Source organism: Haemaphysalis longicornis, unplaced genomic scaffold, assembly GCF_048455015.1.
Source record: "Haemaphysalis longicornis isolate Haplotype H1 unplaced genomic scaffold, Haemaphysalis longicornis Haplotype H1 scaffold_2, whole genome shotgun sequence".
Lineage (NCBI taxonomy): Eukaryota > Metazoa > Arthropoda > Arachnida > Ixodida > Ixodidae > Haemaphysalis > Haemaphysalis longicornis.
The window spans coordinates 120946270-121018358 of NW_027526295.1; the positions used below are offsets into that span (position 1 = coordinate 120946270).

At 46.9% G+C, this 72089-nt stretch overlaps 1 protein-coding gene across 3 annotated transcripts; it reads left to right on the plus strand.

The window, feature by feature from the left end:
* Positions 1 to 10432: 10432 nt before the first annotated feature.
* LOC144169169 (uncharacterized) lies at positions 10433 to 40740 on the plus strand. Of its 3 annotated transcripts, none has more exons than XM_077698196.1 (6): positions 10433 to 10585; positions 29038 to 29350; positions 36363 to 36461; positions 37349 to 37426; positions 38000 to 38065; positions 39441 to 40739. In XM_077698196.1, the coding sequence occupies exons 2-6, from the start codon at positions 29117 to 29119 to the stop codon at positions 39489 to 39491; spliced, it is 528 nt and encodes a 175-aa protein (XP_077554322.1). In that variant the 5' UTR covers positions 10433 to 10585; positions 29038 to 29116; the 3' UTR covers positions 39492 to 40739. The 3 variants fall into 3 exon arrangements, with proteins under 3 accessions (XP_077554322.1, XP_077554321.1, XP_077554324.1); XM_077698195.1 differs by lacking the exon at positions 10433 to 10585 and adding an exon at positions 19687 to 19815 and having other exon boundaries at positions 39441 to 40738; XM_077698198.1 differs by lacking the exon at positions 10433 to 10585 and adding an exon at positions 22902 to 23091 and having other exon boundaries at positions 39441 to 40740.
* The last annotated feature ends 31349 nt before the right edge of the window (positions 40741 to 72089 follow it).

The following is a 72089-nucleotide window of genomic DNA, read 5'->3' on the forward strand; positions in this document are numbered from 1 at the left end:
GTGACTTCCCAAGGGAGTTCATTTTTACTATGAAGAGAGTGCAGCTTAGAACTCCGCCTTGCGGCACGCCATTTTCTTGCACGTGTACCTTTGACAGTGCAGAACCAACTCTGACGCGAAAGGTTCTCTCCGACAAATAGCTAGCAAGGGTGTTAAACATTACCAGAAACACCGAATGACTTCAGGTCACTGAGGATCCCGTAGCGCCAAGCGGTGTCGTAGGCCTTCTCGAGGTCAAAAAACACAGTCACGACATACTGTTTATGCACGAAGGCATCCTTAATGTAAGATTCAAGAGCTACGAGTTGATCATTCGTGGATCGCCCCGCCCTGAAGCCTGCCTGGCAGCTCTCGAGAAGGCCGTTATACTCCAAAAAGTACACGAGCCTCCGGTTTATCATCTTCTCGAGAAGCTTGCACAGGCAGCTGGTCAGGGCAATGGGTCGATAGCTAGCGGGAGAAGAAGGGTCCTTCCCTTCTTTCAAGAATGCTACAACTATGGCATCCCTCCAAGACTTTGGAATGTGCCCCGAAAGCCATATCTTGTTGAAAAGGTGAAGAAGTGTTACAAGAGTGTCTGTGTGTAAGTTCTGTATCATTGTATATGTAATGTTGTCTGGTCCTGGAGCTGAGGGTTTACACGTGCTCAGAGCAGCCCTCAGCTCATTTAGTGAAAACAGGGAGTTGTACGAAGTCTGTGATTTGTTGTTGTCGTGTAGGGACTTCTTTTCACAAGAGGCTTTATGTTTCAAGAAAGTGTTCGTGTAGTGTGCTGAACTTGACACGCGTTGGAAGTGCTGTGCGAGCGTGTCAGCCTGGTCTTCCAGAGTGTCCCCTGTTGTACTGACCAGGGGCAGGCTGTGCGTCCGTTGTCCTCTGAGTTTGCGTATACGTGTCCATACTTTCCGTGTGTCTGTGTAGGAGTTTATTGATGTTATGAATGTACGCCAACTCTCTCGTTTTGCCTCACGGCGCACACGTTTTCCTCATGCCTTGGCCCGTTTGAACAAGAGGAGGTTTCCCGACGTGGGGTACCGACGAAGGATACCCCACGCCTTGTTCTGGGCCTCTCGCGCCCGCCTACAGTCCTCATTCCACCACGGCCTCCGCTGGTTGCGCGGGGCACCAGAGACGTGGGGAATGGACTTTTCGGCGGCGTCGAGGATGTGCGCCGTGAGGAGTTGGGTAGCTTCTTCAACGTGTAGATGTCCTATGGATGTGTGGTGTAGTTTGGATGTCTTTGTAAATGTATTCCAGTTAGCTCGTGCTTCATTGAACCTATTATGGGAAGAGGAACTGCTTGGGCCTTTACCTATATATGTAAGTGAGGTGGGGAAGTGGTCACTGCCATATGGGTCAGTTCCCACACCCCACTCGAGAAGAGGAAAGAGAACTGCGGAGCCAATCGCCAAGTCAAGACATGAGTATGTGTTGTGTCCTATGTTATGGTATGTAGGCTGTTTACTGTTGAAAAGGCATGCTCCTGAAGATGTAAGGAATTTCTCTATGAGGTGACCTCGGGCATCCGTGCGAGAAGAGCCCCAAAGAGTGTTGTGAGCATTAAGGTCGCCTGTCAGGATGTATGGTTCGGGCAGCTGGTCAACCAGCGCCTCGAAGTCAGAGCTTAAAAGTGAAACATCAGGAGGAATGTATATGGAGCATACCGTTATCAACCTATTAAATATTATCGTTCGAATTGCCACAGCCTCCAGGATAGTGTTCAAGGTGACAGGGTGGCATGCTAAGGATTTGCGGGCGATTATGGCCACACCGCCAGAAGAGTGTGTGCAGCCAACCCTGTCCTTTCTGTATACCAGGAAACTATTCAAGAAATTTGTGTTCTTGGAATTCAGGTGTGTTTCCTGAACACACATTACACTTGGCTGATTAGCATGCAGAATCTCATAGACGTCGTCAAGATTATTTAGAAGGCCTCTGCAGTTCCATTGAACGATATTTTCTCTTCCCATTATTATGTATTAGAGCTACTGGAGTGTGACTATTTATGTAGGGTCTTTCGGGGCTTGGACTCTTGGACGGGGTTTCTTTACCTCCTCTGGAGGTTTAGATGGAGGGACCCGTTCCTTCCGCTGCGAAGCAGACAGGAAGGGTCCCACATCCAAGTCATCATCTGATTTGGAAGGGGTACCCGGCGTACCGGACCCCCCGGACCTGGCACCCTTTGCGGTGCCCTTCGTTTTGGCCGCTACCGCCGTGGGCGTCAGGAGCGCCCCGGGTGGCACAGGCGGTGCGGCGGAAGTGGGAACTGCTGCAGTTCTTCCAGCTCCATCTCCTCCGGGCCCTCGCATGTGCTTCGGGCCGGTGGAGAGGAGGAAACAGAGGGTGCAGCAGCATCCCCAACGGACGTGGATGCCACCACAGCCGCTGCTGACTTTGCAGGCGGTGCGGTGGCGGGTTGGGCCGCCAGAGGCAACCCAGGGGGGGGCGGGGGCGGGACCAAGTTTGACTCGCGGTACTGGGTCCCCGCCGAAACCAGACGCCGCTCCGCCCCCCGGCGTGCTGCGTCGGCGTACCTGCCCAGAGGGAAGGAGGCGAACCTCTTCCGTGCTCTGGGAAGGTGATGTTTTCGTTGACTTTCAAGGCAATGATTTGTTTCTCTTGTTTGAACTTTTCACAGCTCCTAGAATAGGCAGCGTGTGGTCCCTGGCAGTTGGCACAGGTGAAGTTCTCGGATTTACAGTTGTCAGTTTGATGATCATGTGCTGCACATTTTGCGCACGTCAATTTACCACGACAAGACGTTGTGCCGTGCCCAAACCGCTGACACTTGAAACAGCGGCGTGGGTTTGGCACGTAGGGTCGGATTGGACATCTCAAGAAACCTGCATTGACCGACTCAGGAAGGCTAGAGCGGTCAAGTGTCAAGATTATGTGCTTAGTTGGAATTATTTCATCATTTCGGCGTATGGTGATTCGCCTCACTGCTGTCACGCCCTGATCTCGGAGGCCCTCGAGCAGATCTGCTTCAGTCTCATTCATTAGATCCCGATCAGAGATCACGCCCTGGCAGCTATTGAGGCTGCGATGGGGCGTGATCTTGATGTCAACATCTACCATGCGCGTTTCCTTGAGGAGGTTAGAGGATTGCTGTTTGTTTTCAACTTCTATCAGAACTTCTCCCGTTGTGAGTTTCTTAGCCTTGTAGGACTTTCCGACAAGGCTTTCAAGAAACTTGGAGATTAGAAACACAGACTGGGAAGTGATTGGTTTTGCCTTGTCAACAGATTCCATGATCAGAAAGCGCGAAAAATTATCGGGCTTTGGGGAAGAGATCGATTGCAAAGGAGGAAAAGAAACTTCGGTGCGGCCCCTTTTCGGGGGCCGCTCACGTCTGGGGGGGGGTTTTGAAGATGCCATATGATACATTGGAAAGCAGGGAGACGGGGGTACTTTCTCCTTTGACCTTACCCTGGTAGTCAAAGAGGTCCCGGAGCTCCCTGCCTGGTAGACAGGCAGGGAGCCCATCGGCCGGAGCTTGACCAAGGCTCCGACGGCCACCGTTCGTGGTTTCTAACCCTCCACCTATAAACACATTGCCACGGTTGGATCCAGCGTATGTTTGGGGGCTCGGGGTCCGCGGTATCGCCAGTACCGTCACCAAGATTGCTCAAGGTGCCCCGTGCGGGGGGTATGATGATGATGGTTGGATGTTTATGGCGCAAGGCCAACTAGGGCAAAGAGCGCCAAAACAATAGTCATATATGAGGGGTGAAACCTTAAACACTACGAACAGTCAGCAAAAACAAAAGTAAAATCACAAAACGACAATGAGCATGGCTGGTGTATAGGGCCAGGGAGTGATCACGCGTGGTATGAAATGAGGTCTAAAAATTGAACTTCTTCTAAATATTTAAAAACGCACTTGATAGAAAACATGGGATCATCAGAGAGGAAAAACGCTGGGTGTGGTGGGACGTGTAGTCTGTATAGCTGTGGGAAGTGTTTGCGTCGTGTTGTGTGAAGTGCCTTGCATGTGATTAGTATGTGCACCACGGATAGGGCATCTCCGCACCTGCTGCACTGGGGTCTAGAAGATCCCGTCAGCAGATACGAGTGCGTCGCATGGGTGTGCCCTATCCGCAGCCTACCCAAGGCGACTTCCGTGTGTCTGTTGCGTGAGTCAGCTGTGTACCGTCCCAAGTGTGGCTTTATTACGTGTAGTTTGTTGTCTGTCTGTTCGTCCCAGTGTGCTTGCCATGTTCTCCGCAGGTGTTGTCTTATGTGTGGCTTGAGGTCTGTGTAGGGTACGGTTGTTATGTCTACAGTGTTCCTGAGTGCAGCAGCAGCAGCCCTCTCGTCTGCCAACTCATTCCCAGCGATCCCAGCGTGTCCTGGAACCCAGCAGAGGAGCAGCTGATGCTTCTTTGCATACACAGACATGATAGTGTTAAATACAAGATTAACTATGTGGTTTTTGGGGAGTGTATGCGATGACAGAGCGCGAACAACACTCAAGGAATCTGTGTAGATGATAGACTTTGGAATTTGATTTTCAAGTATGTGCCGTACAATCAGCAAAATCCCATACGCCTCTGCTGAAAAAATTGTCGTGTGGACGCTCATGGTTCTGGCTGCACAGAAATTCGGACCATGAGCAGCGCAGGTGACCATAGTGGAGGTTTTAGACGCGTCACTGTAAAATTCTGCAAGTGGGTATTTAAACTGCAGAGACAGAAAGTGCTGCAGTATTGCAGCCTGCGGTACCCGATTTTTGTCAAGTTTCATAAAAGAAAGGTCGCACGACACAGGACGAACTTGCCAAGGCGGTAAACTGTTTGAAAGGGATGACCTGTACACATCCAAAAACAAAGCACTGAGATCCGAGGCTCGCTCTTTCACTCAAAGTGAAAAGGGCAGAGGAACGGATGGGCGATTTACAAAGAGCAGAGATGTGGATGTGTCGTTAAAGACAGGATAAAAAGGATGATTATTCAGCGATGAAATTTTAAAAGCATAAAGCAAGTCCATGTATGTTCGTTGGTTCTCAAGGCTCCACTTATTACACTCAACATAAAGACTCTCAGCAGGGCTAGTGCGAAAAGCACCCGACGAAAGACGAAGGCCCAGGTGTAGAACTGGGTCAAGAATTCGCAAGGCTGTCTTAGTCGCCGACCCATACACCACACTGCCATAGTCTAAACGAGACCCAACCAAAGCAGTATACAAACGAAGCAAGAGTTCTTTGTCGGAACCATAGGATTGGTGGGAGAGAACCTTAAGTATATTCATTGTTTTGAGACATTTATTTTTAAGTTCCTTGATGTGGGGAATGAATGTGAGTTTGTGATCAAACACCACACCTAAGAACTTGTGCTCCTTGTTCACAGGAAGTGACATGCCATTAAGAGTAATGTCTGGGTCCGGATGGACCCCGCGCTTCCTGGAGAACACAACGCAGGAGCTTTTTGCAGGATTCAATTTAAACCCATTCTTGTCTGCCCAGCCGGCAGGCTTCTTGACGCCGAGCTGGACTTGACGTTCGCAGATGGACATATTACATGATTTAAAAGATATCTGTACGTCATCTACACACATGGAGTAAGAAATTGTAGGCGGCAGTGCCTTCCCAAGGTAGTTCATTTTTACTATGAAGAGAGTGCAGCTTAGAACTCCGCCTTGCGGCACGCCATTTTCTTGCACGTGTACCTTTGACAGTGCAGAGCCAACTCTGACGCGAAAGGTTCTCTCAGACAAATAGCTAGCAAGGGTGTTAAACATATTACCAGAAACACCGAATGACTTCAGGTCAGTAAGGATCCCATAACGCCAAGCGGTGTCATAGGCCTTTTCTAGGTCGAAAAACACAGTTAAACAGAACTGTTTATGAATGAAGGCATCCTTAATATATGACTCTAGTGCCACAAGTTGATCATTCGTGGATCGCCCCGCCCTGAAGCCTGCCTGGCAGCTCTCGAGAAGGCCGTTATACTCCAAAACGTACACAAGCCTCCGGTTTATCATCTTCTCGAGAAGCTTACACAGGCAGCTGGTCAGGGCAATGGGTCGATATCATTGTCAAAACAATTGTTGAGTGGAACCACTTAAACCCATGTGTATTTCCTATCAACAATACGGTTGACGCTTTTGTGCAAAATCTGAATGCATTGTTTGTGTGAACCTTGCATTGTATTCCCACCCTGTAACAGCCCGGAAGGGCTCAGAGTATTGAAAATTTTAAAAAAAATAAAGACGTTGCCTTTCTCTTTCCGTCGCTCGTGCAACAGGCCATGCTGTTATCGAGCATGTATTTTTATCTTGTTCACCTCCTGTTTGTATTGCAACGTAAATTACTATAGCTTCGTTGTAACTTCTTGTGTATGACCGCTTACTCCACGTCATCTTTGCAATGTTTCCATTTTGTAACGATGTACTGAATGTGAGGTAAAAAGAAATTCATGCCTCCACCAGAAATGTATCGCAGGTTGCAAAGGTGTACAGTCGCACCAAACGTAGCTCGAATAGCTACACGTGGCTTGGACTGCCGCCACCGCCACGAAGCGATGGACATCCGGTGGGAGATAGAGTTATCAGAATGCTGAAGGCAGGTGGGTGATCACTTGTCCGCAGATTGCCTTCACTGCATTTTTGACGAGGAGTTTCAGCTCTTTTAACTAAGGGACGCGACCTCGCATGCCCCGGCCATGCTTTGCAGGTTCTTCATTGGAGCAACCTAAACTGTGATAAACATTTTCTAGACAAAATATGTCATTATTAGCAGTGCGTGATATTTCCACCTACATGAATGTGTTAACCTGCAAACGCGGAAGAGTGCACATAGCATTTATTTTGTTACATTGGTAGCCTGCAGAAAAAGCACGAGTGGCCCGCCATCTGTGGCACCTTAGAATTCTCACGATTAGAAACCTCCTTAACTTTCCCTGACGCGCGCGTGTCGCATCCCCGAAACATAAGAGAAGAAACGTTGTGAATAAGGGTATGTTGTCTGCGCTCGTTTGGACAGGGCCGAAAAAAGCTACACCCTGTTTTACCCCGTGTGAAATCTTCTGAAACAGCCGGGCTGTGGTCCTCTTGTTTCGATTGGAACGTTAGCGGTTGCTCGCACGAAAACAGTAGCGCCGTTGCCGCGCCAACAGTGCGGTTCCCGCAAAGGATTCGGTAGCTAAACCTCAGCAGCGGGAGGCTCCCTCCCTTACACGGCTGGAGGGAGAGGAACCCGCCCTGCGAGACCACTGAGCCCTGTGTAGATAGGTCACAGAACCTACTGCCACCCTTGCGTGACGCACGACCTTCAGCAGACGGACCAAAAGGTTCGACCTACAACAGCTCCGCTGTTAAAAGTGCCAAAGTAATCCACGCATTAGCCAGCCCCCGTGAATATACCGATTGTATTATCTCGTACGCGTTGCGTGGCGATGGCGGCAGCCCAAGCCACGCGTTCTGTCATTTGTGCTAAGCCTGTAGGCGACTCTACCTCGCAGCCCTCTTCGACAAAATTCATACGATGTTATTAAGTAGCTAGCTATAGTTCGTGTAACTAGCCAAACGGAAGCCAGTAACCATAGAAATGAGGAATTATGTGCAATAATCAGATTTGGGTATTTAAAATTACTTTCACCAGGACAAAATTGCGAAACAAGGCGAATTCGAAAAGACTGTGGTGCGGGAAAGCAACAAGATCTAACCTGAATCCCCTTAGATCGCGTTTTCCCGTTCCCGTTTTCCTCAACCGTTCTTTATTTTTTTGAGGACACACATTCGTTTATCATCCAAAACTCCGGCGAAGCTACCTTCTAAACGTGCTTTCATAATCACCTTCAAGGCAATTCGCTTCGTCCCAGATGCCAGGTCGTTTTAGGCACACGGCCTACGCGTCATCACCGTCGCTTTTTTGAGACAGTAGTGGCAGCGAGGTGCTGCGCGAAACGCGCTTCACAAGCTATAACTTGGCCACTGAAACCATGAATGCCACCGCCATTTTTACAGCAAGAGCGCCGGCAGCACCCGTTACGAAAATCCAGTCCTGCGTGCGAAGCCAGCCTGAACGAAAAAGGCGTGAAGAAAGGATGCCAAGGCAGCAAAAAAACTTGCAGCGGTGTCTCCGGTCCGGAACGTTACGCCTCGTTGGGCTTCTCTCTGCTTGCTGCCCTTAGACGCGTACGCCAATTGTGAAAGTAACGCCGGTATCCTGCTGGTCCGCTACAGTGTGGCTAGTAACGCTGACGTCGACGCTGCAGGGCTTGCACGCAAGCACGCGTATATAGGCTTTGCGCATACCGCTGCAACTTCAGTGACAACCACCCGAGGCAGTTGATTCTACACGAAAGAGTCAGTTCTTAGGGGTTTATGGCACCGAAGCTATACAGAAGGGCTGTGCGGCGCGCAGTAGTGGAGCGCTGCGGAATAGTTTTACAACGTGGAGAAATTTAATGTGCGCGAAAAACTTTGACCAGCAGGCGTCTGCCTCTCGCCTCGATATGTAAAGCGGCCAAAGCGGCTGGGATCGAACACGCGACCCAGGTTTCAGCATCCCAACGTTTCAGCCAGTACGCCACCGCGGCACAATGCGTGCCACGATTCCGATAAACGTTCCATATTTACTCCGCACACATGCAACCTTGCGTCGCTGCGGCCTCAGCGACGCGGAAATGCGCGGCGCGCAGAAAAACTATTATCCCAACCGCGTTGCCCACAAAGAGCCAGCTGCGTGGTTTATTGTGTGGGACATCTGCTTCGCACCCAACAGCACCCTGTTCCTACGCCGGCGACTCCCAGCGTTTTCTTTGTCTTTTTGCTACTACAGAAAAGCGTTAACGCACACTGAGGCGAAGTTTAGTTCGCTAAGCTAGTACAGTTTCCACAATAATACAATTTCGCTGTTGCGTACTTCAAAGAAATATAAAATATCACTACCGTAACTTGCTAAAAAGCGAATCCCACGCACAACAAACCGCGTAATCAAGTGGAAAAAGTATGTCATAGTGAAATGCGATTCGACGCAAGAGCGAGGCAATATTCGATCGGACTACATGTTCGCCAAAAAATCACTTTGTTTTCGCGTGATCCCTTGCGTGCGCCGACCAGTAGGATCAAGTGGTTTTCAGTCATGATGCATTTCTATTGTTATTTTTGTATACTATTCGTAACTGTCAGGTGTTTTTAGTTTTGCAGATTTCTTTAGTGCGTATGTCACTCCTACCCCTTTTTTTAACAGTCATACGCGCGCGACTTTCCGTTAGGTTGCGCTACGCCTCGGGCAACGCGTGACTGACTTAGCATGCAAGTTTAGCTTACTAAGGACTGAGAGCTTTTTTTAGGTTGATCGAAGCGGCCCTCAGTGCAAGAAGTACGCAGTTGCTTACATCCCATCTTGGGGTCTAAAGAGGCCGGCTGCCAAAAATTCATCCACGAACTTATAAACAACAGGGGTTGTCTAACATTTTCGCTTCCGGCGCTGTTGCTATCGCTCCAGTGCGAGTAGTCGCGATGAAGCTTTTGTTGAAGTTATTGCCTAGAAGCACTGAAAGCCTGCCGAAGGCTTCGAAAAACAACAATTTATTCTGAATTCTCTTTGCAAATGACAGCACTTTTTCTTGTTGAAGTACAATGATAACCATATTCAGTTGTCTATGGGTATTAGGCAACAACTAAGATAGATCGAAGTTCTGGAAAAATTAAAACTACGTGCGCTGCATCCAGCCGATCACGACGACGATTGCGACAGCATCCTTGCCACTCTCACCGCCTAAATTACACTGAGAAACGCCAGAATGAGGATCAAGACGTGCTTAATTGTTCTACTACTTTTCGCCCCTTGGTTCGAACTCCGGTAAGCAGTAAAGAAGCAAGGAGTGAGATAACACGGTCAGTGATAACAGTCGGCGCTCGCCCTGTTGACGTAATGACGGCTCTACATTGCGGTTCCATCCGCGTCCCACAAAAGCACCCTTACGAGACACGCAAAGGTGTACTTATAGCTTACACGGTCCCACTATCACAAGTGACGTGGTCCTAAATAGAAAATAAAGTGTATCCTTCTAATACACTTCTTAAGAGTTTTCCCTCACATTATTAATCAAAGGTGCTGAACTTGAGTTGTTTTTCTCAGAAGGTCGCTTTTGAATGTCTTGTTGTCCCAGACGCAATGAGAAAGCCTCTGTATGCTGCACTACGCTGTCATGTACCGCACAGCTCTTGGCGTGTGACTTGGCGTGACGTACCAACAGCACGCATTTACGGCGCACCCGGCAGTAGAGACCCGGGAGCCTCACCTAGAGGAGTGTAAAGGCAGCGCAACGCCTGTATTCGTAATCGCAAAGCACGTGAAAAACTCCGGGACACCGGCGCGCGCCTTTCGGGTTCTTAGACTACAAACTCAAGCCATTGGATCTTTGCCCCACGTTACGCGTTGCGTAGTAGATAAGGCCGAGAACGCTCTCCTGCCTTTCCAACTCTCTTTCGCGCACGCACGGGTGACCGGAAACGGCAAACAGTGCCGTTTCTGCGTTCCTTTCTCTCAGCGAGTGACTGCAGCTGTCACCCGGTGAACGTAACAAGCGGCCATGGTCCACCAGTCATTTTGACGCCCAGATCTCCTGCCTCCAAGGTCAGTTCTCTTTTACAGATTGGCGTTGCTGCACTATCGCGGTGCTTGAGGAAATGTGAGCATTGCGGAACAATATCTTATCCATTTTTGCGTTCAATGAGCGACCTCATGACAAGAAGACTGATAACACCGGACAAGAATACAGGGGAATGAATGGTAACATCAAAGTCGTGGCCAAAGCCGTGAGAAGCGCTTATTCGGGTTGTTTTTAAAATGATACTTAGCGTTCTTCCGAAAACACGTTAAGCTTGGTGACCGAAGTTCAAATTCTGGCTAATGTGACACGCTGTAGCGTAAGGCTGCGGGTCGATTTCAACACGCTGAAAACATTTACCGTCCGCACGAATATTGCATTGGATGATTTACTTTTTCTTTAACTTATAAAACACCACTGCCGCCACAAAAAATTTAACGCGGAATTTAGTCAACTTCTGAGTTATCCCATACAAATTGAGTCAGTGTATATTTTTATCCTAGATAACAAATATACTGTACTTCCTATCACCCTATTTGAATTAGTAGCCGAACGCCGGGCGAAACTGAGACAGTATGTATTTCATAGCTGCAACTGCCGAATGCACAGGAAACTGAATACAATAAAACTATACATGTTCGCACTCCTAACTTGCAGAAATTGTGCATTTTTTACTCTTTCGGCCCCTAAAGCAGCTATGAACGCAACGACATTTCCGCTTCCATCGTAGCGGTGTCCGATCCAGTCAATTTCATACGTCTGGGCGAAGACAACTCTGTTTTTCTGCTGTGTGAGCAATAGAAGTGGCATGTCATCAACATTTTTGCGGCGCATTGTTGATTTGCCCGTCGCTCTGTTCACGCAGCAAGCTATAGAAAAGAACAGAACGGCAGAGTGGACAGCGCGTGGAGAAATCCGCTCCCCCAACGGTGACAACGTTGCCATGGGGTAAAGTCGAAGCGCGGCTAGTCAGCTGCCGCCTTGTCGACGGGCCATGTTACTCCCGTCAACGCTTGTACGTGTTGTAAAATCGAGAGTGCCGCCAGTGCAGGGCAGCAAAAGAAGGGGGAATTTGAATGGCAGCGACGAAATGCCGATATCTGTGGACTATAAAAGGTGCGCCAGGCAGCAGAATGTCTCTGTTAAAGCGAGCAAACGCAACTCTGACCGTTAGAGCACTAAGCAAGCAAGTCGAAATCGTATACGAAAAACTTTCAAGACACGTCACGTTGCGGACTTATGAAGCCAGAGAAAGGCACGCGCATCGGGCCAAGCCCCAAATCAGAGAAATCAGGAACGAGATCAAGCTTGAATTATTTTAATGTGATGATGATGGTTACATGTTAGTGGCGCAAGGCCAACTGGAGCAAAGAGCGCCAAAACAACGGTTATATATTAAAAGGTTAAACCGCAAACACTAAGATAAGTCAGCAAAAACAAAAGTAACATCAGAAAACGACAATGAGCATGGCTGGTGTATAGGGACAGGGTGCGATAATGCGTGGTATGAAATTAGGTCTAAATATTTAACGTCGTCTAAATATTTAAAACCGCACTTGATAGAAAACTTGGGATTGTCAGACAGGAAAAACGCTGGGTGTGGTCGACGTGTAGTCTGTATAGTTGTGGGAAGTGTTTGCGTCGTGTTGTGTGATTTGTTGTGTGATTTATGTGAATTATCTTAATGTATTTACACGCCGTTCTTGCCTCTCATTTTTCATGTTGCAACACAACACCTCGATTGAAATGAATGAAATGAAACAAAGTTGTTACTGCGATTGCCTTGTAATCTGTGCAACGTGAAACAATTTATCCTTGCGGAAAGAAGTTAACCATACCAACAGCTATACCGTAAAAAATCGTGCTCTTGCAGGAAGACTACGGGGCTCTAGTAAAACTGTAAGGCACACGTAACGAACACCTTCAGCTATGGTGCACTTACGGCACGTGTCAGAGGCCATACAAAACCGCCAACGCAGAGCAAAGAGCGCATCATTGCCCCTTCTATGTTGTCCACGTGCTCAGAAAGGGAAAGAGGTGAGACATAACACACTAAACGAAGGGTGCTTTTTGGAAGCGTTACGCCTGCATGCCAACAATCTGTTTAAACAGTCAGCGGATAAGTATGTCGCAGAAACTAGCTGTAACCGGTCGCGCATATCGCCACGTCGGCGGAGACGCACTGAAAACGCTTCGAAAGCCTTCTCTCCACGGAAAGACGTCAAACACTGCCAAGCAATTCACAGATACCTTGAACGTTACTGCCGCAACGACGTGCGTGAGCCGCCTATTGGCCTTGTGTTGCGCAAGCAGACAAATTCATTCGTATCAACCGTAAGAGCTTGAAATGGGGCTAGTTGGTTTTTTTACTCTTAACATTGATGGCGCTAGGCTGGGCAAGGACGACGAATTACACACAAATGAATCGCACACTACCGAACTGATTTATTAATCACAACAAACACAACTTGTAAAGGAAAAATTCAGATGACGTCAAAGGTGGAGTTAATCAATCTCGCTGAAAATGTATACAATATTTGTCATGCGCATGCGCTTGCCTACGAACTGTTAAGTAGTGCCATCTCAGTTGTCGACAGTGCAATCGATGGCTAACTGATGCAGTCTTTTTTCTTTTCGGATGGCGTAGGCTTCCCATATCTCGCGGGTAATCGTTTCTGAAGATTTAAAGAGGATCGTGGTGCTTTCGAATTTCGCAGAGCACCCATGTCTGGCGCAGTGGGCAGCCACGTTCCCTGGGGCTGAGACTTGCTTGCACATATTTTTGTGTTCTCTGAGTCGTTCGTTAACGCAGCGTCCAGTTTGGCCTATGTAAGCCTTCCTGCATGACAAAGGTATCGTATAGACAACCCCGGAGCAGCATGCGACAAACTTACTCGTGTGCTTAATGCCACATCCTCTTTGTTCAGCATCTTGTCCAGCCTAGCGCCAGCAATGTTCCGAACCTTAAGAGCATCTTCGTGCTTCTCCAGGGGGCTTTTAAGGCTTGTAGCCACAAGACCTACGTTCAAACCGCAACCGTGGAGGTAAAAAGGAAAGCGGTACAGCTCTCAATATTTCAATGCAGACCCCAAGACCTGATCATATTTTTGGCTTCAATGCCTCGACCACGGTTACCTCGACTGTTCTCCACTTACTACTTTGCCTGAAGGAGTAAAGTAACATTGAGCTAATAATCGTACAATCCAATACATATGACTAGTATCAGTAATGACCTGCCTTTGCCGGTGGCGTGCAAGTACGACGTTGTGCTGCTGCAAACGAATCTGCGGATGCGAATTTCGGCTTCGGGAGCTGCATAAGTGAATATAAACACGGGCAACTCTTAGAGAGTCACGGGATTGTAAATACTTTAGTAACCATCCGCTACAGTAAGCATCTCTGCCCAAGTCTAGTTTCCACGCGTTCAAAGGCACATTCAAAGCACTGGTCGCGCCATAGGAGTAAGCTTTTAAAATAAAACAGACATTCCCGTTTCATGAAATGTTATCGTCCGGAAAATAAGAAAGCGTACGAAGTGATCATAGTGGTTTTAAGCTTTCCTTTCAGCTTGGTGGTCGGAATCCGCTAGACGATATTAGGAGACTTAAAAATTTACTTATAATGGCGAATAAACAAATATCACTAAAACGGTGTTCTCTTTTACCACTTATTTTACTTTATTCTTTCCAGCTTTGAAAGTATCAGTATAGTGCGGTGCGCATGCAACTGTGGCCTCGGTATTCCAAAACAAGTTTTCTGCTGGCGTGTAGTCTCCAAACGAACTTGTACATTCTTTCCTTCGGCAACCGAAAGCACTTCCTCGTGCACGTGCACGTGTATATATTAGAGAAGCACCTGGCCTTCTTATTAGTCTCCCCGACAATATGTCGGAGTTTGGGCCACTTCTGAGCTGTCATTGGGCATAACTTAAAGGGGCCCTGCAGATTTTACCATCGACTGCTAATAATGTATTTGGGGGTAAAGTCTATTGTCGCAGCAGTCTCCTCCCGCAAGAATTACGAAAATCTGTTCACTACCCCCGAAACTACGCGCGATGAGAAATCGCGCATAATCGTTCCCTCTCAACCACTCGATCGCGGACAACGCGACGAAAGCTGCGCGCTTTCTCCCGGAGACGGGGGCGGCTCGCACCGTTTTCTTCCGCCGCCTGCGATATATCACAGACCGGGAAGTTTTCTCCTTTTCTCCGCAACGTGGAGGGGCCTATTTCCTGTCTGGTGTCACAAAAAAGCAAGCATGGCTGCCTGAGTGGGCTGGTAAAGCGTTTTTGAAGCAATAAACATTTGTTGTCGAGTGGTCTGGTTGAAAGGAAAGTATTGACCTCATCGCTCAAACTCCGCGCGCACTCACAACACAAAAGAAACGGCAAAACTGTGCGCACAGGTTTAGGTATAGAAGAGGTTCGTATACAGCGCCGACGACGGCGGATCGTCACAGGAAATGCGGGAAATAAGCCGCGAAGTTGACCAGTGACAGCCAACAGACAGCCATGGCCTCAATGACGTCGTGTAGGCCATGCCAGGGGTGCATAATGAAAAGAACTGAAGAGAGCGCGGTTGGTTTTTCCGCGTCTTTCACAGCGATTTGCGCGCTCACCGCTTCACGTGCACGTGTAATAATTGGCTCAGGCAGTGTAAGCTAAACGTAGCGCAGGTTTACTTGCACTGCTCAAAGAGTGTTTCAAGGTAACTTTAAGGTATGTCAAAACCGCACGCGGTGGGACACCAGATCCAACGATCAGTAATGACACTGTTCCATGGCAGCACGGAGATGACAGGATTGAGGTGTATCAGCAAAATTCACAACGTAAGCGAAGGACACATTGGCAACTTGATGGCACGCAGCCTGGCCCACCGATCTCCAACCGTTCTGTTACTTCTCTTTCAGCTCGTTAACCCTCAGTCCCTCAAGCATAGTGGCCGATATTTAAAGAGGTGCCGACTGGCCGGAGCAGGGTTGGTGGCTATGCTTAGCATTTTTATCCGAACTTCGCGCGCCATGTTGCCTGCCCAAGGTTGATGACAATATTGGCAGTTAGGCTTCTACGTATGGACATTTAAATAAGTACCTTGGTGCATCTACACTCATGAAATGCGTGGGTGACCCCGTTTGTAAAGTAAGATCTGCCGACACCATCCACACGTTAATGCTAAATTTGAGATGGCCGGAGAAAGTCTATCTGATCATTTAACGTAACCGGTCTAAGCGGAAGAAGCCTAAGCAGGTCGTATTTTTATTTGGAACGAACAACTGCACATGAATCTAAGAAAAGCAGATCACGCTGTACAAAGCCTGCAGAGAGTAGCGTGGGAAGCCTATCACGATTGTCGAATTCCGATTCAATCCTTCGAAGTCGTTGAGCAATACGTGCAAAACCTCCCAGAGAAACGGAGCTCTATCAAGCCAGCTTAAGAAACGCATTTTCAAAGGTTCTTCAAGTGGACGCCGCGGGGACAGTACTCCTTTTCCAGAAGTGGACATGTGTGTTGACCCAGTTACACCACCCTTTAAACTCTTCAAGATTCCCAAGAAGACAGCACACAAGCCGAAGACGCCAAAACACACCACACCGGCAGAATAACCGATACCTTGCCGTTAAAACGGGAGATAGGAAAAATAATGTTTTCAAAAAACTTTTTCACGCCCCAGCATAGAGATTTGGACGCGAAAATGGCAGTATGCTACGGTGGTGGTATGAACTACAACGCCATGCACTCCCAAACTCTCCTACACCTATCTTTACTGGCAAATATCTCTCACTAATTTACTGTCACTACGGCATCTCATCCAATCATTCGCGCCGCAGGCGCACCCGGATAAAAACGCAGCAACACTCTTCGCATAATTAAAGAACCCTGCGAAATTGACACTCGTACATATGTAAGTCTCACGCCTAACAATTTGTGCTGCCTGAACCTCTCCAGACTGTATTTCCATACTTGTAGCACATGATTTATCCCGATCCCGACCACCAGCTTCACCGCTTCAAGCAGAACGTTTAGCTTTCATTCATCGACTCGACTTCATAAGTATGAACCCTCAGCTCGCATGCAACCGAAGACACACGTTCAATTGGCCATCCATCTTCATAGGGGGAGGTTGGCCGCCGTAGGGTAGTCGGCCATGCTTATCATTATTATCCCAACTTCCCGCACGATGCTGGCGAAGGTTCATGACAGCATTTATGTTTCTATACACGTAACGATATTTAAACATACTTAAAGAAGTGCATTGCGCATGTGCACTCATACAGTGTGTGGACAGTTCTGTATAAACAGCAACAGCTGTTGGCGCCATCCACACGTTAACGTTACATTTGAGATGGCTGGGAAGGCCATATAGCCGATCATTTACGTCAAGCAGTATAAGGGCGGAAATCTACGCAGTGCATTCATTCTTCCGAGCAAGCAACTACGCATAAATCGTTCAGGTCATTAAGCACTAGGGGCGAAACGTCCAGAAAAACGGCTCTCTGATCAACACAGGATTGATGACTCCATTCACTAACGGTTCTCATACACCACCCGTCAACCCCTTTTAAATGCTCAAGCCACCCTATGGGTACACGACGCCTAAGCACACTAGATGAGATGACAAAGAAACAAAGGAAAACATACCCTCGCCAGGAGACCAATATCCAAGCCACCTGTCACCAATCAATACCACATGCTGTGAACTTGTGCGCAGCCTGTTCACAAGTTTAAAGCGTTTCTGGAACCAGACAAACTCAACCCTTCTAATTTGGACAGCCCACCTAATGTAAATAAAGTTGGCAAAAAATTTACTGTGACCCCTGCCCCAGTTAGGGAAAATGTATACGACGAGAGATAGTCAACCCAACCAATCTCAAATTTGTCATGCCCGGCCAGTGTAACATGGGCCGCGCCATAAAAATGCACTACATTGTGCATTACATTTGTGCACTACAAAAATAAACAATGGCAGGCTGTGATGCCAAGAACACTGAAGAGGCGTGCCGGCGTGCCTTTTTCTTCGGTGGTCTTGGCATCTGCGCGTGACGCATCACGCGTAGAGAAAAAAGAAGATGACGCAAGGCACGCGGTCCCAAGGTCGTTAGCACTACCTCCCGCGCTGAGAATCCGAGCTCGTGCAAGACCCCGGCGAATAAGAAGCTGCCAGCGACAGCGGTTTGGGGCCCTGCAATCCCGTGGAAGAGGAAGTGAGGTGCGGTGGTTGAATGTGACCGGTACGAACAACGGTCAGGCAGTCGGAACGTCGTCCCTGTGGTCCTCGAAGTCGAAAACACAACACCTCCACTCTGCAAGGCGGTCGTCAAGCCCGAGCAGACTCTCCAGCCACATCGTCAAAAGGAGCTACGACCACGAGGACAACGACGACAGCGACAGGACGAGTGACTGGACAAAACAGAGCAAGTGAACCTTACAGACTGTGCCCGTTTCACTTTTTCGGTGGAGTTACATTTTTTTCGCTCTACCTGAACTCCTGGCATTCCGAGCAAAGGCTGCCCGCTAATCGCATAGATTTCTGCAGTAAAGAATCACTCCTACTGCAACAAGTTGATAAAACAGTTCTACTCCCTCACTGTTATGAGAAAGAAAAAAAACACCCACGAGAAACAGCGGGACCGAGTGGGAAAATTAAACGCCCACGTGAAATTCCACGCGACGCATCAACGCGAAATAAGAGTTCCGGCCGCATGCTAACCAAAAAGTCACTGTTTTTTCGTGATACTTTGCATCATCCAAGCAATAAGATAGAGTTGTGAAAATATTTCCAGAAAGATCGATTTCTCGTCGTTCTCCAGACACCAGAATTGTAAACATAGTTTTTATTTAATGCGATTTCATTACTACATATCGGCACTACTTTTTAACGCTCAATACGGGTGCGTACGCACGTTGCTTTCGGTTCGACTCTTGCGCTCCAACACCGTTTAACTGCTCTGGCATCCTAGTTGATTTCAGGTGGCGTAAAACGTCACCTAAAATGTATCAAAGCGACCCTACGTGTAATAAAGACACAATTTGTTGCACGTGTCATGGGCTTAAGTGGCTGCTGACAACTGTTCATCCCCAACAACTAAAAAAACGCGTTCTTTACCATTTACCACTGCTAGCGACTCTTCAAGAAAGGGAGTAGAGGTGGAGCTTTTGTTGCTACCCTCGTTTCGTCTGTTTGAAGACTCAGGCGCTAACTTCAAAAAAACTAAGCAAGCAGGGGTTATTTAAAATGTTCGCGACAAATGTCAGAATTTCTGTTTCCTAAGGTACAACCCTAAGGCTGGATTTTGATAGGCTAATAAGTACCAACTAAGATCAAATCCAAACAATACAAATACAACGATGTGCTGCATCCGCGCGGTCCCTGTTACAGTAACGACAGCGGCCTAGCCCCCTTTACCATCTCATTTACCCAAAGAATGCCGAAACGAGGATAAGGCCCAACTGCTCTACCATTTTTATCCGTTCACTTCGACATGCACCAAGCAAGAAGCTCAGAAGCAGTGGAATAATTTTGTCAGTCCGAGCCACCTATGGACACGCTAACGTGAGATCACGGCTCGGCAAGGGTGGTTCATTCGGATCACATGAAAGCATTCCTCGGAGTGGCCCAATGGTGCCCCCATGCACCGTGGCACAGTCGCAACAGTGGCGTAAAGCATACAACTCAATGCTCTATATTGCCCTTTTCCTTATAGGATCGGACAATGGTGTTTATAATTTCACACGTTTTCTTGAAGGCTCGCTTCTGCATGTCTTGCACCGCATTTCAGCCGCTATGACATAGGCCCCGTTTGCTTTGCTCCGCTCGCAAGTAGCCAACCACGCAGCCCGTACGCCGTGTCACTTGGCGTGACGTACCGACTTCACGCATTTACGGCTCACGGAGCCGTATAGACCAGCGACAATATAGCAAAACTCCTCACAAAGGAGTGTCAAGGCGGCGTTGGGTCCCGTATATGTAATCGAAAGCACGTGAAGAACTCGGGGACGGCAACGGGCGCATTTGGGTTCTCCTGTGTAAAAACCCGCGGCGTTAGATCTTTGCCCCGCGTTACGCGCTCCGTGAGAGATAAGGCTGATAACACTCTCCCCCCTTCCCGTCCCTCTTTACTCACACATACATCGGAGGCAGGAAACGACGTACGCCATCGTTGCTGTGTCTCGTACGGTACGCGAGCGAGCGCAGTTGTCAGACAGTAAGCAGCCACGGTCCACCAATCGTTGTAACAGCTAGCGCTCCAACCTTCAAGGTCAGTTTCCTTTTGGAGGCGGGTGCCTTCACTGTACTAGCATGGCGCACGACGCATAGTGGGCAACGCGAAACAAAGGCTCAAATATATTTTGCCGTTAATGAGCGAATTTATGAATGGAGTCGCGATGACACTGTACCGCGACACGAAAGAAACAGACAGGGTACGTCGTTGCTGTAGAAAAGCCGTGAGACAGCCATTCTATTGTTCTTACTCTACATCTTGGCGGCCTTCTCAAAACAAATTAAACTGGGTGTTTCACGCATCGAAGTTAGGTATCAGCTGAAGTGCGCAGTAGTGGAAGGTTGCTGGTCAATACCAACCGCAGCGACACATTTACGGTACGCCCGAATCTTGTTCCGGGGTTTTTATTTCTTCTTCATCGCACACCATGCCTGCAATTGGCAATCAGGCACCGGATGTAGTGAACTTGAGTTAACCTACTAAGGCGGTAAGTTGGGCGAGTTGGTTACTAAGGAAATCATCGTACTAGCGAACACTAAACAGCGACAAAGGAAAAGAGGCGACGAAACACACGCTGTTTCGTCGCCTCTTTTCCTTTGTCGCTGTTTAGTGTTCGCTAGTACGATGATTTCCTTGGTGAGTTAACCTAATCAACGGGTAAGTCCATGGTTTTATCCTAGTGGGCAAATAGCCTCCAGTTCCTCAAGCCTCGTTCTCATTAAATGTACATTTCAGTCATTCTCCTTAAACACCCACGCAGCCACACAAATGGAAGGAGGAACCGCGATGGCATCTCTGTCACTTCTGCAATCGCCCAATATACAAAACAACGGATGTGATGACCCTCTGTATAGCGTCGTACTAGGGACCAAGTATCACATAATTTATTTTGAGATATATATTTTGGAACTGGCGCTAGTCGTTACCCTGTACCATATAATACTCCTTCCTTGAGAGACAGTGTGTTTGAACGCCCGGAGCGCACGAGGATTCTTGTTGTAAACGGTATTTTATTGCATTTACTGTGCCCAACTCACAAACACTTTGAATACTCCAAGGTTTTTTCCAGCTGTCAAACTTATGAAATTTGTGTTGGGCTGAGTGCAATACGACGGGGCCCGACAGGTGCAAATCTTTCCTGAAACTACAAGCTGCATGAGCCTCACTTCAGGCTGAAAACACCGCACGCACTTCGGAGTGCCCATAATACAGCCTTCGATCAGCAGTATAAGGACATTGCTTCTTTGAACATGTGCATACAGTGAAGCATATTCAGGATAAATGTTTTCGCTTGCCTCGCTACGCTGCGAAAGTATGCCCAGTTCAAGACACGCCGTTTGTAGTGCATGATCTTTTTAACTAACCCAACAACACCCTACTTTGGACGCAGCATTGGTGACCCTAACACGTACGTAAAAATCATTCGCCTTTTTTGCAACAAATAATTGTTGATATGCGCGTTTCCATGCGAAACCACCAGTTCAGATCGTCACGCTCGACCAGTTCACAATCTGAACACGCGATTTAAAAGTACGTTCCCACGAAGCCCTACCCTTGCCGGATTTCAACCAAGGAAGGCAGTGGTTCCAAGCCGCATACATTCCGTATTGAGCATCGGCAATAAGGAGCCGCGGCGAGCCAAAACTGCGTTGTCATTGGTACCGCCGCTTTTGCACACATGATATGGACATATGTAAACCTACGTGCAGATCTCATGGCACACCGCTCCCACGGAAGTAGAAAATAAACATTACGAAAAGAAGGCCGCGTAGCTTTTAAGTCTCCCCGGCTGCATGGTGGTCATAGATAGCTCGCTTCTTTAGATAGGACGTATTAACTCGCTTCCCACCCATTACTCGGTGCAGCAGAAAACTTATTTCACACCGGAAGCCTCAAGCCGGCGTGTGGTTTGAAAGATGTCTCTAAAAGTAACTCCTGTGTAACGTTGACGCCGTTTAATGACGAATATAGGTGTAGTACGTTACTAAATGCCCGAACTTTCAAATAAGGCAATACTGAGTGCTCTTTGCTGTCTATTTAAAAGTCGAAGAACAGATTATATTTATTGTTGATTGTTCATTTCGAAAACAGCGCTTCGAACACAAATTCCGCGGTAAAAGTGCACAGCAAAGAATACTATGTCCCACAAATAACCCCAGGTTTCAACCGAGCAAAACAACGGCAATATGATAGTTCCATTCAAATATTGTAGCACAGTTTACAGCAATACAAAAATTGCCTAAACCCATGAGTACCGACCATCAACGTAAATTTGGCATACATAACTAACTGGGAGACAAATCTGTATTTTTTTACTTTCTCGAACTCGAAACTATATCTGGTTGTGACAACTTTCCAGCTCACGCCATCATTGACCCAGTTACTTTCAAGTAGTCCACTGTGTGTGAAAGCTTCTTCCTTTTTTCCTTTGTATTGTGGTGCTTTTTTTACTTTTGACTTTTGTTCTTGTCAAAATACCACACTTTCGTGCAAATAAATAAAATGAAGTAATCTAGTTACGGCAACCGTCGTGTGAGCAGTGAATTAGGGAATAAATTCTTTGCAAAAACAGTCCTGATGGGGGCGAAAAGCGAAAACCCCCGTGTGTCTGAGATTTCGGTGCACGGTAAGGATCCCCAGGAGGTCAAAATTAATCCGGAGACCTCCACTACGGCGCGCCTACTTGCCTGTGCAGTGTCGGCGCGTTAAACCTCACAATCAGTCAAAAAAATTTGAGCGAGTGAACAGAGCGTTCGAAAAAATGCAACTGCGCGATTTTTATCAACTTCTCCTCCACGAGCAACGAGGAGTCCTAGCTGTGCTGACCGGCATGTGTAGAGGCCGTCCAAAACGGCCAACCTAGAGCAGAGCGATCCTAAGGAACGCTTCATTGCCCCTTATCTCGTGCTTACGCGTGAAAAGAAGAGGAGAGGCGAGACATAACAGAATGAACAAAAGGCGCCCCTTGGAAGTCTTACGCCTGCACGCCATCAATGTTTAAACAGTCAGCGGATACGTATGTGGCTGAAACTGGCAGTAATTGTTCGCGAATAGCGTGCTGCCCGCGTAGACGCTTCGACAGCTGTTTCTCTACAGAGAGGCGTCAGACACCGCTAAGGATTTCAGATTACCCTTGAACGTAACGGGCGCGATGACGTACGTTAGCCACCCGTTGGGTTTATGGTTGCGCACACTCACGAAAAGCCCGTCGTGTCGGCCGAGAAAGCATCGCCATGATTTCCCAGGGAGCCTTAAAAGCTTCGAGTCACAAGAAACACAGATACACGACCATGAGGATGCAAGGGAAAGCCGGTAAGCCCTGAAGCGAACATTTACCCTAATTTCGGTATGAACGCCTAGCCTCTTTTCCACTAACTGCTCTAACTGAAGTGTCAAAGTAATAATAATGCGAATAATTCGAGAGGTTATTGTGCGTGACTGGTATCACCAAAAACCTGCCGATTGCGGTGACGTAGCCATTACGGCGTTATATTGACGCAAATGAAGAGTACTTGAAGACCGAATTCAGTCTCTGCATTACTATGCAGGCAGGTTACAAACACGCCCAGAGACCCTCGGAGTCCTAAATCATTACGTAATGCTGCACTAAAGTAGGCACCATTGCCTAAGTGTAACTTCGACGCGTTTAGTGGCGAATTCAAAACAAGTATTCGAAATGGAATAGAAACCGTCTTATCAAATTTACTCATGCGGCCGAACAAAATAAGCAGTAAGTGTTAAGAATTATATATAGCTTAGCTTTAGACTGGCAGGATGCAACGCGGCCAACGCCATGCCATAAAAGAGAAACTTAAAAGAATGCCTTACAATTTTGAAGACAGGTAAAACTGATAGGGGGCTAATGTTTCCAAGCCTTCCAGTTATACTACTTTTGAAGGTATTAATATTCTGCAGTGGACTGCAGGAAAAAGATAGATCGATTTCAAAAACACGGTTTTTTCAAGAATTATGGTTCCAAGCCAATACTGTATATTGTTGCTGCGGATGTGCGCCCACGCACCCAAGAAAACCCCTTCCTACACGTGTATATTCGAGAAGTGATTCGTCATCTTATCGATTTCTTGTGCATTTTTATGGGGTTTCAGGTGGCATGAGAGTTTTCGAGCGGCTTGGCTTGCTGCCTGGCCAAGCACGTGCAGGAGAACGCCAGATCTAACATTTAGCCGATTCGGTTTCAAGCTTATCGCAGTACCTTGGTGTACCTACAGTCATAACAAGCGTAAATCGTTCTATGTCAAAACTAAACGCTACTGGCGCGACCCACACGTTATTTTTACGTTTCCACGACTTACACCTTTTTAGGTACATCTTCGATGGTCTTCTTGAGGTTGAGGATCCGTGGATAAATAAGAAAGTGCGCGTTTTCTTGTAGTTGCTACGGGGTAGATATCACCGCACCGCGCCATAAAGACGCGTGCAAGCACGCCCGTTATCTTTCCAGGTGCAACGTTGAAGGATATGTTGCCAGCTCATGTCTGGTAGGAGAAGCGATCTCGGAAGAAGCAAGCAATAGTCTTAATATTTTGTTCATTGTGCCATCACCAACCATATCTTTTTCCCCGCCCAGCGTCACTTCCCGTGGAAAACAGCTAATATTACGCGCTTCAGAAGGCTTTAAAGCGAATCTTTCCAGCAGGTACCTTTATAGCTTCAAAATGCAGAAAATCTTTGTATAACGAGATTGAAGCGATTCATTTTTCAGAATTTCATTTCATTTCATTTATTTCCACCTTAAAGGCCCGAAGGCATTACATAAGGGGGGGCGTACAAGGTATGAATTTCTGCTCAACCAGGAACCCAAACAGCAGGAAGAAAAAAGAAAAAAAGGAAAAACAAAGTGGCACAAAAAGTGTTGCAATAGACATAAACGCAAAATACATGGCTCCAAAAAGTAATCTACAAGGGCATATGTTAGCTCTATTTACTAAGATTGTGATATGTGACTGTTAAGTTTATTTCGGAAGGTTTGGCGGTTGCCGCACGTGACAATGTTATCAGGCAGGTTGTTCCATAGGGTAATTCCATTGGGGAAAAAGGAGTTGTTCATGGCTGAGGTGCGGCCGCTGATTGGTGCTATAGGGTGGCTGTGGTTAATGCGGGATGACGTTCTGTGTGATGGTTGTAAGAGGGCGTGCCGTGATTGTGGGCGATAGAAGAAAGCGTGGATCAGGCTGAGCCGGCAAACAATGCGACGTGATTCAAGAGATGGCAGCTTCAATGATTCTTTTAGTGCGGTCACGCTGATATCGTTAGAATACTGGGAGCAAATGAAACGGGCGGCGCGGTTTTGGATTCTTTCTAGATCGTTAGTAAGATATGATTGCCAGGGGTGCCAAATTGAACAGGCATACTCGAGTTTCGGTCTCACAAAAGTTTGGTAAGCTAACATTTTAATATCTGGTGAGGCTAATTTCAGGTTACGGCGCAAGTATCCTAGTGTGCGGGAGGCTTCGGAACAGATAGTTTGTATATGAGTTTCCCATGAAAGTGACGATGACATATGCAATCCGAGGTATTTGTATGAAGATGTAGAGCTAATCGGAACTGAATCAATGCAGTAGGCGTAATGAGGTGAGGTGCGTTTGCGGGTGAACGACATTGCTTTACATTTAGTTAGGTTTAACGGCATGAGTGATTTGTTACACCAGGTTGCAATCATTTGTAGATCTTTTTGAAGAGCAGCGCTGTCGTCTGGATTACGGATGGGGGAGTATAGAACGCAGTCATCTGCAAAGAGTCTTAACCTTGATGATATGTTAGTAGGCAAGTCATTAATGTAAATTAGAAACAGCAGAGGGGAGAGACAGGCACCCTGGGGGACGCCCGACGTTACATCAGAGAGAGGAGAGTCGTAGTTATTTGCGCTAGTGTATTGCTTGCGGTTTTTTAAGAAGTTCTTGATCCAAGAAATAGTATTGAGAGGGATTCCGAGGTTATACAACTTAAGGATTAATTGGTTATGGGGGACACGGTCGAATGCTTTTGAAAAATCTAAAAATACGGCATCTGTTTGAATGTTATCGTCCATGAAGTTTTGTAAGTCGTGCGTGAATTCAGCCAGTTGCGTTTCGCACGACAGAAGTTTCCGGAAGCCGTGTTGGTGATGATAGAAAAAATTGATGGATTCCAGATGGGTCATTAAACTTGACGCAATGATGTGTTCGAGCAGTTTGGATGCGATGCTGGTTAATGAAATAGGGCGGTAGTTGGCTGGCGAAGCGCGATTGCCTGATTTGAAAATTGGTATTATCTGAGCCTTCTTCCAGTCGTCAGGGACGTCTCCTGTTTGTAGTGATTGGGTAAAGATCAAGTGCAATATTAGGCTTGACACTGATGCGGTGTTCTTTAGCAATTTACTATTTATTTTGTCGCAGCCGGCTGAAGATGAAAGTTTCAGGTCATTGATCAGTTTATATATACCGTCTGGGCTGATATCAATTTCTGGCATTGTTACAGAGGAATGATTGGGCAATGATTCGGTGTCGTTGTTGTTAGCAGCGGAAAATACGGACGAAAAGTGGTTATTTAAAGCAGAAGCACACTGGGAGGGATCGATTGGGTCTCCATGATTGTTAACAAGGTCTATTTGACTAGATCGATGTGTAGGGGAGAGCATGCGCCAGAATTTGTTAGGATTAGTTTGAAGAACTGATAGCAGGTCATTGGAAAAGAATTTGGTTTTAGCTGCTTTAAGTTCGTTTAGATAATGTTTAGCGCATGAGCGGTAGCGTTCCCATGCGGCGGGGCATTGGCTTTGGTGAGCCTTTCTGTAGAGGCGTTTTTTTCGATTACAGAGTAATTTTAGTTGTTTGTTAAACCATTGGCAGTTAGTATCAGATTTGATAAGAATAGTAGGGATGTATCTGTTTTTAAGGTTCAGCATCGTTGTTTTAAAGAGTTCCCAGTTAGCGTTGACACTGCGATGTAGGTACGTGTTCCTAAAGTTATCTAAGAAATTGATTAGGTCGGCATTAATGGCATCAAAATTTCCTCTCTTGTAGTCCGTGATTATCTTCTGTGTAGGTGATTTCTTTTTCAGTGGAGTGGCTATGCAAATATGGATTAGGTTATGGTCACTAATACCTGGAAGGATATTAACGGTTTTTATGTCCTCTGGGCACGAGGTTAGTAGAAGGTCAAGGGTATTGTTGCCCCTGGTAGGGCACATTATGGTCTGGTGAAGATCAAAGTCGAGTACAGTGTTCAAAAATTTTTGTTCGTTAGACGAGGGCCCATTCGATACGGAAAGCAACGGCCAACTGATTAATGGATAATTGAAGTCTCCGAAGAGGAATATGGGCGCCTTGGGATATTTATTAGTTACTGCAGTGAGGGATAGATGGAGTAGGTCGCAGAAGTCTGGCTGGCTATCGGGCGGTCTATAGCAGACGCCAAAAACGAATGTAAGGGCTCCGGTAGATATGCATGTCCAGATTAATTCTATGTTGTTGTCAATCAGAACGAGTGAGGATGACAAGGTATTTCTAATGGCTATAAGCACACCACCGCCTCTCTTGCTTTGGCGGTCACGGCGGAAAATTGTGAAATTCGAGATATCAGGGAACACCTCCGTATCTCTAATACCTTCATGCAACCATGTTTCGGTTAGTACGACTATGTCAGCACTGACATCAGTTATGAAACTGTGAAGTTCGTCGCGCTTCGGTATTAGGCTTCGTGCGTTAGTAAATGCGATGTTCATATCTACAAATGCTATGGGACGTGGACGCGTGTTACACGAGGTGGAATGCTTGGAAACCTGTCACGTGCTGCCATCTGATGGGATATCTGATGAGTTAGTTTCCAACGTATTGGTGCGCGAGTTACTGAATTCCTTGACGCTGTCAGTTTTCGGGTCGTAGAAATAAGATTTGTTACCGACGATTAGCTTGTCTACCCTCAGCTTGAATGCGCACTTTTGTGGTCGAATGAACTTTAGCAACTTCGCACGCGCAATGCGGGTGGCTGCAGCAAAGTCCTCTCTCACGGCGAAGGTTGTTTCTTTTAGATTAGGTCCACAGCTTAAGATCTTTTCTTTAGTTTTGAAGTGAGCTAATTTTATTACAATTGGGCGTTTTTTGTCAGCTGAAAATTTTCCAATTCGATGAGCGCGCTCAATTGAATTTGTTTCAAGCGTAATTCCGAGATGGTCGGTGCAGAATTTCATGACGTTTTGCTCTGACTCATCCCATGTTTCCTTTGCTGAGTCTTCAATTCCCAGGAATAGAAGATTGTTACGGCGTAGCCGATTATTGGCGTCGGTATTAGCAGCTTTTAAAGTTTCAATTTCACGTTTGATACTAACTGCGTCATGTGGTGCGGTGTTCAGGGATGGTTCGGTTTGGGCTGATTCTAGAAGTGAGATTCGGTTTGTTAGTGTTGAAAGAACTGTTTCATGGTTAGTTTGCACTGCCTTGAGCTGGTTAATGTCTGCACGGATGGCTAGGATGGTTTCATCGAGCTGCTTGATAGCGGCAGACACGGATTCTATCTGAGCTTTGGTTGGGCCGGGGTTGAGCTCCACATCGCCGGACAGCAGTAACATTAACTCTGATAACAATTGCAAGGTGAAAGCATCACAACACAGGCAAAGCAAGTTTCGCAACTTGAAGTCGCAGGGGCACGACACCGCTATAAGAAAGTAGTTGTTGGTACTGTATTGTTTAGAACGGCTAAGGTAACCAACCTGGAATGTCAGGAGTGGCGTGACCATTCTGCGCCAAGCGGTGTCGTGCCCCGGCAGTTCGGTGAAGATTGGACGGTTAAGTATGATGCGCTCGTCCCACGTGACCGGTGACGTCGATGAAGTGAAGAGTTGCCAGGCGAAGTTCTTGGCGCGGGCTGGTGTCGGCGGGCAGGTGACGGGTAAAGGGTTCGGGCGTTGATCGAGGCTCCAAGTGGTTGCTGTCGGCTCGAGTAGGTCCCCCGGAGGTGACCAAGCGTGGCCGCCAATTCGCCAGGTATCAGCAACCCAGCAAGCCAGGATCTGGAATGTCAGGAGTGGCGTGACCATTCTGCGCCAAGCGGTGTCGTGCCCCGGCAGTTCGGTGTCGTGCCCCGGCAATTCAGTGCATACTGAGAAAATCGTATTCTTTTTAACAAAGGATCGCTTATGACGAAGCCACCTTGATGTCCCGAACACTTCATTACAACGATGGAATACGGCACAAATGCTCATCTAGACATATAATCATTGTACTCCGAACTCAGCAGGAATTTCTGTCCTTTCCGTTGCAGGTTTCTGAAAGCAGAAAGGACACTGAAAGGCAGTGGTCAGAGCAAGGAACACTTAAGTCGGGGCAAGAACCACTAAGCCATGCCAGGCTTTGAAGTGACAGTGTGCGACTTCCCCGAGCTGAAGGACCGCACCCGAGTGCTGCTCGAGGGCCGGCCACCCGACGGAGCCCAGTGCCTGCGCTGCGGTGACCTCACCGGACTTGCTTGGCGCGCCACATGTGGTCACTGCTTCTGCAACCACTGCAAAGACACAGTGACCAGAGCTCACGTGCTAACATGCCCCGTGCACTTCGTGAAAACGCCCACGGCTAAGGTAGGCCCTCGGGCGCCGGCAAGCGGGAGCGATTTCTAAAGGCGTTTACGCATGCTTGAAATACAGGCAAGCATATCAGCACAGTTAAAGTCAGATTAACAAGTGTCGTAATTGTTTCCTGCTGTAAATTACAAGGACAGTACGTTACCACAACTTCAAGGAAGCTCAATCCTTTGATTACGTCACTTTTTAAACAAGCATTGTTTCAACAACTTGAGTATATGTAGTGGGTTTGGGGGCATTGAGGGTGTATTGGAGCCCCTCCAAACCCGTCCGAAGACGGGCCGGGGGAGGGGCAGGAGAACTTACGCGGTACTGTTCCTCTCCTCACAATGGGTAGGGTGCACCATCTAACATAGAAGCATTTGGGCAGCAGTCCTAAAACGTGCTTTAAACAAACAAAAATTTCAATACCTACATTGAATGTTTCTCCAAATTTCAATCATTTACAAGCGCTACGCACAGTCCCCCAAGGTAGAGCGTTGTCACAGTACTTTTTAAACGGTGGTGTATCCTGCAGCCTGTCCAGAGCTTCCTATTTACCGAATACGCTTTCGTCGGAGCCGCCCTACACAGTGAAGGACGATGCACGAAGGCCTTGTGACTTTCACGAAATGGGTATCGATATTGACTGAACAGTTAAATAGTGGGTGTCATAGAGAACGAAATGTTTCCCGCGCGGAGCAATGCATCGAAATAGCACCACCACGATAAGCCATGATATGTTTAAAAATTGCAGCCTGGTTGGCGTTTATTTCTTATGAATAATGTAAAGCAGAAATCATCAATTTATCAAGCATTAAAAGGTTTTTAATTATGGTAAATCGTTTTCTTCTGTGAGAGACAAAATTTGACCACAAGATTGACGCTTTTGCCAAGACTATTTCACATCTTTCAGCCGAGACAGCTTCATTAAATGCGTCTTTCCGACGTTTTACCTGAGGAGCAGTCGGTTGTGGGCCAAAACTCAAAATGCCGTCTTTGAAAATTGGGTGCCGCTTCTACCAGCAACGGTCAATTAGATACCTACCAAATCCTGTGAAAGTCATATTCAAACATACTTTCATGTGCGTGTGTTGTGTGCGGTCCTGCGCTTCGTGTTTCGTTCCTGTGGCTGATGGTGTTTGCGCGCGTTCTTGTGTGTTTAAATGCCTTCATTCATTTTTACCCTAGCTCACATACGGAATTGCAAGTCAAGCTCGCTGACGAATACATAAATTTCCCTTTAATATTTTTCCCGGATTCTTATCCATTTTTCCTCAAATTATAGCACTCGGTGTTCTAAACACACACGACATTACGGAAGTCTATGCCTACACAAGAACCATCTAGAGTCCCAAGAGACTTATCGCGTAAACGTTATTCTTGTTTGCCAATCAGTGTAATAAGAGGAGGCTTCCTCCTCTTGGTGTGTACTATTGGGACATTTTCCTAACTTGTTTGGCACACCTGCGTCAAATTATTTCGCTCGTTCGTGCTTTTCACAGCAGAGATCACGAAGCGACACAGCCTCACGAGCGTTCGATATTGGTGGATTTAAAAAAGAGCTTCCCTTTGTACCTTGCGCACCTTACACACAACCCAAACACGATAACAAATTTTTTAAAGAGTTTGCCTGATCCGCTAAAAGCACTGGACAATCAAGGCATAGAAACTGTGGGATTTTGATCGACGATACCACTGATCGACGACAACACCGACCTGAAATTTAAACGGGGACACATATGTGGCCCTGGTATTGTGAAGGTCGAAATTTATACATGTTCTTGGTAATAAAAAAATCGCGCAGTTGCATGGAACTAAATAATTTGCGTTTATTATACATTACAATATCCGCAAAGTTGACGCAACTGATTGGGGCTGAGCTCGGTATCGGTGAGGGGGCAAAATTTAGTGACAGTCGCACCCTGTGACCATGCTTCTGCTCAGAGGACGAAGAGTAAAACTTTTATTAAAAGGAAAGGCTTTAGGTCCAATTGGATTGAAGGATGGTTGGGTAGGCGTAGGGCTATGGTGTGGTCGAAGGCGCGTCTCCGAGGGTGTTGGAATACGCATTCATGCGGCAGCTGTCACGTTTTCGACGACCTCGATCTAAGCTGTAAACTGTTCGAGTGAAGTGGTTCTTCGTACAGAGCATGGGCCACCTAGTTGGGATAGCCGGGTATCGGAAGCAGACTCGCACCTCTGATGTAGTCGTACAAGACCGATATTCATCGAGAATTATTATTAGTGTGAGCGAAGTGGAACCTACGCAGTAAAGGCTTATGGGAATTGAAGGGTCATAGTACAGGGTGTGAATTCCCGATAAGGACTGAATATGTAAAAGAACCTGACAAGGTGGCATAGAAATAGTGAGGGCATTTAGGTGTCGATACACAAGCGTACCATCGTATGAAAGTGTCAGACCAGACAGAGGGCTGTGTTCGTGGTGTCTGCTGTATAGTGCCCTTTCTCGTAATGAAATCTTCGTTCATTTCCGCCATTCTATGCTACATTTATACCCGTGTTGATCATAGAAGTGTCCCCTTAGAAATGGGAATAATACCAACATATGCGTGGAAAACAAAGCACTGTGAGAGTCACGTGCTCCACTCATTGAATTAGCCTTAAAATCTACCTAGCATTCTGAAAACATTCCAGCAGGAACGAGAATTGAAACACTTAGTGTCGTTTAACTGAGAAACAGTACAACTACAATCTCCTTTAACCTCGCAAACTAAATATGCAGTAACGATATTTTTCTGCCTTTCCATGCCTAACTCCCTGGCGTAAAAAAGTTTCGGATGACGTCTAACTGTGGGTCTTAAGACGTATGACTCGACAGCGTTAATTCTGTGTCAAGGCAGTGTTGTAATTACGATTTCCAAGCACTGAAATAAGGCACGTTTGAGCGATAAGGCGAGAGTGTCAGTGTTTGAAGGTGTTTTCTCTAGCGTCGTAGAATTACCGAACGGTTTTTTTAATAAGACACACACACAAACGCAGAAGGATGGAGAGGGAGAGAGAGGGCGGAAGAAAGAGAGAAAGAGATAACTTCGTTCAGTAAGGTTTAGTAAAAGTTTGGGAAAACGGAGTGATGAGACAGTAGACCCCAAGCATGGGTTGAAAACAATGTCAGGGGCCCCATAATCAGCTCACGCTGACCCCACGGTGACATCTGGTCACGGAAGCTTGCCTTGCGTCGATATAACTGGGATATTTATTATTTGATTTGTTCACTCCTGAGCATATTCTTGGATATGACCGGACCGGGTTTATAGAAGAAATTAGGTGTTTCCCGGTATTACGCAAAGTTTTAAGTTTACTATCAAACATATTCGCCCATGTTGATTTGTGGATATATGTGTTTGTATCCTGATCAGAGATAGCAGTTCTTCGGCGTTAAAATCTCAGTGTGGCACGGTGAAGCATAGTGTTTCTAGGCGTGCGATATGGAGACGTCCATATTTTTCGGCGAGGACAGTGTGGTATACGTGGTCAACAAGGATTACGGTAGGCGGGTTCTCGTGGATCTTGGTCAGTTGCATTGTTCCTTTCAAAACTCTTGTGTTCGGGTGTTAATATGATGCGAAGTTTCATCATTGTGGATTGCACAATTTTTTCCTAGCTTCTAGATATAACCACCTGCAGTAAAGAGACTTGAGGCCCTTTGAGGGTGTGTATTGTGTTAAAGCTATACGATAATTGCACTACGATACGATAATTCCACTAGGCGAATAATCACCAAGAGGATGGCTCCGTTTTCCGCTTTTTTCGTTCGTGTGTGTAGGATGGCAAGGAACTCAGAGCGGTCGCCGCGGTAGTCAACTACGACAATTGCTGCTTTCGTATATTCTAACGCCGGCGAGTCCACGTATACTGTGTTTTCATAGTTTAAGAACTTCTCACGAAGGCATTAGATCCTGGCTCATCGCCTGTCTTTCCGTAGGTTTTGTTTTATGATTCTCGGTGAAGGGCGGCTTTTATGAAAAGTGGCTGTATCGGTGACATACCCATCATGGCGTCCAGCCATTTTCCTCTGGGAGTGGGCCTATATTCTTAGGATGACCGTTTCGTATTTTGCTTTTCCAAGATGCCCATTTTATGCTATAAAAGTGGCCTCTCTGATTTCTCCAAAGATATTATGACAGAATCTAAAGACCCTTGCGGTGACCGTGAAAATTGAGAGCTAGAGGGCTGTCATAGACCTTATGCAAAAGTGCCGCCATCTACCGAAAGAAAGACGAAACGAGCCCGCGACGCCATGTTGGGGGATGGTGGTCGCCGGATTGCTTGGCACGAAGTGTGAGGAGAGAGAGAGCGAGAGGAGCTTTCTCGGCCCGGCGATCTTTTTATATTACATTTTAAGCGCAGCAAAATGAGCGGCCAGTGATCTGAGGACCTTTCTGTGTTGCCCACATTTGCGGGCGGCTTCGTAATTACGCGTTATGCATCGAAAAAGCAGTCAGGGAGGCACCGGCAGGGAAGCTGTTGGAGGCCGTCGCGTTTCTTCTTTTGGGGGGGGGGGGGCTATGCGAATGCAAACGTTGAAAGTACATCCGTGTTGGTTCGCATCTTGCGGGTTTCTCAGGTCATTCCTGAAACGCTTCGAAACTTGCGGGCTGTCCTGAGGTTGAAATGAGGGAGGGGGCGGGGGGGGGGGGGCACTCGCGATATAGCTATACGTAAGGATCCTCTGGGACGAAGAGGAAACCTGCAAAAGAAAAAAAAACACTTAACAAAAGAAATTGCATACCTGGCATTTTTTAACAGCAGAGCTGTTGCAGCTGGCCATAATGTGTAGCGCGTAACGTGTGTGGCGTATAACGCGTTAAACATTGCCAATAAATTACCAATAAAGTGGCAGTGAATAATTAAATTACCAACAAATTGCCGAGCGCTGGTAGGCGCGTGCCTCGTGGCGACCGCCGAGCGTTCCCAGCACACGCAAAGGTTTTAGCAAAAAAACAGTGAAACCATAAAGAGCGAGAAAATGCCGAGCGCTCGTGAGCGCGTGCCACGCGGCGACCGCTGAGAGTCCTTTGCTCGCGCTGTGGACAACAAAACTGGGTGTACACTACCGCTTAGAAAATTCCGCGCGAAAAATTTTATCTTGGGAAAATAGGCTACGGTCGAACAGCAAGCGACAAGCGGTAAATGACCGATACACGGAATTACTACGTACGTTACTTGCGATACTCATGGCGCTACGTGAAGGTTGCAACTCTCGCGGATGCTTTCTTTCCTGTAACGTTTGGCAAACGAAAGTATGCGTAGTACTTGCACCAAAGCCTATCGAACGTCCAGAATAAAAAGAAAACGTGGGCACGCAAAGCACGAGCGGCCGACGCAAAACTCTACCCGCACGATAAAGTACCAGCTGACCGATTCAGTGCGCTTTAACTACCAGCAGGGAGGAGTGCTCCGCGGCAAATACAGGGCTAGAAAATAGCTCACTTTGGGACCTTTTTAGTCCTGCACATATTATTCGTTTCGTGGCTATGCATTGGATCTAGCTATAATATTACTGCGCGAAGGGAAGTCGACACCCGCAAGCGACTTCCCGCAAGGCTCGAGTCACGCTTCCGTTGAGAAATAAAAAAAAAGATGTGTACGCTATTTACGCGGTCGTCCTCGTATCATATTTGTGGACACCAAGTTAAACGGCAGTACTTGGGCATCTTGGACAACAATAATGCCGACGTGCGCGTCGCTAACCCCGGGCTATCACGTACACAGCGGTATCCGGAGATCCGGGAATCCCCCAACATGGCGGAAGCGCACGCGGTTCACGCAACAGGGCGCCAGTTTTTGCATAAGGTCTATATGCTTCCCTAATGGTGGTGTTCATTGCTGTAGATTTACAAGCCTATGAGAAGTGCCTACATGAGTTTTGTACTTTCGTGGTTAATTCCTGGTCTTCTTGCCTACAAGCGTTTTACAATGTGAACTGAATGGTCAAAGGTGTCCGGTATTTTGGCGATTGGGAGATCAACTCTGCCGCTTAATTCTAGGACCATGCTTGGGATTCTTACGCGACTGTTCTCTTGTATCTCCTGGTCACCACCTATTCCTAGCGTTTTTTTTTTTTGTCGCATGGCGCCATTCATCGTTTGACGGACAGGGCTTGCGACAGTTACAGGGCCGCAAAACATTAAAAATTATTTGACTATAATCGTATAATTAGAAGTCATATACTTGGTTTTATTTCCTATTTGCTACCATCTAGGCTACCCTTGGTTTTTGAGAGCCTGGCGTCAACCTTTTGCCACCTTAGTTATGTTACACACTGTTGACGCGGGCATCAACTAGGGGGCCGTGACTGCCGAGGCTGCGACTACCACGGCGCGTAGAACAAACTGCACGGCGCAGGCGCAGAGCATGCCCAAAAGCGTATTTTTCCTATTGTCTCGGCGCCAGTATAATGGTTCTTTCTGCCATGTAACTACAGCTGCTATGTACTCCCGACGCTGTCGGGCCCTGGTATCTGGCTGCCTGTTGTAGTTTCCTGTTAGAACCGATGACGTACTTCCGCGATCGCCTGATGAGCATGGCTGATTGCGGACGGCTCGCAGATACGGAAAAATTGCAGAATGAGCCTAATACAGCTATTGGGTAAATACACTTACTGTTACTGGTGCTAAAGACGTCCCTATTGCCTCGAAATTTAACGCTTGATGAATTAGAGGGGTGACAACACACCACCGTTGCTCAATACAGATAAAACTCATGATGCATGTCATGCCATGCAAATTCCACCAAGGCGCTAGGCTAACCTCTTGCAAATTGCTGTTTCAACCCTTAAAAGGCCCCAAACTCAGGCCACAAGAAATGAACGAAGCAAAGCCCAATCCTACAAGGAATGACTTTTCACCATTCAATGTAGTAAATATGGTAATAACCAGTATTTATGACACCTGCTTGTCAGCGAGAGCGCATGAACCATTTGCTCTGTCAGTCAGAGCTGTCGGAGAACGCCTACCTGCAATTGATATCGAAGTTTAGAGCTTATACTATCTCCTGCTATTTTCAGCTGAAACGTACGGACCACGGGTTTCAAGAAACAAGAAAGTGCCCGGCATGCTGTGCCTGGAGTGGATGCACAGAGTCTGGAATTCTAGAAGACATCTTGGTGAGAACTGATGACACTGTTATCTTAGAAAACGAAGGAACCATGCGCCGTCGAAAACTAAAACTAAATGCGCAATGGATTCTGACGGCAACTGCCACTACAACGTCCATTCGCTAATTTGTCGCCAAGGTCGCCCACTGGCAAAACGGGCAGCCGAGGCTCCTCTCGACTCTACGTGTTGTGACTCTCCACTGGGATTCAGCGTCTCATGAACTGAACAGAGGCATTACGTACAAATATTACATTGCTAGAGAAGGATTTAGATGTTTGGGCCTATAAGACTTTTATGAAGGGGTCAAGTGCCGGGTGGGGCTATGATGTGTTGCTAAATAACTGAAACAAAAATAGTCAACCCCTCTTCCTAAAGACACCGGGGGCGCGCGCGAAGCTTGCCACCAGTTGGGGGCACTGCGCATGCATACGCCGAGCGGGAAGACGATGGTGTTTGTCGTACGTGATCGTAAGAGTTGTACAGCTATTGTGCAGTGCCTATAACAAAGCTTGGCCTCATACTATCGCCAGATGAATGCCTACGGCGCGATGATATAAGTCTCAACATAGGAATTTCTTGCCACTTTTTTTTAAAACTACGTCACCACAGCACGTTTAGGGTTTCGATTAAAATATGGTTCAATAAACAGCATTGTACGGGGAAATGAGTGTCCGTAGCGGACACGAATGCGCTGAGAACAGTACAACTCAAACGTACAGCTCACATGACTATTCTTGTTCATGGTGAAAAAACCGTCGAACGACCTGCCTGCCGCACAGCTTTTGTCTTCAGGAAAGTAGCACAGCAACAAGAGCACTTCTAATATTAAACCCTTGTATTTGTGGTGGATAAGGAATTCACAACATCGATGAACATCTCCATTTTATGTATGCAGAAACACTGCGAAAGCTGCCCCAAGAAACCCAGAATACGGCGGAATTACTCCTGGCAGTGCTCTGATGGAGAAATGGAGGTAAAATTCACGTTTTAATGGTCACTAGACTAATGCTACTCACAATGCGGATAATTAGGATGTCTGTGTAGACTGCACGATGATGGCCTCTCCCAGAGATTTCCATCTACGCGTATCACGCGCTTGCCAATCCCACTATTTGCCCAAAATTTTCATAATTCATCAGTCCATCCCGTCCTAGGTCCGCCTCTATATTTCGTTTCACGTCCACTGACAGCCACTATGTTAAACGGCTAGTCCACCTGTTGTCCTTAATGCGAATGACGTGTCCTGTCCAAGCCTACTTCTTTCGCTTTACCTGAACTAGGATAGAAATACAGATACATTTCAGAAAGATTTTAGATATAGATAGATTTTAGAAATACAGCGATAAGCATTTATGTAGGCATGAAGTCAATTATTAACGCATATACACATATGCGATGCTCCATAAAGCTATTCAAATTTCTTCAATTTGCCATAATTAGCTTGCTTTAACAATCGGTCTGTGCTTTTTTGAGATTGTATTACTGGAAAAGGGCTGGTGAATATGTTTCAACCGTACCAGTAACGGACATTGCTTCCTTTACACAGGACAACCTTCATGGCGGGCTGGTGAAGATTGTCAAACCGCCCTCTCCAACTTGCGCCAACCATGAGGTAAATCAGCGCATTGAAAACCATGCAATTTCTTCAGATGATCCTTTACTGTCTTAATCAAAGCTGCTGTTGTACTTCGCGATCTTTGGCACACGCCGTATACGGGCACAGAAAATCAAAGCAGTTCCACTCAACGTGAAAGCTGTCGTAAGTACAGAGCAGTGATTCGCCGGAGACGCTGTGGCGCCATTCTCCCATTTACTACCACCCCTCGCGCTCTTCCCAGAGTTTCTTCAATGCAATTCAATTTTCCCGCGTTCGCAGTACTCACGCGCCTTCTTCTGGAACAGCTCGCATCCTTTTCTTTATCTTTTGTTTCTTGTTCTGCCAGAAACAGCACAAGCGGGAGTATATTTTTGTTCTGCTTGCCTTCATCACACGTGTTGGAGCCTTTCTCCCCCATTTTGAACGCGTCGTTCTTTTTTCTTCGACGGCCACTTTTTTTCGCTTACTATCGTAAAATTAACCGCATGAGCATTCCAAACTAAATGGACGTGGCGACTGCTAGTTAATTAAATATATATATTTTGGATCAAATATACCTGCTGTTTCCTGCGCGCAAAATAGTGGGGACATGTATGACAAGTGCCAGCGGTTCCAGGAGTTTGGAACGGTTCTGGTAATATCACGTTCTTGTTCAAGCATTCTCTCAAATTTTCATCGGAAGTCTGGAACCAGGGACAAGCGGGAAACTTTTCGAAGCCTCTGTTTGGGTGCGTGACGCAGCGTGACTGCGGCGGGCGGCTAGATAGCGTGACCTCCGACGAACGACGATGACAAGTCGGTCCCCTGAACTGCTCTGAACTTAAAAAACCTACTCAATTTGCATAGAAGTAAAAGCGTTTATAGATCTGCTTCTCTGGTTAGCAAGAAACGCATGACGCACGACTGGCCTTCTTCAAGCCCCATATAATATGCCCTGTCGTCGTCGAGGACAGAAGATGTTCACACCCCTATAATCCATTACGGAGGTTAGGGAGGAGCCGATGAAATGGCAGTTTTGCTTTTAAGAGAGTCTGTTTGTTATTCCTCCCATAACAGCCGAGGAATGCTCTGAGAGAAGGAGAATGAATATTCCTCTAATATCATGCTGTTGTTATATCAGGGGGATGCTATGATCGAGTTACACGTAGCTTCGATTTACTACATGATTATTTTAAATCTGTGTGTATCATTTCTGGTGCTGATTTTGGTGCCATGACGTAACCTAGTCGATGAACAAAACTGAAATTTCATATAGGCCAGAAAAAGCTGCCGCTGAACGCTTTATGTTATTGATGGCTTCAAACTTATTGCATTTTATACATTATCGCAGAAATTCCTATCACAAATGCTATTCTCCAATAACTAATATCGCTTGCTTTTTTCATTGCAGATTTCTCAACCACCGCATTTTCCGGCCGCTCCCCAGAGTTCGTGCGTGTAGCGAGCAACTGACATCCGGGCAGAAAAATGCTGTCTTCACAAGGATGTTGGAACATACTATTTATTTCATTTGTAAAAGCTTTGCATCACCGACGCATCCTTGCCATTCAAGGCTCTCCGGAAATCGCAAACGAATTGCGTCTGCTGTGCCACCGATACCAATACTGACACCACGTACCACACATGCCCTACCACACCAAAAAATCGACAGATAACTGAATCGCATAACAAATACACGGGCGTAGAAAAAATTCACGGCAGAGGCGGAAGAAACAGAAAAATTGTTGTTTCGTTAGCGTTTTTCAATTTCAATGGCATCCAGAACCAAAACGAAATCACTAGTTGTTCGTGCAAGTAGGAGATGTTCACTTTAACACATTCACACTTTGTGGAACAAAGGAGGATTTGTTGGCACTATATTTTCCTTCCTATGAATTTGTATAGCATGTTACTAAGTTTTTCAAAACTAAACTACCGCAATTATAGGAGCAATTCGAATTAACCAGAGAAACGCCATCTAAAATTGAAAGAGCAGCAACCATTCCTTTTGCCGATGCACACTCTGGTTGACATCAACGCACAGAATCCTATTGAAGCTAATAAATTCCTCATATAATTCACAAAATAACACTCTGAGTTCGCAGTACTTAAACATTCCAGGCTACACAGGTACAATAAACCTTGTATTTGCCCCCACCATTCCATAAAAACACAGCAACACCTTTACAACTTCTCTATGCAGAAATTCATCCTTCCGGTTTTCTGTCGGAAATAAATTGTGCACGCTGCCAACTCAGACCAAAATAAAAATTGCATTTATTTATTTGCTTACATTAGTTCCAGGACCGAAAGGCACAACAGAAAAGAGTGGGAAACACATAACTATGACAACGACCAGTGGTAGTACGTAAGTGGGAGTACACAGTATTACTACGCACTTTAACAAATGAGGTTTTGTACGGCAGTTTTGAATTGGGAGTGTTCCGCGGTGGTGGCAGCCGAAGCGGGAAGGTGGTTCCAGTCAACACTGGTCCTTGGAATGAATCATGATATAGGTTAGTCCAACAAGAAGGAACACCAACTTCGTTAGCATGGTCTGAGCGGGATGAAATAAAATGTATGCAGGCGGAAGCATTAGTTGTTCTTTCAGGTCAGACCCCGCAGGGGCGCCTTGTGTTAAAGATGACGGTAGTGGCGACACCGCGGACCCGGAGCCCATGAGAGTTTGACCCACCTAGGCTGTGCGTGGCTTTGCCGTGTCCGGGGAAAAGGGAATCCTGGTGGGTGACCCAAAGCCAGGGTTGTTCTAGACCTGCATAGCCCCTTGGCAGAGGCAACATGCCACTTTGGCTCCCACTTCTCGTAGACGGTGCCTCCAGTCTGACCCGACCTGGAGGGAATCAGCCAGTCCCCTTTTCCTGTCCTCTTCTCCATTATTTTCTTTTCCTATTTTCTTTCCTAACCCTGTGCTATCATCTTCTTTCCCTCATTTCTCCGTTTTTTCTCCAGGCGGCGAAGTTGAACCCTGTGCGAAGATATCACCCTAGATTTCGAGCATAGGGTTATAGCGGCAACATACAGTTAACGTGTGCTGCAAAGCCACGTTCCCTTGTTGGGCTCGGTGGTGGGCGACTCGCCTTGCTGTCGAATATTTTCCTTGTTTTATGGCTTCACTCTCCATCCCCCCCCCCCCCCCCCCCCACAAAAAAAGGAACTGCTCGGCCCTTAAAAAGGGGGCGAACCGAAGTACTGCAACTACAAAGACCGAGCACTAGTTTCGCAAAATTCCTATTAGTACATTCCATTGATGATACCAAAGCAATGAACAGTCAGTGTTTCTCATTGCGGAAAAGCATAGAGAACATTGTACGCAAAGAATATGACGCGAGGAAGCTTGCATTCGGTGACCTCCTCGTTGAGGTAATGAGAAAAACCAAAGCGAGAATATACTTAACAGGAAAAAATCGCTGACCTGCCAGTCACTATTACCCCACACCGCACGCTGAACACCATTGAAGGTGTTGTATCTGAGAAAGCGCTAATGAATTAAACTGAAGTTGACCTCATTGATGGGCTGAAAGACCAAGGTGTAGTCTCTGTTCGAGGAATAACTATATGCAGAGACGGAAAAGAAATCCCGACAAAACACATCACCTTAAAGGGACACTGAAGTGATATGTAAACATTGCGGGATTACTTTCGCAAATTGTAGTCCGGAGTCCCCAGGCCATGTTTCGACCACCCTGGGCGCGTTTACGCGATTTTATTTAGCAGAAAAATTAATTCGAAAATGCTGTCCTCCTCTCTTTACACTCGCCCATTTTCTGCGGCGTTTTCGTGTGACGTCACGAGGGGATAAGCTGGCAATTGGCTGCGCTACTGCACGGCTCCCCGGCCTTCAGACAGAGTCAGTCGGCCCAGCGTTTCGTCCGCCGGCCGCCGACGGGTCGTCGCAATTCGTTCGCTCAGTTGAAACGAAGCCAGGACACGCTTGTGAATGGTAGAATTTGCCTTTCTTTACTTGGTTAGTTTGTACACTGTATCTAGCTCCAAGTCAAGGTCGCTTCACACAAGCGCTGCACAAGCGCACATGCGACGCTTCGCTGACTGGTATGCCAGTAGGAAAATATAAGGCCTCTTGAAGGCGGGAGAAGAGTCAGCGAAGTCAATATAGGTACTAAGGAAATAAAATCAACTGATATTTTTACCGTACAGCGTAAAACTAGGGTGCGGGAAGCACTTTTTTGCGCTGGGCGAACCAGCGCAGCGGGCAGCAGCACGACTACGCATCTGCGAACGCTTTTCCGTCTACGAAATGCAATTGCTAGACGTGAGCTATTGTGGAAACTCGGGCGACGCTTACTGCACGAGCGCAATACAAAAAATAGTCACCTAAGCTGCTTGAAATGCCAAAACTAAATAAAAGTGTAAACTGGTTGTACAATATATACCCTATATTACCGATGCAAGCAGAGCCCGCTCCGTGGCCGAGTGGTCTGGGTTGCTAGGTTTGCAACCGCAAGTATTTTGGAAGTAACGAGTTCGAATCCCCGCGGGTACGTGCTTTTTTTTTGTAAGTTGAGTTCACCTTTTTTTGGGCCGCAACGTTCATGGCTCCACGAACTAGTTCACAAAACGCGCGCAGGCTGGCACTGGCGCGCTAGCGAGTTCTCGTTGGCGTGCTGTTGCCATAAGCACCGACTGCTTGCAGGCAGTGGGCACAGGCCAGAATGAACAGACCCTTGGCCTGGGTGCGAACACGCTTTTTACGACACAGGCATGAGGGGGGCAAGCTCCAAATATAGGGGAAAAGCGCATGACATTTGGGCGTCTGCGGGTACGCGGAGGGCGTTCATGTACTGCGTAGGTTTCGGCTAGTGAATGCTACGATTCCAATCCGTCCTAGGAGGCTTATCTTTATGCATTTTTACAGCTGACAACATGCAGAAGCGCGGTACGATGATTACTGAGTTATTGAGAATGCCCATCCAACAACGCCAACGGTTGTGTTTTACAGAAACGAAACCGAAACTTGTTTGGTTGCTCACCTTGGGCATCGTCCAATCACGGTGCCCGCTCCTCCCAACGTCACAGCTTTAGTTGGTGCGGCCGCCGCAAACCGCGCATAGTAGTTTTTCTTCTTTCGCGCTTTGTAAAATAATTACCGATTTGTCAACCGAATAAACGATGAAAAGTGTGCTAATTTGAGCCAGTCTACGCAGTGCAAGCAAAAACGGGAGCTTGACAAATTCACTTCAGTGTCGCTTTAACTTTTTCAAGCACCACCCTGCCCGGGACGGTGAAAGCCGCTTTCATCAGGTGCCAGGTATGACCATACATGACGAACACGAGAGGATGTTTCAAATGCCAAAAGTACGGCCCTGACATTCAAGCATACCGGGCCAAGGTGACATGCGCCAAGTGTGGCAACAATGAACAGTTCCGATACTTGCTAGAGCACCACAATCAAGTGGCCAAACTGCAGCAGTCTGCATGCTTGCGATCCTGTCCCGCTTTCAAAAAGAAAAGGAAATAATGCAGATTAAAATCTCTGACAACATCAGCTTTGTTGAAGCCCGCCAGAACCACAGGCTGTTTTCGGGAGCCTCCTACGCAGATGCCACCCGCTGGGGGTTGGCCGGTGTCTAGTTAGTCCAGTGACGCAGTGTACCATTTCTACTGCGCCGCCGCCTCTTCCCCCTACTCAGCCGCTACCAATCACTCCTGCAATGCCCGCAGAGGATCTGGCTGGCGCTCCTCCTCCTGAGCTGCCTTTGGTAGCCTCAGTCGCCACAACGTCCGCGGATCCCGGGGTTGTGGCAATCACGAACCCAACCGGAACCCATGCCGCGCCTCCTGCTCCCCCACCCCTCTCTGATATCCTTGACTGTGAGGTGAGCTTGGATACCGGAGGGCCGGCTCCCTTTGCAACCGCTGACGTGCCGGGATCCACGCCCCCACTGCGTGCGGCCGGTCGAGGCCCCAATCCTCTGGGTGCGCGACCCAAAGAGCCCGACTCTTCGGCTGACCGAGGGGAAATCCTTCAAGCAATGGATGTTGTGTTATCTCCTCCACCACCTGAGGTGCAAAGGGAGCGGGCCTGTCCTCTGACATCCCACCAAACATGGTGCAGGGTGGGCGTCGTAAAACCTCCATCCCGTCAAAACCCCAAAACTCAGATGATGACATGGATATCACGCCACCTCGGGCTGCATAGCAGTCATCCAAACAACAGAGCAGCAGTCTTGGCCATGGAAAAAACCACAATCTCACCGAGTCAGTGGCCCTGATCCGGGCTCAGTAACATAGGGATCTCCATCCAAGAAAAACCCACACTTAGCATCTTTGTCCTAATCTCTTATGGAAGTTCGAAGCATTATGCAATGGATCTGTAGGGGCCTAATTAGAAACCTCGATGACATCTAACCCGCCTCGGTGGCTCAGTGGCTAAGGCGTTGCGCTGCTGAGCACGAGGTCGCGGGTTCGATTCCCGGCCGCGGCGGCCGCTTTTCTGATGGAGGCGAAAAGCAAAAACGCCCGTGTGTACGAGATTTCGGCGCACGATAAAGATCCCCAGGTGGTCAAAATTAATCCGGAGCCCTCCACTACAGCGCGCCTCATTGCCTGCGTTGCGTCGGCGCGTTAAACCCTACAATCAATCAATCAAATCGATGACATCTACGAAATCCTCCACAAGTACCATCCAATCATCCTGTGTCTACGAGAGACACACTTAAAACCTGCACAAACCATCTTCCCCAAACGATACTTAGTATTCAGGAGAGACAGGGACAGCTGTTCTCACTCCTCGGTGGTGTAGCGATTGTCTTGCAAAAGTCGGTCCCCTGCCAACCTCTTCATTTGCTCACTGCCCTTGAAGCTATGGCAGTTCGAGCAATCCTCTTTAATAGGTTAACAACACTTTGCTCTCTATACATTGATGATCGTTGGATGTTTATGGCGCAAGGCCAACTGGGGCAAAGAGCGCCAAAACAATAGTCATATATGAGGGGTGAAACCTTAAACAATACCTAAGTCAGCAAAAACAAAGTAAAATCACAAGACGACAATGAGCATGGTTGGTGTAGAGGGCCAAATTTCATGATGCGTGATGGGAAATGAGGTTTAAAAACTTGACTTCTGACAAATACTCAAGCACAAGTTTCACGGAAATAATGGCTTCGTCACCTAGAAAAAACGATGGATGTAGGGGAATATGTTGTCTGTAGAGTTCTCTGAAGTGTTTGTGTCGTGTTGTGTGAAGTGCCTTGCATGTGATTAGTATGTGTACTACGGATAGGGCCTCTCCGCACCTGCTGCACTGGGGTCTAGAAGATCCCGTCAGCAGATACGAGTGCGTCGCATGGGTGTGCCCTATCCGCAGCCTACCCAAGGCGACTTCCGTGTGTCTGTTGTGTGAGTCAACTGTGTACCGTCCCAAGTGTGGCTTTATTACATGTAGTTTGTTGTCTGTCTGTTCATCCCAGTGTGTTTGCCATGTTCTACGCAGGTGTTGTCTTATGTGTGGCTTGAGGTGTGTGGTATCGTTGTAATGTCTACAGTGTTCCTGAGTGCAGCAGCAGCAGCCCTCTCATCTGCCAACTCGTTCCCAGCGATCCCAGCGTGTCCTGGGACCCAGCAGAGGACCAGCTGATGCTTATGCGCATACACAGACATGAGCTCTCTATACATTCCCCCTGATTACCGTCTATCGAGTTCAGAATTCTAGTCTCTGATAGATGAGCTCCGGAAGCCTTCTTATTAGTGGGCGACCTTATTGCAAACAGTGGGCCTCTTCGATTTACCAGTCTCGGATAGTCTGCGGTGAGTCCGAACACTTCCTGTTTGGACAGGAAGTGAGGCGACAGTGACGTATGCTGGCAGTTTTTGCGGCGAAGTTCTGCGATCTCTGCCAGGCGCCGCCCGGCAAAAAACGAGAGGCGGGAAAACGACTTTCGACATCGTCTGCTCTCGAAGATGCTGGCGGAAGATGTTCGCGCTCTTGGCGCTGTGCTTGAATTTTAATGGAATCTGAGAGTTCAGATCCCGATGGAAGTGACTGCGACAGCGACAACGAATGTTCCGTCGACCTCTACGTTGCGTTGCTGATATTAACGAAGCTGGTGAGGGAGGAGCGCCACCGAGTGCCCCTGTACGTTGAGCGGGTCGTCTCCACGTACTTTGAGTTTGAATTTCGCAAACTGTTCAGGCTCTCACGGTCCACGGTAGCTCAGCTTGGTACGGAATTTGAGAGTTCTGAATTCTACCCTGCTGGGCCCGGTGGACGAAGAAAAATGACCCCCGAGAAGACCCTGCTCATCGCCCTCACGTACATCGGTACGCAGAGTGCGATGTACCGGATTGCGGACACGTTCGACGTCGCCGAATCCAGCGTGCACCTTGCCATGAAGCGGGTGTTGGCATTCCTCTATTCCATCAGCGCCCGAGAGATCCGGTGGCCGGACGCCGACGAGCGCGGAAGGATGAAGCGGACGTTTTTGTCACTCGGTCGCCGTGGTGCCCTGCCGGACGTCATTGGGGCCGTCGATGGATGCCACATCCGCATTTCCAGACCATCCGAGTCGGTGGGAAGCTACTACAACAGAAAGAAGTTCCATTCGATCGTCCTGAGGGGCATCTGTGATGCGGATATGTTGTTCACCGATGTGTTCGCCGGGTTTCCGGGGAGTGCCCACGACGCCCGTGTGTTGCGGGAAAGCTTCTTCTTCGAGAACGCGGCGTCCAAGTGCGAAGGTAAGGACTGGAGACCTAATAACTGCAATCTATCTGCCGCAAATACAGAGGCATACGTAGGTAAATTGTGCTTATTAATAAATCCTGTTTCGGGACGATGCCATATCGGCGATAATGTGCACATTTCGTTGTGCCAGATGTTCTGCCACGCATGCCGAGCTTAATCTAACTCGGGGAAAGGTAATGATGGAGAAATGGTAGTGAGGTATGTACATATTTACCCAAGTACTACAGTACGCAGCACTTCCATAAGTTTGATTGAATTCTGTATGGGAGCGCAGGCAAATTTGCAATGTGTAATAATTTGCCAAAAATGCAGTTCCACTTGTGGCAGCGAAAGTTTCTTCGGGAAGATTTGTGTGCAGATAAAGTTTATAATACAATGAGCATGTCCATTTTCTTCCTCTACACACTCCTCATAAAAATATTGCCCTTGTCTGTATTGTTTTCTTTTCTATAGCAAGCTTCCCACATACACATTTGCAGGTGGGTACCTCCTTGGGGGACTCTGCCTACCCGCTGCAACCTTGGCTGCTGACCCCCTACAAGCAGGCTACAGGAAGGTGGCAGCCACACATGCAGGCCTTCAACAGTGCCCACAATCGGCAGCGAGTGGTAATCGAGGGCACCTTTGGATTGCTGAAGGCCCGTTTCCGACGCCTTCTGCACATTGACGTCCTAACAATACCACAAGCTGTCGATACCGTGTTGGGAGCCTGTGTCCTGCACAACATTGCGCAGAGGGCTTCCGACCAGCTCAACGATGACGAAGCTCTCCCCGACAGTGGAACAGATGTGTCACCTACTGATGGCTTGCACGAACACGACACATCTGCCCCAGCAACTGCCTTGCGGGACGCAGTTGCGCTAAGCCTGTAAGGCATGCGAAGTATTGTTCCGTATTCTCCGATGGTTTTTCGACGACAGCATGAGCTTATGAACCTAACTGTTTTTTCTTCATTTGACGACAGCGTGTGCTAATGAGCCTCCTTGCTTTAAATTTGATTTTGATGACATCACCTGCTGATGAGGCTAAATGTTTTCACTCCTTCTTTGACGACAGCAGCTGCTGAGCAGGTTTTATTCCTCTTTTGACGGCGGTGGCTGCTGATGGGCTGACATGTCTGAATTTTTTGGGGACATCACATGCTGATAAGGCTAAATATTTTCACTCCTCCTTTGACGACAGCAGCTGCTGAACAGCCTAAATGGTTTTATTCCTCTTTTGACAACGGCGTGTGCTGAAGGGCTAACATGTCTGAATTTTGTTTTTGACGACATCACCTGCTGATGAGGCTAAATGTTTTCACTCCTCCTTTGACGACAGCAGCTGCCGAACAGCCTAAATGATTTTATTTCTCTTTTGACAACGGCGTCTGCTGATGGGCTGACATGGTTAAATTTTGTTTTTGACGACATCACCTGCTGATGAGGCTAAATGTTTTCACTCCTCCTCTGAGACAGCAGCTGCCAAACAGCCTAAATGGTTTTATTTCTCTTTTGACGACGGTGTCTGCTTATGGTCTGACATGCTTGAACTTTGCTTTTGACGACATCACCTGCTAATGAGGCTAAATGTTTTCATCCCAGGTTTGATGACAGCCCATGATAAGCCTAAACACTTTCAATGTATTGCTGCACCAGACAATACCACACCCAGAGTGCATCAATGCTAGCCTACTTGCAATTCACTGCCCCATCCATGTGAATATATTGCTACATGTCACAGGATAAGCAACATGATGCATGTTTAATGGTGAGTTTACACTACTGAGGGCAACTTAAAAACAACACGGGAAGTTGCCCTTTCACCTCATCACGGCAGCTGGCTGTTCATCCCTGTAGCGACGAGCGTATTACTGCAAGTATTTTAACGTGACACAGGTCATTTTCAAGATTTTTCTGAATTAAGCCACTTATAAACTACTGCAGTGACGACAAATGTTGTGAGAAAATTAGAATTTCGGGCAGTAAGTGCTACCTGTTTTCAAAACAAGCGCATGTGTTCGCGTCATGAGCTTGCCGCTTCGGCAGAGCGACAAACTACATGAGCGATTGACGTTCTTAAGTTGTACCTGTGTGCTGGTTGGACATGCCAGTTTGACGAAGTGCATAGCAATATTGACTATCTTTGCTGCAGTAAACTGAGAACCACAGAGCTTTAGCAGGAATACCAGTGTATCACCTTTATGACTTATGTCAACATTGTACTTGTAACGGGGAAGAAAGTCTGAAATTGGACATCTGTCACAGTTACCTATATGCAGAGCTAGACATAAATGTGTGCATTGTTGTTGTCACACTTTGCTGCTATGAATGTTTGTGCACTAGGTGAACACCATGGAACTGCAATGCGTGCCCCAGTATACAGAAAAGAGGTTCATAAATTGTATTATTGAAATTGTGTTACACTTGACCCTGCACAGACTAAGTTGCTCCTTTGGACAACTGATGTGTCCCACCGATGTATGTGAATCTTCGACAAAATAACCTTGAATGAAAAACGTGCTGCATGGGGATGAATATTAACGACTGCATCAGATGTACACTGCGCTGCTGTTCTGTAAGAGACCATCAGGGAGTAGTTAGTGCCTTGGGTTTTTAGAATTCAGCATTAAGCACTATGACCGTGCCTTGTGACATTTACAGAAGACGTGCGATTTCACATTCCTACATTCCGAGCGTGTGGCGACGCCCCGGTCAACCTTACAGCAGTACCTGGTACCACTCTTCCATCACCACCTTAGCTGCACCAATTGCAATGAGCCGTTCTGTGCCAATAGCATTATGTCAGTGCTCTTGCATATTATCCCCATCACAATTCCTTATACTTTGGTGGTAAATCAAACCAACAGTCGTGTACCCTGCAAGCAAATGGTTTGGTCGGGGAAAATTGTAGTACTTTATTGTATAAAGCCTGTGATGTTTTTCAATTAATTTGTGCATAATGGAAGTGCACGATTGTGATCAGGTGTAACTTTAGAGTAGCATAGTTATAACACCTCCAAAGTATTGATGCAGCCCAACCAGTGCAAAGCCTTTGCGGACATTGTAGTTACTCAGTGCAGCTTTATTTTTATTGTATAAAACCATGGAAATAGTACTCGATCTTGCTGCAACCATTGTTTTATGATTCAGACTATGAAGCACTGTGTTAACGTTGCTTCAGTACTGTGCAAACACATAATAAGGTATCTGCATTTCTATAAATCGCAACGAATATATTCAACAACAACGGAGGCACTGATGTATACGCCTTGAGCGGTGCGATCGCTGCGCCGCGTGCCGCCGCTTCTCCGCAGCCTTTACGGGATGAGCACTAGCGGTCATAGGGGCGCATGCAGTGTGTCGGTTCTCGTTCGCTTCTCTTTGCCTTTCCGCGGCCTAAAGAACTTGTTAAGGGCACGCCTTTAAGCAAGCAGTACATTTAGGCACTTCAAAAAACAGCTGTATCTTGGTGAAGTCCTTAAACGCCAACAAGAGCCTTCCGGAGAGGTGGTTCTGCGGTTCTGCACACTTCTTGGAGTCTCTTACGGCGGTGGCAGCAGCATATCACCACTGTTACCGCCAAACACGTCAGGCACAAGTGATTAGTGTTGTCACCTTCATTAGATGTGATACTGGAAACAGGGAGAGGTTGGTTGTGTCTTGCAGCGCGCACAACGAATGCGGCTTCGTTTCGCATATATACGTAGCAGCAAAGTATGTTTCGGGGGTGTGATTACCCAATACCTAACACTAACGCGTGCCTTTTATGGGAATACAATCCACGCGAAAATATTAAGTGTATTCAAAGGTTGTGCGGCGCTAAATGTGTGCCCACGCATGTCCCATAGCAAGAACCAAGGTGGATTAATGAAACCACGACAAGATAAATGGTCTGCAAGTCCGGAAGCAACAGAATAGATCGTACGTGCGTATATATCCATATTCATGGTTACGTACTTGGCATGAGTGGTTGGAATAATTTTATACATTGTTTTACTTTCACCTACCTGTTGGCTGAGCGTGCCTTGGATAATATACTTTTGTAAAAAGACTGCTTGGAGACAACATGCTAAATGTGTATAAAAGATTTTCTTCGGTCAGTGTTTTATCTGTGTAATAAATGTTTTACGCGCAACGCAAGAGACTTGACTGAGTGAATTTGTAGAGCAAAAATGTCAAAAAGAGTGCCACCATTCACATGGCACCGCTGTGACAAGGCATGTGCGCATACCTCGGTATAAGGCACTGCTGGCAGAGGAGCAAACATGTAATCTTGAAAAAAACTTTACACCACAAGAATGAATTCACTTGGCAATATCTCAATTACTGTAACGGATGCCTGTGAGAAGTTTATCTGTGACTGTCGGAGCATTTTTTTTGGCTGTACAAAAATACATGCATTGTCCGCCTTGAGACGCGTGCACATTGCAAGGACCACCACACCCTTTCCCAGTATCTAAAGCACAAAATATGTTTCGGTGCATGGGGTAATTAGCGTAATGCTGCACACTAACATGGAATAATATACACAAGGCACGACGATGCTACGTGATGGAGCTATTGTAGCGTGATGTTATATTGAATCTAAGTTATGCGCATTACCATATAGGTAACCAAATAAAAAGGCGGCACAAATGCATCCTACAATCGAAAAGGGCCCAGAACCCCGGTTGCATAGAAAAAAAAGTTCTGGTAAAGTTGCACTGCGTGGAGCGAGGGCAGCGAAAGTTTTGACATCCTTGGCACGGAAGTTTTGTCTTCGGAAACTACAAAATATCATGAAAATTAGCATACATTATTGTTTTTGAAGGACTGTACAATGCCCCAGTGCAAGTGTGTGCAACTCTCTAAGCATGTATCACTTCACTAGTTTAAAAGCAGCAACTGTTGGGTATGTCAGAGCACCAGAGCCGGAGCACCAGAGCTTAGCCTTACTGCTCCGCTCTGAGGTCGTGCGATGTCAACCAGTACCAGTAGATAAGCGAGCACAATGATTTTATTGATGGTGGGGTTTAACGCGCCGACGCAACGCAGCCGATGAGGTACGTTGCTCTGCAGGGTTCCGGAATAATTTTCACGTCCTGGGGATCTTTACCGCGCGCCGAAATCTCACACACACGGGCGTTTTTTTCTTTTCGCCTTCATCAGATAAGCGCTTCCCGCGACCAGGAAACTAACCCGCGACCTCGTGCTCAGCAGCGCAACGCCTTAGCCATTGAGCCACTGCGGCGGGTGCGAGCACAATAACTACTGTTTTGGCCACCTATTCAGGAAGCTACATTCCAAAGCATGCCGTTATGGTGAACATTAGGCCACAACAGTCCTCACCCCCTCTTTCTCGTATGAATCAAGTTCTGCACAAATGGGTTGCTCTCAGGAAAATACAGGGGGCCGCAGTAACGGTGACGCCAATTTCAAAATGTGGATCACCATCACCTTGTATACCGACAGCGGGCGTTAAATACACATGGTGGCTTACAAAACCCGTTGATGCACCACTACTTAGAGCGGTCATTGTCAAACTGTCATTGTCGAACCGTACCCAAGGTGCAGTAACCATAACAATACCACTGCAGACTGGCCTCTATCCCTCGCGTGTACTTGAACCACTAGAGTAATAGCATCCCAGAGAAGACACATAAAAAGGCAACAAAGAATACAGCTAACAACAAAAAGGTACTAGGCTTCAGCGCCAGGAACAGATGACGTAAAAAGTGATAACTTTTAACTTTTTGCCAAGGAGCCATTACAGCTTACGATGACATGTGTGAGCAGGTAAACAGATCTAACCAGAGGCTACGCTGTCATAAAAAATAAACGGCGAGCTAAGTGATTGTCCACCCAAATCGACAGCGAGAATCTGAGAAAAATCGTAAAAGTTTGGCAATTTTTTCAGTAAACTTTTAATAAAATGACCACAACGACAATTTTTGTACTGATTCTCTAGGATATGTAGATTTATTTCAAACTTTTCCCATTACAAAGCCTAACAGCATTCTTTTGGTAATACACGTAAAATATTGTGTTTTTACAAAAACTTCTCCTAAAGGGGACAAAAAAAGGCCGTGTGGGCAGCGGTGTACGGTCTTTAAAAAATACCCAAAAGTTAGCTCAATGTTATTTCTAAAGCATATAAAAAAGTTGAAAAAGTACTTCTTATTGCGGGGAAAACATTTTTTCTTTAAATGAGTCCTCACAGGCGGCTCCACTGCACACGCCAGAAGTGCGAGCGCCGCCCGCCGTGACACCTTCCACTGTCGTCTGCTCTTGGCTGCCGTGGCTGGTTCGGCGGTTTAAAAGCAACCGTCGTCTGCTACAAGGGCGTGGACACTACAGACCTCTGTGCCGTCTGCGCAGTAGCAACTGATGGTGTCTCTTGCACTGCGATGAAAACAGTAAAGTGACACTTTTCAGGTAACATGTCATGTGGTAACAGGGTGACATTTGCGGTGGGACGGAAAGGTACGAACATTCAAAATGCAAAGCCAAATTAGAGGATTTGCCCATATCCCATCAGAGGTTTTGTGAACACAGTGTTAGGCTGCACGAGCACGTTCTGTACGTGCACGTGCTGGCGCGTGTCAAATTTCACGGTTTTATTGCGTGGAATTGGCGTGTCCTCTTCAGGTGTTCAATTGTTAATTAATGCGAAAATGCCAGAGTTCAGTTCGTGTTACTTGTTTGAAGTAGGCATTGTAACTCATAAAAATCGACGATTACATAAATCCTGAAAAAACTCAGTGCCATCCCACTCTGTCAAGAAGGAGGCTTTGCGACGCTTGGCGCAGTCCAAGGAGTGAACGCAAAACACGTAGCTTGAAATTTGCGCTTGGACGTACTTATTATTTACCTAGCTAAATGCAACTTGAAAGTAGCATTTCTATTCTAGCCCACAAACATGAGGCTCTTTGTTTCACTCCTGCAGGAGACCATGTATTGAGAGAAGACAGGAATTCTGGAAAATTACAACTTTACTGCGAACTACGTAATTAGGAAAAGTAAATAAAACTCGGTGTATTGATAGCACCCTCTTAGTGACTAATTGCCTTATAATTTTCGGGGGATAGCTTTGAATAAGTAAGAATTACAGGCGTTTCTCTAAGAAGACCCCCTCCACAGAGAGTCATCTATTGGCAGCAGAGAGAGAGAGAAAAACTCATTTTTTCTGGCCAGGCTTAGGGACGGTTAAGCTACAGAAGCGCAGCTATGTGGGCCCGAGCACTCCAGGCCGCAATGGGACTGGGCGTCCGAGCGCGCGAGGGCAGACAGCCAGGAAGGAGGGGTTGGGTAGTGGAAGAGGAAGCACGGCGGGGCAGCAGACGGGCATTGATAACAATTTATAACAAGTCAATAAACTCGACGTAATGGCAGCATCGTGTTAGGGGCTAGTTTCGGAATTTTTTTTGTGATATCTACATTTCATTAGGAGCTACGTAGCGATCTACATGGCTGTGGATCAATTGCGTGCGATTTTCTGTCAACGTGACTTCCGTTAGCTCACACTAATGGCGAAACCGAGACATACACAGCTTCGCTAAAAACGTGAAGCGCCACTATGGAGCTGTGTAACCATATACATTTCGAACATGAATTCTATGAGCAATGAGCAAATACGTTTGCTATATTATATCGTACAAAATACTTCTTACTCTCGCAGCTGCAAGGTTTATGAAACAACCACTTGACTCACTGTTGCAGTGTCGTCAATCGTCCACCCAATTGTTCATTCGGATATGGAAGCGACCGTCGTAGATACTACGCACGAAGTGCCTGTATCAAGCAGTTCACTGACCTGCCACCTAACCAGCAAGATGTAATTTCTGATCGGGCCAGAAGGCCGAAGTTGACCATCACCAACATATGTGCGCACCATTATTATGTGTAGTCTTCTAAGTACACTACGCACACAGCCTCGAAACTGTGCAAGTATCCAGTTGGAAACAATGGAAACCCTTGTCGCGGAACAACGGTTAATCCCAACACGCTGACGCAAAGCTTGAAGTCCTTGAACTTAGTGTCTGGGATGGGCTGTGTCCCAAGTGTTACATCCAGTGCAAAATGGAAGAAAAAAATGGCTGGAGTTCAATCTGAAGAAGCAACAAAAATGGTATGCGCTGACGTTTCTGACACGTTCCCCAGTCCAGCGTCGGATACACCAAGGAGAAGGAAGCGTCCTGCGAGCCAACATCCCATTGTCTCTAAATCAAGAAAACTGCTAAAATCTATTGCCGATGCAAGCGTCTACACTGACACTGGTGTGCCTCTAATAAAAGCACTAGGTGATGACGGAAGTCTTGTAGAAAATTACAAGGTCCTGCTGTCCAGCCTTCGAAACAAATACCGCAATGCACGTTCGAGGCAGCAAAAGCTGGGACTCCTTGCGTTGTATCCACCATCATGGACCATCCCTCAAGTCTGCCGGTACTTTAATTGCGGGAAAAAGCTGGTGCGATCCGCGAGGCGCCTCCGTGAGTCGAAAGGCCTACTAGGAAACCCCAGTCCAAGAAGAAATCGTTCCTGAAGGCCAGTGTTGAAACGTCGATAACGAATTTTTACCAAGGTGATCGTATATCGTACTGCCTTCCCTGAAAAAAAGACGTCGTGAGACGAAACCAAAAGCGCCTGGTTTTGTTGAACCTAAAAGAAGCTTTCGTTCAGTGGAAGCAAGAAAACCCGATTCTGCAAGCGTCAGTTTCCACCTTTGCATATCTTTGACCTCCTTGGAGCGTACTAGCTCGATCGGCTGGCACACCTTCTGTTTGTGTGTGCGAGTACCACAAGACCGTAAAGCTGATTCTACATGCATTGAGCATACAGGACCCAGCTTCTGCACTCATAGCTATGACTGTCTGTAGTCTGGAAAATCAACACTGCCTGCTCAACGCCTGTTCCCGATGTCCCCGCTATGGGTCGCTCAAGATTTTCCTTCAAATCACACCCACTAATGTGATGAAATTAGGTACAAGCAGTGGGTACGCGCTGACAAGTCTCTTAATGACAGTAGTTTCAACTCCCTCGGAGTTAATGGATGAGCTCGTCGAAATGTTGGAAAAACTTCAAAGGTACCATTTCGTTAGCAAATCGCAGTCTAATTATCTTCGAAGTTTCAAAGCCACCCTTGCCCCAACTGAGGCAATTGTCTTAATAGATTTCGTGAAAAATTATAACTTCATTGTACAGGACGCCTAAGTGTTACCATTGGAAGGCCTCCCAAGCTACGATTCACCCCATTGTTGTCTGCTTTAGAAGCGACGATCACGAACCTGGTTCAAACTCTTGCTCTTGTGTTTCCTACGTTGTCGTATCTGACGCCCTGAAGCATGACAACGCAGCGGTTCATGCATTTCAACGGCATTTCCTGCACGAACTCAGGCTAAAAAAAGAAAACTTAATAAGAATACATTACTGCACAGATGCTGCCGCTTCCCAGTATAAAAATTGGAAAAACCTTGTTAATCTCGCCATTCAAAAACCCACAAACAAGACTTTTGAGACTTCTCACGGCAAGAGTTTCTGTGATAGCTTAAAGGGCATGCTGAAAAGGCTGGCTAGCAGAGCCAGGCTCCAGAGACCGCTCGACAACCAAATATTGACGCCGAAAGACATGTATGGTTGGGTGAGCCAATCAACGAAAACGATGATGATGATAGTTCGGTTTTATTGGCGCAAGGCCGACTATGGGCAAAGAGCGCCAAAGAAGAAGTTACTGAATTATGATGAGACCGTACATACTAAAACATGCGACTAAAAGTAAAGGTGATGCAAAACAAAAGACAATGGAGATGGCTGGTGTATAGGGCCAGGGTGATTACACATGATATGACAAGAGCTGCAGAAAGTTTACCTCAGCTAAAAACTTAAAAACACGTTGACTAGAAAACATTGGTTCGTCGGCTAAAAAGTATGATGGGTGCAAAGGAATGTGTCGTGTGTATAATTCAGGGAAATGTTTGTGTCGTGTTGTGTCAAGTGCCTTGCATGTGATTAGTATGTTGACTACGGATAGGCCCTTTCCACACCTGCTACACGTGGGTCCCGAAGTTCCAGTGAGCAGGTGGGAGTGCGTAACATGTGTGTGGCCTATCCGCAGCCTAGCCAGGGCGACTTCAGTGTATCTGTTGTGTGAGTCAGTTATGTAGCGTCCCAGTTGTGGTTTTATTACGTGTAGTTTGTTTTCTGTTTGTTGACTCCAGTGTAATTGCCATGTGTTACGAAGCTGTCGTCTGATGTGTGTCTTTAGGTCGGTGTAAGGTACTGTTGTAACGTCAACTGTAGTCATGAGAGCAGCATCACCAGCCATTTGGTCGGCGGCCTCATTGCCAGGGATTCCACAATGCCCTGGTACCCAGCATATAGTTATTTCAAGATTTGAGGCATATGCAGACATTAGTACCTTGAAAAGAGCATTTATGACATAGTTTTTAGATGACCTTCCTAATGACAGTGCCTGTACAACGCTTTGAGAGTCTGTGTACACAATGGACTTGGGGATTTTATGTTTGATGATGTGGTTTGTAACGAGTAAAATGCCATATGCTTCTGCCGTGTAAATACTGTTAAGAAAATTCATTGTTTTGCTTACTCGAAAATTTGGTCCGTGCGCTGCACAAGATACCGTAGAACCAGTTTTCGACGCGTCGCTATAGAATTCTGCGCACCTGTACTTGTCCTGCAGAAACAGGAAGTGCTGCAGAATTGCATTCTTGGGTACCCTATTTTTTTCTACAAGAGTGAATGACAGGTCGCATGATACAGGACGAAGATGCCATGGTGCGATGAAATTTTGAATGGGTGTCTTGTGCGTGTCTGAAAGATGGACCGTGAGTGCAGAAGCCTCCTCCCTAACTCTGAGAGAGAAAGGTAAGGAAACGGATGGCCTGTTTAAAAAGAGTTGCAAGTTTGATGTATATTTCATGATGGGATTAAAAGGATGGTTGGTAAGGGACACAATCTTAGATGCATACAGCAGGTCAACATACTCCCGCTGATGCCCTAGACACCACTTGTCGCACTCGACATAAAGGCTTTCGACAGGGCTAGTGCGGAAAGCGCCGCATGAGAGGCGAAGGCCAAGATGCAGCACTGGGTCGAGCATTTTCAGTGCGGTCTTTGTCGCCGACCCATACACGACACTGCCGTAGTCGAGCCGGGACCCCACCAACGCTGTGTACAGGCGCAGCAGGAGTTGTTTGTCGGCCCCATAAGATTGATGTGAGAGAACCTTAAGAATATTCATTGCCTTTAGGCATTTACATTTGAGCTGTTTGACATGAGGAATGAATGTAAGTTTTTCATCGAATAAAATGCCTAAAAACTTGTGCTCCTTGTTCACAGGAATTGGCACATTCGCAAGAGTGATGTCTGGGTCCGGGTGGACCCCACGCTTCCTGGAGAATACAACACAAGAGCTCTTTCCGGGATTAATTTTAAAACCATTCTTGTCTGCCCAGCCGGCAAGCTTCTTGACGCCGAGCTGGACTTGACGTTCGCAGATGGACATATTACATGATTGAAAAGATATCTGCACATCATCTACATACATGGAGTAAGAAATTGTAGGCGGCAGTGCCTTCCCAAGGGAGTTCATTTTTACTATGAAGAGAGTGCAGCTTAGAACTCCGCCTTGCGGCACGCCATTTTCTTGCACGTGTACCTTTGATAGTGCAGAACCAACTCTGACGCGAAAGGTTCTCTCCGACAAATAGCTAGCAAGGGTGTTAAACATATTACCAGAAACACCGAATGACTTCAGGTCAGTAAGGATCCCATAACGCCAAGCGGTGTCATAGGCCTCTTCTAGGTCGAAAAACACAGTTAAACAGAACTGTTTATGCACGAAGGCATCCTTAATATACGACTCTAGTGCCACAAGTTGATCATTCGTGGATCGCCCCGCCCTGAAGCCTGCCTGGCAGCTCTCGAGAAGACCTTTATACTCCAAAAAGTACACGAGCCTCCGGTTTATCATCTCGAGAAGCTTGCACAGGCAGCTGGTCAGTGCAATGGGTAGATAGCTAGCGGGAGAAGAAGGGTGCTTCCCTTCTTTCAAAAATGCAACAACTATGGCATCCCTCCAAGACTTTGGAATGTGCCCCGAAAGCCATATCTTGTTGAAAAGGGGAAGAAGTGTTACAAGAGTGTCTGTGTGTAAGTTCTGTATCATTGTATATGTAATGTTGTCTGGGCCTGGACCTGAGGGTTTACACGTGCTCAGAGCACCCCTCAGCTCATGAAGTGTGAAGTCAGAGTTATAAGAAGTGGCTGACCTGTCATTGTCATGTAAAGGCTTCTTTTCGGCCATTTGTTTGTGTTTCATGAAAGTGTGTGTAGTGTGCTGAACTGGAAACGTGTTGGAAGTGTTGTGCGAGTGTGTCAGCCTGGTCTTCGAGTGTGTCCCCTGTTGTGCTGACCAGAGGCAGGCTGTGTGTTTGTTGTCCTTTGAGTTTGCGTATTCTCGTCCATACTTTCCGTGTGTCTGTGTAGGAGTTTATGGATGTTATGAAGGAACGCCAACTCTCTCGTTTTGCCTCACGGCGCACGCGTTTCTCTAATGCCTTGGCCCGTTTGAACAAAATGATGTTACCCGACGTGGGGTACCGACGAAGGACACCACACGCCTTGTTCTGGGCCTCTTGCGCCCGCCTACAGTCCTCATTCCACCACGGCCTCCGCTGGTTGCGCGGGGCACCAGAGGCGTGGGGAATGGACTTTTCGGCGGCGCCGAGGATGTGCGCCGTGAGCAGTTGAGTAGCTTCTTCAACGTATAGGTGTCCTATGGATGTGTGGTGTAGTTGGGATGTCTCTGTAAATGTATTCCAGTTAGCTCTTGCTTCATTAAACCTTTTATGGGAAGATGGACTGCTCGGGCCTGTACCTATATACGTTAATGAAGTGGGGAAATGGTCACTACCATATGGGTCCGTGCCCACACCCCACTCAAGACATGGAAAGAGAATTGCAGAACCAATATCCAGGTCAATATGTGAGTATGTGTTGTGACCTATGTTATGGTATGTAGGCTGTTTATTGTTGAAAAGGCATGCTCCTGAAGATGTAAGAAATTTCTCTGTCAGGCGACCTCGGGCATCCGTTCTGGAAGAGCCCCAAAGAGAGTTGTGAGCATTAAGGTCGCCTGTAAGGATGCATGGTTCGGGCAGCTGGTCAACCAGCGCCTCGAAGTCGGAGCTCGTAAGTGCAACATCAGAAGGAATGTATATGGAGCATACCGTTATCAACCTATAAAATAATATTGTGCGAACGGCTACAGCCTCAAGGACGGTGTTCAAGGTGACAGGGTGGCATGCTAAGGATTTGCGGATGATTATGGCCACACCGCCAGAAGAGTGTGTGCAGCCATCCCTGTCTTTCCTGTATACCAGGTAACTATTCAAGAAAATTGTTTGTTTGGAATTCAGATGTGTTTCCTGGACAGACATTAAAGTTGGCTGATTGGCATGCAGAATCTCATACACGTCGTCAAGAATATTTAGAAGGCCTATGCAGTTCCATTGAATGATATTTTCTCTTCCCATTATGATGTATTAGAGCTACTGGAGTGTGACTATTTATGTAGGGTCTTTCGGGGCTTGGACTCTTGGACGGGTTTTCTTTACCTCTTCTGGAGGTTTAGATGGAGGGACCCGCTCCTTCCGCTGCAAAGCAGACAGGAAGGGTCCCACATGCACCTCATCATCTGATTTGGAAGGGGCACCCGGCGTACCGGACCCCCCGGACTTGGCACCCTTTGCGGTGCCCTTCGTTTTGGCCGCGACGGCCGAGGGCGTCAGGAGCGCCCCGGGTGGCACAGGCGGTGCGGCGGAGGTGGGAACTGCTGCGGTTTCCTCCGTCTCCATCTCCTCCGGGCCCTCGCGTGTGCTTTGGGCAGGTGGAGAGGACGAAAAAGAGGGTGCAGCATCCCCAACGGACGTGGATGCTGCCACAGCCGCTGCTGGCCCAGCGAGCGGTGCGGAGGCGGGTTGGGCTGCAAGAGGCAACCCAAGGGGGGGGGGGGGGGGGGGGGCGGTGGCGGGACCAAGTCCGACTCGCGGTACTGGGTACCCGCCGAAACAAGACGCCGCTCCGCCCCCCGGCGAGCTGCGTCGGCGTACCTTCCCAGAGGGAAGGAGGCGAACCTCTTCCGCGCCTCTGAGAAGGTGATGTTTTCGGTTACCTTGATGTTTATGATTTTCTTTTCAAGTTGAAATTTTTCACACTTCCTGGAGTAGGCCGCGTGTGGACCCTGGCAGTTTATGCAAAGAGGCTGTTGCACGTTACAATTTTCGGACGCGTGGTCATTCTGGGCGCATTTCGCGCAGGTAAGTCGGCCGCGACAGGAGTTCGTGCCGTGCCCGAACCGTTGGCACTTGAAACAGCGCCGCGGGTTCGGGATGTAAGGCCGGACTCCACATCGCACGAAACCTGCATTGATGTATTCCGGAAGGCTCGACCTGTCAAAGGTTAGGATGAGGTGCTTTGTTGGTATGTGTTTATCATCTTTTCGTAGAGTTATTCGCCTGACCGCTGTTACGCCCTGGCCACGAAGGCCCTCCAGCAAGTCGGCTTCAGTTTCATTCAGTAGGTCATAGTCGGAAATCACGCCCTGGGAGCTGTTTAGGCTGCGGTGGTGCGTGACTCGGATTGGCAGATCGGCGATGCTGGTTTGCGCAAGAAGTTTTTTGGCCTGATCCTGGCTACTGACCTCGAGAAGAATTTCACCGGTTCGATGTTTTTTGGCCTTATACGACCCTCCAGCAATACCGTCAAGAAACTTTGGAATGAGAAATACGGACTGTGAAGCAAGAGGTTTTGATTGGTCTACCGATTCCATAACGTGAAGCGAGGATAGTTGTTCGGTTTCGGAGGACTCAAGTCTGGAAGTGGTGGAAAGGAAACTTCGGTGCGGCCCCTTTTCAGGGGCCGATCACGTCTGGGGGGGGGGGGGGGTTCGGAAAATGCCATATGATACATTGGAAAGCAGGGAGACGGGGGTACTTTCTCCTTTGACCTTACCCTGGTAGTCAAAGAGGTCCCGGAGCTCCCTGCCTGGTAGACAGGCAGGGAGCTCATCGGCCGGAGCTTGACCAAGGCTCCGACGGCCACCGTTCACGGCTTCTAACCCTTCACCTTTCAACTTCTAGCCACGGTAGGTGACAGCTTTAGTATGGGGGGCTCGGGGTACGCGGTGTCGCCACTCACCGTCACCAAGATTACTCAAGGTGCCCCGTGCGGGGGCGATCACATTAACAAGAAATGCGTCCGCAGTAGTGGAGCCACGGGCCAGAACGATCTATCTTTAACTACAGCCATTGCTTTACTCCGCGTGCACCGGCGCTTTTTGATTACCCCTAGGATTTTTACCTCTTGGGCTCCAACGGGACAGTTAGACTAGTCCGAGAGATAGATAGATAGATAGATAGATAGAGAGAGAGAGAGAGAGAGAGAGAGAGAGAGAGAGGCTCTTTATTGAAAAAAGCAGAGTTTTGACGGTGTTTGCAATCGCCTACATGCTTGTCTGCGAGGGTTCGGGAATGTAAGGAAAACAGGCCTAGAAAGAGGTGGGCAGAAAAAAAAACACAAACAAAAAAAAAGAGACCGGCGTGTCTTGACGGGCTTGATGGACTATGTTGTACATTGTGTCAGAGAATTCACAATTTTGAAATGTTGCCAATTTCCTCCAAATAAGAAAGCAAACCTTTTAGAGCTTACGCTGCTTTGAGGGGCAAGTCCATGGTCCTAGGATGGTCTTCAAAATTACCGGCCCTTGATCTAGGCGTTCAATATCTTCAGAAAAACGGGATATTGGTGCCAAGTAGGCCACACATTTTAATAAAATATGTTCAACGGTTTCGACTGAAGAACAGTTATAGCAGTACGGGTTGGTCGTCATTGCGAAGCGAAAAAGGTAACAGTTGGTCTATGCCGAGTTCAGTCGCAGGCGATGATATAATGTCTCCAGTCTACGGGGGAGGTGCCTTGGAAGTCTTGATTTCTATTCAGCGTCAATCGCGTTCAAAAAATACTCCGTTATTCGGTTCGTTGCACCATAGCAGGTTTCTTTCAGTTGCTGCAAACCGATGGGCCATGCTAGAAGCCTCTTTTTTTGTAAAGTACACTTTGCGGTATTTCCTGTGGTTAATGCCCATAACGCGCGGTGAATTTCCACATAGGCATCCACATAGGCAGCAAGTTTCTTGATCAGTCTGGCAAGAGCAAAGGGGTGATTGCCTCCACAAGTCGTGTAAGTCGCCTCCCCGGACGACTTACAGCCACCGACACTGGCCGTATCTCCAAAATTTTCGGCATTGTAATGAACGAGCTGAAAGAGGCTCAACCCTAAAGATTAGGAGCCACACCTTTAACCCCTCGTGGACAGACCCACCAGCGAAGGTGGCAATGACTGACTCGGTCGAATAGCGGACATCGTTCTCCACTCGGCTAAAACGATGCGCAATAATGACACCAGCCGATGCGAACTCCTTTTTTTTCTTTATTATGTATTTATTTATTTATTTATTGCGCGTTCCTACAGCGCACGTAGGGCATTGATTTAGGGGGGTTATTTCGAACAGTATATAGTACATAAATTTGTCAGTGTGAGACAAATAACAATGCAACACTTATTTGAACAACAATACATGAAACAAATGAAATCTGAAAAGAGAATTATACGGCATGCTCTATAGCCTCAACAAAATTCTTGGCAATAAACACTTCGTTTCGGAGGTTATTTTACTCACTTATAATATTAGAAAAAAATGAATGTTTGAACAAATTATTGCGACACTGGAATTATGTAATCGTTCGTGCATTACCTCTGAGTGCGGATACAATGTGTGGCTGTTTTAAATACAAAGCATTACCCGGGTAGGTTATTGTACATGTTGTGTAGAAATTTCAACCTTAGCAGTTTTCTCTGATGCAACGACTTCCATCCAAGACTGTTTATAATTTGTGAGTTCCTGACATTAAAATTATAATTGCTGGTTACAAACCGAGCAGCTCGCTTTTGAACACTCTCTAGGTTTTCTTGTAATATTGCAGTAGAGGGGTTCCATGCTGTGCATGCATATTCAAGTACTGGTCTTATATTTGTGAAATAAAGCGTTTCTTTTAGTGTTTGGGGGCATCCTTAAAATTTCTCTGGAAGAAATAAAGACGATATGTCTTGCTGATATGTCTTCAGCAAGATGGTATGTCTTGCTGAAGACGATATGCCTAGCTTATTGCGTTGATGTGGGTGGTCCAGTCTAATGTTTCTGTGAGGGTTACACCAAGATATTTTACCCTTTCTAGTCTGTATTTTAGGATTCTGCAACGATAATGAACAGTCCACTTTGTTTTTCTTGTTCGTAAATTGGACGTGATAGCATTTCGAAATGTTTAACTTCATCTGCCATTCTGTACACCAAGTGATAATTCTGTCAAGGTCTGTTTGAATTACATCTACGTCTTCGGCACATTTCACAGGATGATATATGATGCAATCGTCAGCGTTGAACCGCACAGTGCATTTACGTCCGTTAGGAAGATCAGTGTTAAAAATAATAAAAAAGTAGGTGTGCAAGTACGGAGCCCTGTGGGACTCCAGATAAAACACTAACAGGAGATGATGAAACACCATTAACAAGCACCTGCAGCTGGCCATCGCTCAAGTAGTCTTGCACCCAGCTAAGGAGATATTGCGGAAGGCCTAAAAAAGACATCTTGTAAAGTAGTAGATTGTGCGGAACAACGTCGAAAGCCTTTTGTAAATCTAAGCAAACAGCATCTATCTGCACATCTTTAGCAATATCGTGAATAAGCTCAGTAAGTTGCGTTACACAAGATAAACCTGACCGAAACCCATGCTACCACGGCGTGAAAAATTTATTGTCTTGAATGTGCTTCATTAGACATCAATATATGAATATATAAATTCTAATGTCTTACAGCAAACGCAGGTTAGTGGAACTGGTCTGTAGTTGCAAGGTTTATCTTTGTCACCGGTTTTATGTAAGCGTGTGATGTTCGCAATCTTCCGGTCTCTGGGCAATGTTGCGCAGCTAAAAGATAGTGTGAAGAGTACGACCAGAAAAGGAGCGATATGGGCTGCGCAGCCTTTAAGAACTTAATTTGGTATGCCGTCATGGCCATGCGCAGAGTGCGCATTCAGATTAGCGAGCAACGATTTGGCCCCTGCCTCAGTTATCTGAATATCATTCATACTTATAAGTTGCGGAAAGGGAGTGGAAAACATGAGTGGGCTTTCTCCCGAAACGACCGAATGACAGTGAGAATTAAAGCCTTCAACTCTACCCTTATCGTCTTTTATTATTACACCGTTGTCGGAAAGAGGTGGAATGCTAACAGTCTTCTTTATTGGTTTTTAATAGTGCCATACTTCTTTTGGGTTGGTTTTGATTCTGTCAGCGAGAGACGTTAAGTACTTGTGTTTTGCCTGTTTTATTTCTTGCTGAAGTTGGGCTCCTAGAACATTTACGTTTGCCAGCAATGATGGCTGGTTTCTTCAGCGGACGTTTTTATACAACCGATCTTTCCTTTTTATCAATGTGCGTAGTTCTCGCGTAACCCATGGTTTTCCCCTCCGTCCCTTTGCTGTAACCATTTTTGAGGGGATAAATCGGTTTACTGACGTCAAAACTTCCTCTTTGAACAACGTCCATAACTGTTCCAAGTTTAAATCGTGACTGCGGTCTGAGAAATGCGGAAAAAACGAGCTGAACTCGTTGTTAATGGCGTCATAGTCACCATCTATAGTACGAGGACACCTTTATTTGTCGTGCTCTGCTTAATACTGTGCTCTGACATACTACCGCACCTACCACCACATCATGGTCGCTAATCCCAGGTGTTGCTATAACCAACTACAGTAAGTCCTTGCGCTTGCTGAATAATAAATCAAGTATACTACCGCCTGAGCGGCCAGACCGTCTAGGAAAATCTACAAATTGAAAAAGGTCGAATTTTCTATTTCATAAAGAACACTATTAATCCCGGAACGGTTATTTTCAACCGGACGGTGGTCTCGCCAAGTGATTTAGGGTAGGTTAAAATCACCACCCAGAAGAATCGTCTCCGGTGATGTAGCAGTCAGTGACCTTGACAACCCCAGCAACGGCTCAATACTATTTGATCCTGGCAGTCGATGAAAAGCACCCACAACCAGACTGCTGCCATTCGAAAATAATATTCTGCACCAAATAGATTCCGATGCATTGCCAGCACAATGAAGGGGCATGCTCTGAAGTGTATCACAGACTAAAGTAAATACGCCGCCACCACGCGTGTTGCGGTCTTTCCGATAAGAGATATAACTTGGAAAAACTTCAGTGTCTGAAACCTCGGCATCCAACCAAGACTCGATTCCAAGTATTCTGTCTGGTTGAACAAAGCTGACCATTGTATCAAACTCGACGATTGTGTTTTTCAGGCTTCTGCAGTTTACATTAATGATGGTCAATTGATGAAAACAACGGTTACTGGATTTGGTTTCGCTACTGGTTAACTGCTATCGGGTGACTTCGCTAACGACATCAGTGGTAGCATCATATGCATAGGTTTTTCAAACAATCCTCAGCTTGTTGTATCTAAGCGTGTATTTCCTGTTGCATTCTCGCGCATATACTAAACGTTTTTACCTTTCTTGGCGAACATTCTTCGAGTAGTCTTGACTAATTGAGATATTAGTGTCCTTAAGATTCAGCGCAGCAGATAGGACCCTTTGTTTGTTTTTAAAAAGGCCGAATTTTACTAATAATGGGCGTGGTTTTTCGGCCATGTGTTTACCTATTCTATGTGCTCTTTCTATGAGGAAGTATTTACAGTGACGCAGAGTTTTTCAGCACATAACTAAATAACTTTTGCTTCAGTCACCCCAAGTTTCTTTTCTACTACCCGGTATCCCAAAGAAGAAGAGGTTATTTCTACGCGGGCGATTTTCTATGTCATCCTGTTTTATCATAGCATTTCGCACGGCGTCTACAAATTGGATGTTTTCAGCGTGAAGCTCCGCAGTTACATCATTGGTTGCTGTCGGATCCGTCCTAAAGGTCCTCAAGTTTTGTCTTGATGCTACTAATTGTTTCGTTTATCTCATCCTGTCCCGTTTTAGCGCCTCAACTTAGGCTGAAATTTTTCTTTGTCCCTCCAGTATTTCAGGTAAGCAGGGTATTGTTTTCATTAGTACCTGTTCGTCTTCCCCGCACAGACGTTCCGGGTTCTCCTCTACATCACCTGCTAACAATATCCTCGCTCCAAAAACAGCCAGTGCTATACATGCCCACAAAGTGGTTATTTTGGAACAAATAAAGCTCCGAAGACACGGGCTCTGGCACCGATCTACAGGATCTTCCAGTTCGTTTATAACGGTAAAACCAACCAACCTGAAGAAACAGAGTCCGTAAGCGCGTTGCCTGCATGTCGGTACCGACGTCCAATGGTCCGGCGCCACTCATGCACTTAGGTAAACTGTGATGAGATGACAAGTGCCGCTGGTGCCGCCATGCGATCCCTGTAATCACTTGACACGCATCTGCTGGATCCGAGCTGAGCCATGAACACGTGTCGTTGATTACGGCTGGACACACTGCGTCTTTGGAGTCGTCATCCCGATCGTGAAGAATGGTGCCCTGCGTTGCGACTGCAACGAGAAGCTGTTGCCGTACTCGTGACGTGTGCAGGCCTCGTACTCCCAGTGCGCTGCCAGTAAAAAAATTGCGCCCACCTCCCCGCGAGGGGAACCCTGTGTAGATACGACGCATCGTGGGGTTCACTAGGTGTTTCAGTTGGATTGATTTTGAAATCGCGTGAAACGTGTCGGGAACGCGTATGATTATTGTTTTATTGGCCAATCTTGGTCAATCTCTCTAAGTGGTATGCTTGGGTCTTCGCTGTCGCAACGACCCTTACTCCGTCATTGTTGCTGAAAGTGGGAGCTTCTGTTTTTTTATTGGAAGTGTTAATCATTGCCCCATCATGCGTTGTATCAGTAGCTTCTTGACGTGGTTTGAAAGAGTCAAGGATATAAGGCGCGTTCGTAGCATTTGATTCTGTCTCGGTTTTGTGGCGCAGTGGGAACAGCGCCATGTACCTCGCGTTCCGCCCTCAGCGTCGTGGGATCGAAACCGGGCGCCGCTAACTATTATTTTTTTTGTAGTGTAGGGGGAGGGGTGTGGACGGACAACAACGCCGTATGGAGGGACAAGACGAGTGAATGAGATGCAGTCGCATCTAAAATCAGGCATCCTCCGTGTTTTTCGTAGTGGCTTCCTGGTAACCACGGCGAAAAACCGGTGGCCGACGCTGCTAAACCCCACCTGGCCAAACCCCACATAGGAAGTGAACGCCTTGATGAGACGTTCGAGCAATAGACACACGAAATAGCTTTGCAGTTTACAGCACTAGAGTGTCCGACGCCCGGGGCGTCGGACAACGACATTCAGGACTGCTCTATGTTCCTCTAGCTGTTCTTCTGGCGTCTTTACTTTCCATTGTCTATCCAAGGTAGCCAGGAATGAACTGAAGCAGGCGCTATACCGCTCTCCCTTTTTGTATATGAAGGCGTGGTGATGTCACCATGTGATTTCTATTCTGTTGGGTACTTTTACACTAGGAGTAGCTTACGCAACCGTACTCTTTACCGGTAAGGCCAGTCCCCCTGGGTTGGTATGTGCCTGCTGTCAGTGAGTGTATGGACGCCTTATTTTCTGCTTTTGTCGCAACAAAAATTTGCTTGGGGAGTAGAGGTATACTACTCTGCAGTAAAATAATTATTTTGGTTACTTCCCTAACCAGGTGCAATGAATGGTCAGTAACACACTCCGGACACACTTTCTTCAGAGTGGTAACCTGATGAGATCCGTGCCGCTACGTGCACGCACCACCTATAAGCAAAGTTGACAAGAATTTTTTCATTCTTTTTCATCAACCTAGTGCCTATGCCTATATTTCTTCTTGATGAAGAAGAAAATCATCATTTGACTGATTGATTGAGTGGTTGATCGAACGATATTCACTAAATGCATTGATTAGTATTGATTGTATTTATAGTACATTGATGCAAATATTAGCGCAGTAAAAGTTTTTTTACAACCATATTACCACCACAGGTACTTTCGTTTGGCACTGACGAATCGAATCTGAAAGGTTGCAATTTTCACTGTATTTTCTTTAGAACTAGGTTTTCGGCATGGAAAGGAATACTGCATAGCTGGGTTCTAAGCTTTCGCAGACGAATTGATGGTAGTTTATCTACCACAGTTAACACGTGAACATAAGAAGGACTTTTTGTCGGATAAGGCTATACAACTCCCACGATGATGAATTGATAGAACTATCTAAACAAAGCACTGAATGGCACAGGCGACTTAAAAAGCGCGGCACGACTCATTAGAGGAAACATTTTTTCTACGGAGGCGGCAAAAATTATACCAGTTAAATAAATCCAAGCCTATTGCTTAGAATTTTTTATATGAATAGTAATAGAGGGCAGTATGAACATGTGGTCATTGTAAAGAGACAATGAAGATACAATACCATTTGGTGCTTTACAAAGACTGCATGTTTGATAAAACGGTGATGCCAATGTGAACGTCACCTGACATCGAACGAGTTAAACAATAAGAAAATTAAGGCAAACGGCGTCTAATAGTGGGATTCCTTCCAGCACTTCGCTTCCTACCTCAAAGGTTTAGTTGAGCCGACAATGGTGTAAATAAAAACCATACGCAGCTAAAATAGCATTTCAGACTTGCAATTTATTTCAAGCTACAGTTAGACCTGGATGCAAGGAGCCTCAGTGTAACGAATTCCTGGATTTAAGGAGGTTTTTCTATTCCATATTGCCAGACCCATTGAAGCCGATGTGTTTGCTACCTCTAAGTAACGAAGGTGTGAAGGTGTTGTGGCGGTTAACCTTGATGTAACGAATTCGCTACATTAATAGGTCATTGTTTTTTGCTTTTTTTCTGAAACAATCAGCAGGATAATTGCACTAATTTAGCAAATTTCTTCCGCGCCGTGTCGGTTATGTGCTAAATCTGCCTGTCGAGGTGCAGTCACGCGTCTCCACCGCCATTTCTGTGGTGGGTTCTATGACTGTCTTTGAAAACGTTTGTCTTTTCAAGGCAAGCTCTCAGTTTTAAATGCCTTCTCTGCGTCCGAGAATGAAGAATGTCACCGCCAGGTACAGTATCCCAGCTAACCCTCTCACCGATTCTGAGTCTGAGTGCGGAAAAGAGCATCAAGTTCACGAAAAGGCGTTCTTTCGGCATATGTTTGGTCCTGGAAATGCGTTAACGCACCGAAGAGTGTCAAGAGGCAACGGTGATACCTAGGTTACGTTTGTGAATGCTGGGATAAGTGACCTTTCTCATTTGGAGAACCCTGTAGGCACTAAGCTCGCGAGAAAGCAGCAGCGTTTTTCACTGTGAAACAAATCCTTCAAGGGTCAGTTCACCATCACTGATGCCTAGCATTTTCGTTTTTATTCTGCTTCATTCACGTGAGCCTTAACTCGATTGATTGATTGATTGATTGATTGATTGATTGATTGATTGATTGATTGATTGATTGATTGATTGATTGATTGATTGTGGGGTTTAACGCGCCAACGCAACGCAGGCGATGAGGCGCGCCGTAGTGGAGGGCTCCGGATTAATTTTGACCACCTGGGGATCTTTATCGTGCGCCGAAATCTCGTACAAACGGGCGTTTTTGCTTTTCGCCTCCATCAGAAAAGCGGCCGCCGCGGCCGGGAATCGAACCCGCGACCTCGTGCTCAGCAGCGCAACGCCTTAGCCACTGAGCCACCGCGGCGGGTGAGCCTTAACTCGAAACCTGCATGTAAAGAAATATTGAGAATTTTTCTCAACTTCATTACATCAGGTTTAACTGTTGCTGAGCAGGAAAATAAACCTAGCGTCTTTTTTTATGAAAAGGAGCAGGAGGAGGTAGTATTTATTGTGGCAGGAAGACTCTACGTCAAGTGGGAGAACGGGAAGTAGAAGGTGGGGTGTTTGTAAATTGGGACATCTTAAATGCGTACAGTTAGACGCAAAACAGGTGGGCTCCTTAAGAATGCTGAAGAGGCCGCGTGGGGTGAGGAGAGCAGGCTCACGACTCTAGACTGCTCGCGCTAGACCGCTTTTTAGGAAAAAGTGTGCAATTAAAGCCAGCATGGAGGGTTCCAGTGTACGAGGGTCCATGTAAACAGAGGTTGTATTTGGAGGAGGCTTGAAGGTTCTGTAGCGCGCGAACTTCGGGCAGCGCCAAATTAGGTGCTGGAGATTGGCGGGAGTGGAAGAGGCGCAGAAGGGACATCGAGGCGGTAGAGACGGGGTGTATCATTTACGGAAGGTCTCAGGGGTAAGGCTAGCATTAGCAAAATATTCGTTTATGAAAATTGCGGCTGATCTTAGGAGCGGGGGCAGGGCGGATAAAAGGCCGGTTGGAGTCAGGGCCTTGAGGTGGTCTTTTTTTTTTCCTTTTTGTAACGTAGAAGCTGTATCGCTGGTGGTAATGGATTACTTTTGCTTCACACTCATTCCGGCTCCACATACCGGAGGAATGTGCTTGGTTTTCGGTGTACAGATTGCCGTGGCGTTGTTCCAGTAACTCACCCTAGATTTTTCATTATCATTCCTGCGAGTAGGGCTATAACAAAGTGACGCTTTTGAACCCAGTATTATGGGTCAATCCCTTGCGGATTCACATGGTTTTTCGAGGTGGCCCCGTTTGTGCCTGCCACAATCAAAACAATCACACAGCAGCCTAATATCCTCAGAATCCAGCACCCCCCTTTTCAACTTTTCTGATCATATTCTCACCGGAAAATGTATTGGGATCTGCAGAGAGTTTCAGCGTAGTGCACTGCACGGGCCCAGGCTGGCCCAAAAAGCACAAGCACGGCCCCGCCCTCGGGCCTGGCTCGGACCGGGTAGTGCACATTTTCTCGGGCCCGGACCGGTCTTGGGCTTGAACCACCATGCCCGAGAAGCTTGTGAGGCCCGGCAGTTCTATGCCGTGCATTATAAGTTTTTGACAACAAAAATTTTTCTTGCTCTTTCCAGGGTAAGTGAAATAAAAAAAGGCGAAGTGCAAAGTCACTACTGTGCCGTTAAAAGATAGGATAAAAAACAAGTGCGCTTAGAAAGCCTTCACATTAACAAAAAAAATGCCTGATTCCCATCACCATAGTGGGAGAGAGCGGGCCGGAAAACGAGGGCACTGCAGCCACACGGTACAACATTATTGTTTTTCGCGTGTGGTTGTTTAACTAAAACAAACAAAACAAACGTGACCTGGACTTCGCACTCGTGTAGAGTTCGAATGACGAATTTTTGAAGCATAGCCCATACTT

Bases quoted from the DNA above. Each gene is read 5' to 3' on its own strand.
- LOC144169169 (XM_077698196.1), top strand. From the start codon at position 29,117: ATGCCAGGCTTTGAAGTGACAGTGTGCGACTTCCCCGAGCTGAAGGAC. The intron at 29,351-36,362 runs GTAGGCCCTCGG...TGCTATTTTCAG, and splicing joins TGAAAACGCCCACGGCTAAG to CTGAAACGTACGGACCACGG. The intron at 37,427-37,999 runs GTAAAATTCACG...TCCTTTACACAG, and splicing joins GCTCTGATGGAGAAATGGAG to GACAACCTTCATGGCGGGCT.